The sequence below is a fragment of the Motacilla alba genome, chromosome 2 (assembly GCF_015832195.1).
Source record: "Motacilla alba alba isolate MOTALB_02 chromosome 2, Motacilla_alba_V1.0_pri, whole genome shotgun sequence".
Classification (NCBI taxonomy): Eukaryota; Metazoa; Chordata; class Aves; order Passeriformes; family Motacillidae; genus Motacilla; species Motacilla alba.
Window position 1 is genome coordinate 123,141,889 of NC_052017.1, and position 72,089 is coordinate 123,213,977.

The window sequence follows — 72,089 nt, forward strand, 5'->3', positions numbered from 1 at the left end:
TTCCTTCCCAGACAACATGCAGAACTCGGGGAAAAAGTTATGGCCTTTCATCCATTTGGAATCATGTCCACAGAGCCTCCTTCAAGGACAGGTGCCAGGAACAACACAGCTGAAACTCACTCAGTTACTGTCCTTGAAAGTACAGGAGTTAGAGGCTGTGTAGTCCACAGACTGAACCTCATGTCAGAGAAGAGCTTTAACCAGCTCTTTAACCAGCTCCATGTGGGGAACACACTCATGGCTGATCTTTGGAAGCCAGACAGCAACTGAAACCTGTGGGACCAGCAGAAGCTGGTCAGACGGATGCTCGTGATAGCCTGGAAGTTGGGTTGCTCTGCTTATGGCAAAGCAGAACTGATGTTCAGGTGCTGCTTTCTGCATCAGACTCCTGACTGTGGGATAAAAGATTGCTTCTTTTCTGCCACTGACATGATGTCCTGCTCTGCAAACACATCAATCTTTTAAAAACTGACAGCAGCCTCCAGTTCCCACCTCCAGCTGTCACTGCTTTGGCTGTGAAGCTTCCTGGCACGGTACTTGAGAGGCTTCTCTCTGCCTTCTTCTGATCCCAAGAGCTTTATAAGCTGCATTGACTCAGTAAACTCAAGCTATTTAAAACTACTGATGCCTGGATGGTAAATTCAGGCACTTAGAAGTCAGGAAATAATAGATCGGTCCAATTGCAGTTTTGTTCTCTTTAAATTCGTTTTATGCTGCCCTATCAGTGAGAACATGAGTGATTTGCTTTAATTGTGGTTATGACATTAAAATCAGCGCCATCCTAAGCATGCACAGAGGAGAAATAATTACAGTGGCACAAGCAGTAAAATTATTTCCTTGTCTATGCACTTGTCTTTGTAATCTAATAACAGTGAACCAGTTATTATCCTCCTACCCTTCCTCTGCCACTCCTCTAATTTCTCGCTTCCTTCCTTTCTCCCTCTCTTCCTTCCCATCCATAGCACCTCTCCCCACTGAAATATCAGCAGCATTTGCAGCTCTGAACCTTGTATATTGTATATGGAACTGAGATTAAAGACTGACAGCAAGTGCCAAGAAGGAAAGCCACCCCCTTAAAGCCCAGGAGAGTATGCAGAGCCCTGGATCGAGACCAAAGCAGAGTCATTGCAAAGGCTGATCTGATTGTCCTTCTGCCATGGGCAAACATCAGAAAACTTCTGCTGTATGTGCTGCTGCTGATGCACTGTAATGAGTAGTAGGGCCATATCCATGGTTAGTCTGTCCATTTCCTTCTGCTTAGGAGTTGAAGAATGAAAGAAGGATTTGTGTCTCCAGTATCATTTTATTCCTGGAGAAACTAAAATAGGAGCATGTGTGCTGAGTGAAGGAGGTAACCTAAAATATCTCTCTCAAACTTCAGGTTTTTCTCTTCAGAATACATTCTGAGTGTCTTTGTTCTACCTTAAAAAATTCAATACTTTATGCTTGGAGAAGAAACACAGTCAGTTGACAATATGTGATTTTAATCAGTAAAGACATTCCTTAACACTTATTTTCCTGAGTAAATAGGTTAGCTACTTTGACTTATAATTAAGTTCATACAGTTGGTCTCTTTAAGCACCTTCCTATCTCAAAATCTGTGGGGATACGACAATCTAAAACCTAAGATCTGTGAAGCAGCTTGGGAAAAAAAAACATAATCACAACATTATAAAAACCAAATATTGATAAAAAAACAATGTGGACCTTAAATCCACTCTTCATTACAATAATTACCTCGTTGCTTCCCCAACAGGTTCCATTTGTAGTGTACTATTGAGTCCTTTATCTTGAGGTTTTTGTTTCTTGTTTGGCTGTCTTTTACAGATAAAATCTTAACTCATTTCATGGTACACATGGCTGTCAGCTTTGTGCTCTCCACCAAGCTCACCTGTTTGATTCAACCAGCAGAAGTCACTAGGGAGGATCTCATGCCCACTCAAATTCAGGTCTCTCCTCTTCCTGGTAACTTATTTATGCTGGGTTATGCAGGAAAATAATTTTGTATTGAGACATATATCCTTGTATCATGTGTGCTCAGAGCACACAGTCGGCTGAAGGAAGGTGATAGCAGGGACAAGCGGACATAGAGAGGATCAAACAAATTTGCTTCCCTTGAAATGGTGGCGAGTTTCCTGTTGCATGCTGGTAGAGAAACAGATGGAAAAAAACATCAGATAGGCTTGGCATTTGATTGCTCCTTAGCTTCCAGGGCTGTCTCACCCAGCAGTGACTCCATGGGGTGCCATTTCCTCTGGGAGGGCTCCTGATGCCAGCTGAAATGCCTCACAGCTATCTGACAAAAGGTGTTGAAGTGGTGCAAAATCCTTCTGCCAGTTCAAGTATGCTCAAAAGAGGTTTGAAGGAGCAGTTTTATCCCTAAAGGCTTTATTTTCTTTTTTCTTTTTTTTTTTTTTTTTCCTGATCAGGTGGAGTCTGTCCTTGTCCAGATGGCATTAACATTACTGGGTAATTCAACAGAAAAACAATCATGAGTTCACAGCAGACCTGCACTAGGGCCGTTAGTGGGTGGTTATCCACACTCTTAACCAGAGCAGATCCAAGTCCTGACATACTCTACGAGGTCTCTATGTGCAGTGAACTCAGAAGTCACAAGAAATAAAATCTTATTTCAAGCTCTTCCAACAATTGCCACCTTCACCAGGTTGCTGAATGTCTTTGAGTCCCTCTTCTATCCAGAAAAATGGGAATAATATTTACTTTTCCATGTAATGAGGTAGGAGACATTGCTATGTGTACATGTTCAAGCTCTTAGCTCCTCAGTATTAACTCACATCTATTAATCTGTTCAGGAGCATTTTGTTAGTCTCAAATGTTGCAAAAATTTTTGCTTCTGCTGTTACCTGCGTAGGAGTAGATCAGGATTAACTCTGCTGAAGTTAATAATAAAACCAGGCTGAGTAAATGCAGAATCATTCGCTCCCAGTAATGAAACACCCCAGACTCACTGTCACAGGAGCTGAACTTTCTTGAGCCATTCTCAGAATCTTTACAAACTCCTGTGACAAAAGATAAGTGGTTTATGGTTTCAGTCCTTTGGGAATCTGTACAGATCTAACACTGCTGAATCTGACCTGTTTCTCAAGGTGGGAGTTTAATTTTCTGACCTGGAGAGCAGTTAGGTTTCCAATTTGGGCGTTTTACTCCCCTGCACAGACACTTGAATCTCATTAAAGAACAGTAAGAAATGAGAATAACAAATGTTACACTGTGAGTTCAGACAAGGCCAGAAAATTACAGTGAATGTGGTGTTAATGGGCTTTTATGTTTTCCCCTAACGTGTGTCCTGGGTGCATCAGGCACAGCATCACCAGCAGGGCAACAGAGGGGGTTGTCCTGCTCTGCTCTAGTGAGGCCTCATCCTGAATATTGTGTGCAGTTTTGGGCACCACAACATAACAGTATAAGGCTATTGGAGAGTGTCCAAAGGAGGGTCGTGAAGATTGTAAAGGGCCTTGGGGGGAAGCTGAATGAGGAGGGGCTGAGGACACTTGGGGTGTTCATCCAGGAGGAGACTGAGGGGAGAGCTCATTGCAATCTGCAACTTCCTTGGGAGGGCAAAAGGAGGGGCAGGCACTCATCCCTTCTCTGTGGTGACCAGGGACAGGACCCAAGGGAATGGCCTGAAGCTGTGTCAGAGGATCTTTAGGTTGGGTAGTAGAAAAAAATTCTTCTCCCAGAGGGTGTTTGGGCATTGGAACAGCCCCCCCAGGGAAGTGGTCACAGCACCAAACCTGACAGGGTTCAAGAAGCATTTGGACAATGCTCTCAGGCACATGTTGTAATGTGCAGGGCCAGGAGCTGTGCAGGGCCAGGAGCTGGGCTTGGTAACCCTTGTGGGTCCCTTCCAACTCAGTTTATTCTGTGATCCTATGAAGAATCTTTCACACCATTTACCACTCATGAAAGCCACACACTGAATGCATTCAGCCACTTCATCTCTACCACATCCATCTGACTCAGCTATTGCTTATGGACAGGGACAGTTCCAAACACAGAGTCCTTCCTTGACTGTACAAAGCTCTAACATCTTCTCTGTCCATGTAACCATGCTGTCTGAGGTCAAGCAGTCCTGTGGAACTTCCCAGGTTTCATATGCTTTTATCATCCAAAACATGCATGGCAGAATAAGATTATGGTGCATTCAGCCACTCAACATGAGGAAGATCTAAAACTTCAGATTTAGCTGCAGATATATTGCATTGCCTCAGAGAGCTGAAACGTAATAAGTAAATCTCATATACATGGTTCCCACTGCTTACAGGTCTTGAATAGTTTGTTGGTTTTTGTTTCACTTAAATGTGTACTAAATTCTCTCTGTAACATTCTTCTGTCTTTTGTAAACTTCCAGGACAGCCTGAAGTTCAGTAAAAATATCTGTTTTGGTTTAAGGTGGATTTCCTTTCAAAGCATGCAGTATCTTCTGGAAGAAAACCCCAGGCATGTAGCTCTAGACCCTGCACGCCAGAAAGTCCTCAGGACATGCAAGAGGAAGGAGGCAGCTCCAGAGCACGGATACATGCAGAGCAACCGTGGCCACACAACAAGGACAGCAAACTTTGAGGGTGACTAATACCAAATAGCTTTGAGAAAAGACTGTAGCCTCTGGTTACTGAGACCAATCCAAACCTGTCAGGGACAAGAAATGGTTCCAGCAGAGCCGTGTACTGTCCCTCTGTATAAGTGGCCGCAGCACAAGCTAAGGGCAGAAGACAGCGAGCCAGTCATGTAGGAAGGATTTAGCTCCAAATGCAGTGGGGATCCTGGCTTCTATGCAGCTCAGATACCACTGCTGTAGCAACACTGACAGCATTTCATTCAGCTTCTGCTGCTGCCAAGAATCTAGGTTGCAAACTACTTTTCTCTCACCCTCCCTCAGCTACAATCCAGTCTTGGCTCCTTCTGCATAGTGGCTGCCAGGACCTGCTGATCTGCAGGACCCTGAGCTCCCCCGCCACTCAAACACCCCCACCTTGCTCCAGTGCTTTTGCACAGGCTCCCACTGCAGCCACCCCAGGCAGCCCCCGTATCAGCCGGGGGGAAATGAGCGCTGGGGAGCGCCAGGCTCCTCCAGCCGGCCGCGGCTGCTGCGGCAGAGCACGGATCATCCCCTTAGTGCTGCCCCAGACGCCCCAGAATCGTTGCCTTATAAAGACCATTTTGTCTGTGGCTCACGCTCGTGCCCTGTATACATAAAGAGAAATTGAAATGTTCCAGGCTCCGCTGTCATCTTCTGAGCAAAGCAGTAATATATGGCCTTGTGACTCCTTCTCGCCGGACCCGCGGCAGAGGCTGAGCTCCTCTCTTCAGCCGCCACGCTGGCCAGGGTGCCACCAGCCTGGTGAGCCAGCTGCCATGGTGAGCTGCCACCAGCCTGGTGAGCCAGCATCCCAGGGACACCCTGGGATGTCTTTGCTCAGCCTCAATTGTTGCCATTGATATTTTTCCTTAAGGTAACGGTTGGCTGAGGGTCTTCATAAGAAAAGGTCTCAAATTCCTGGTACCATAGTGCCTTTACAACACAGAGACCATTTTTACAGTGCTGTTAACAACCACTTTGTCAGCTATTTGGTGTTACAACTGTACGGTTTGCTGAAGGAAGCTGTAGGGAAGATTACCTCAAAATCTCAGCCAGAACAGTTCACATCTTTCCACTTAAAAAACTGCAAGAATGCAGAAGACCAGAGTTTCACCCTCAGCAACTCAGCATGTATTTCATGGCAAGAGAAGGGCAGCACAGCAGGAGGTTGGCTGTGCTGGACCTCAAATTATAACTCACTAAAACAGCTCTGAGCAGCAAAATGGCTGCTGCTACTTAGAGAAATTAATTAGGCATAATTTATCTTCAAAACAGTGTCACAGCTGAGGCTGTGGCACAGGGAGGTGGGATTGGATAACTCTCACTCTCATTACAGGGGAAAATCAGGCTCGAAGCCCTTATGTTTTTTCCAGTGACAAATATCATGAAACTCTTCCTTTATTTACAGGAACTCTGGGCAACACCTGTTTTGTACACAAGAATTTGTGTCTACTGGTGGTAAAAGAATCCCTCTGTCCTATCCATCTCTTGCCATTCACTCCAGATAAGAAAACCTTGTGAAGTGTGTGACTTAAACCTTTCTCTAAGCAGAGATTTAGACTAAATATGTATTATTCCTTTAGACTTATTATTATTACATCCTGCATTCAGTTCAAATTATACAGGTAGTGACCTCTTCTATTTACAGAGGGGGAAGCTGATCAGGCAAACCTTTTTTTTTTTTCCTTTTTGGCTACAGTAGCCCTTCTGACACAAATATGCTTAAAGCTTTTTATCGGCTGATTTATGTTGAAAGCCCAGCTTTAACTTCAGGCTTATGTAAACGGATTCTTATTGAAGTCATTCTTGTCAGCCCATCAACACTGTATTTCCTCAGCAAAGACGTTTGACAGCAGACACTGCTGTAACATCCCATATGATCTCTTCTCTCATTCCCAGGCAAGGCTGGGACAGATACCTGCCATACAGAGAAATGAGGAACCAAAGGCCATCACAGCTCACCCCACTTTCCTGTTTTGCTTTTGTTTTACCAGACTAGTGGGGGCTTTTCATGCCTGTCCTAAGTCAGGCTGAGCTTTGGCCATCAACAATTTAAGAAAGTATGTAGTGACCAGACAGGGGGAATGGATTCAAACTGAAAGGGAGTAAGTTTAGGTTAGAGAGTAGGAAGAAATTCTTTACTGTGAGGGTGGTGAAGCACTGGAACAGTTGCCCAGAGAAGTTGTGGGTGCCCCACCCCTGGAAGTGTTCAAGAACAGGTTGGACTGGGCTCTGAGCAACCTGGTCTAGTGGAAGGTGTCCCTGCCCATGGCCGGGGTTTGGAACCAGATCGTCCCTAGGGTGCCTTCCAACACAAGTGGTTCTATGATCTCCCACCCATTCCCTAGTGTGCAAGAGAGGTGAGCAGGACAGTCCTTCAGGGTCAACCTCCTGTTGGATGGCAGACAGAGAGGAGAGAGAATAGACCTGCAATGCAGATGTAGGAAGAGAAGGTCTTGACATGACATACCCTAAATATACCGCAGACCTACAACTACTGAATTTGGGATAAAAACATATATTTTATATATTTCTTTAAGGTATTCATATATATACACACACACACACACACACATATAAACAGAGAAGAGTCAACACTTTAAGGCCACTTACCACAGATTAACTGCTTCTTGGTTCAGTGCCCTCAGAAGATCTATGTCATCTGTAGCAGTATGATGGAAAGAATCAAGACAAAAAAAAAAAAAGCTCTTGACTTAAACTTGGATTTAAATTTTTTTTCTCTGCAAAGCAGGCTTGTGTGCTCTGCAGCCTGGCAAAAGACCCAAAGCAAGTTCTGAAGGACAAAGGAGATAAACAAACGGCAGTTTAAATTAGCAAGCCACAGATTGATACACAGCATATGTAGCTAGAGCAAAAGTGAAAGCTCAGGGAGAGGCTTCACAAGGCAAGAAGATTGTTTTGCCAGAAGATAAGCATAAAGACTTGCCTGCAGCCTAGAAACAGGCTCAGATCAGCAGTACCCAGCTCCCCACAGCTGCTGTATATACAAGACTAAAATTATTTTCTGCAAAAACTTCAGGCAGGTTGTTCTGGTATCTGCAGTTACCGTCCAGACTTTGTGAAGAAAATCCATGTGTGCTGCTGTGGACTACCAATACAGAGCGTGGGGAACAGTTATTTTGGGACATAAATGCTTGTAGTCATTTCAACAAGTGGGAAGGGTTGAAAAACATGGGTTTAGTAATAGGGACTCCATTCAGTTGCATAAATAAGTAATTTATTTCCCTCAGAGTGTCCTACAGAGTTCTGTCTGACCCCATCTATTGATGCAGGACGTCCCCCAGCTGGGGAATAACGTGCTCTGACTCCATGATTCAGAAGGCTGAGCAATTGCTTTATTAAGCTATACTATATTACACTATATTACTACTATCATACTAATACTAAAACTACACTAAAGAAAAATCTGTGACCCTTTCCAGACAGTCACAACACAGCTTTGATCTAATTGGTCAATCAATCAAACAACCATTACTGGTGTCCAATTAACAAATCACTCTTCAGTAAACAACCTCCATAACACATTCCACATGTGCCAAACAACAGGAGCAGCAAATAGAGATAAGAATTGTTTTCTCTTATCTTTCTGAGCTTTCTCACTGCCTTCCCCAGGAAAAATCCTGGGAGAGAGAACTATGTCTCTCTCTGTTCAAAGAGTATGTGAATACCACACCCATCTACTTCTCCCATAGGGCATGGCTGTCCTGTGGACCCCATGCTTTATCCATCAGAGCAACTGGATGTCTCACATGCCAGTTAGGATACCCTGGGTACCAGCAAAATAATCCTGATCCCTTGGTGTCAGGAGCAGAGCACTCACCATAGCCAGACAGGCCCATGAGGACAAGAAAAAACAATACTAAATACAAGTATAGAAGTTAAGGGGAGAAAACCCCACAAATTTACAAGAGGGAGATGAAGAGCAAATGGATAAAATTTTGCTACTACCAAGTGTGACTTGAAATATGTTACAGCAAAGGCCTGAATCCAATGTTGTGTGCACTACTGTTCTAGAAAAAGTATTTGTACTGATGTGTGCAGATTTGTCCCTTGGCCACGACCTGGGCTCAGAGAGCTGTGATGGGAGAGCCCCAGCTGGAGGCCAGTCTGGGGGTACCCCAGGGGTCCTGGGGTACCTGCTCCAGCTGACCCCACTTTGACCACACAGTTTGCAGAGAGGCTGTCTAGTCTGTGACTGCATGTGGAAAAAATTTCCTCCTGTCTCTAAGTTATGATTTCTTCTATCCAGAAATATGACACAGCTGATGAGCGTATAATCAACGTCATAGTCAAGGTATTTGCCAGAAATAGCACACTGATAATGGCAGTGGTAGACAATGGACCACAGCTTACAAGTGTAAAAGTCAAAGCCTTTGCAAATCATGCAAGCATTTTACTGCAAATGCAGGATATTCCCTGTGCAACTATACTGTGGATAGTAGTGCTACAACAGCTAACTATTTAAACAGGTTATAGCATGCAGATTTTAGGGAAGCCAGATGTTTTGTGAAAAATAACTAAAAATATGTAGAGGAGCTCATGTCAATGATAGAAAATAAAAGAAAACACAAGTGCCAACAGCCTTAAGAAAATCTGGAGTGAGTTATATCAGAGGAATGTCTGTGAAGAGAGGAAAAGAGAGAGAACATAACCACATGGAGAAAGCTTCATCAGTGCAGGTCATGGAGATGGATTGGTTAGAAATGTAAGATGAGATATATGAATAAAAGACATTATCTAACTAAAAGAAAGGTGGACATAAGCAGCCCATGACAGATGGTAACAGCTGAAAGATTGAGACGCATATGAATAAATGCGAAATTTATTCAAGGAGGTATTCTAAAGAAAATGCAATCACATCTTCAGCAAAATATTTTGAAAGAAAGTCTGGTTCAGGGGGATTTCTGAGAAGAAATGGCATCGAAGAAAGACTGAAAATGATGAAATGATGATGTTCTAAAAAGGAAGGAAGGAAGGAAGGAAGGAAGGAAGGAAGGGAGGAAGGGAGGAAGGGAGGAAGGAAGGAAGGAAGGAAGGAAGGAAGGAAGGAAGGAAGGAAGGAAGGAAGGAAGGAAGGAAGGAAGGAAGGAAGGAAGGAAGGAAGGAAGGAAGGAAGGAAGGAAGGAAGGAAGGAAGGAAGGAAGGAAGGAAGGAAGGAAGGAAGGAAGGAAGGAAGGAAGGAAGGAAGGAAGGAAGGAAGGAAGGAAGGAAGGAAGGAAGGAAGGAAGGAAGGAAGGAAGGAAGGAAGGAAGGAAGGAAGATTACGCAGTGATGGTTCAGCCTATGACAGATTCTTGGCAAAAGGAAGATCTCACCTTCCCACTGGGTGAAGAAGATAAAGACAGGGCAGAAAATACTGAGATTCATATTCAAAAATAAAGTTGGGTTTTTTCAATGGCAAGACTCTGAAGATAGGAAAGGTGTAGAAGAACTTGTCCATACTGAAGAAAACGTGTCACAGGACACATGGCCACGTTCATCTTTGCATTTGAACTGAGATAGCCACAAAACTGAGAAGGTGTCTGGGCAGTCTCTCAATCATTGGAGGAGCAGGGACACAAGAACCTCTTCCTGACTAAGGTCTTTTAGCAAGGATCCCTTGCTGGGGACATACTGAGACTGTTACACTGACTCTGCCTGCTGAAGACTTTATTAGAATTTTGCTGGATATGGGATCAGGACAACCCACTAAAACATAAAGGGCAAAATCTTTGACATAGGTTACAAACAGAACAAGAGATCAGACAGTAAAGAAAAAATAACAGTTGAAAATGCAGCAAAATGTGTTTGTACAACAGAAGACTGAAAACAAAAGAAAGACCTTGGAAAAGAGTAGAAGAAAGGCAGAAACAATTTTGTGAAGATAACAAACATCATTATTAGCAATGTAAGTATCACTGTCTTCATTAACCAAAAATAAAAGCCTAAACCAAACCTGTGAAGATAGATTTGATTTGAAGAATTAGGCACCAGGGTGAAGCCTGGACTTTCTCCAGCTCCATTCAACAGCCAAAGGTGTCAGCAAGATGAAAAACAGGAACCAGTCAATGCTAAGGAGTGTCACAGATGCCAGAATGTGAAACAAGAAGACTGAAGACAAAGAATCACATCAGTAAGACACACAAAGTCTATAACCGGCTACTCTGCCTACCCAAGGTCACCATGTTATTTGCAGGAAATTCTTGGACAAGCATGTTGAGGGAGAATTCCATACAGAATTTTTTCTGTGGTATTATCTAAAAGGAGTTGACTCACAAGTGGTCTGATTCCATGGCCAAAACTCTTCTTGAAAGACATGGCATTCTGCTTGTGACCACACAGGCCACACATCCCCAGTGGAGACCAGATGCTGTAAAATATTAAAAAAAAAAAAAAAAAAAAAAAAGGAGGGGAAGATATTGCAGATATTCCAGCAGCTGAAGTGTATGTTGTGAGAGATCTTGTCTACCTTTGCTGATCCCAGGGCAGAAGGTTCCAAGTGCACCAGTTTGCTGACACACTCTGCAGGCTCATCACACCTCTATTCTCCCTGCTGGCCTACATGGATCCAGACAGGAAATGGACCTGTTCCTGCATGTAACTATCCTGGTATCTCATAAGGATTTAAATCTGACATCCAGGACAGGAAGAGGATGTGTCTGCAGTCATACCTGACCTCTGAAGGCAAGTCACATGGGTTTGCTGTTGATGTGACAGATTGAAGACATCAGATGCAGGTTGTGAGGTTTTTGTCTGCGCCTATTCCCAGTTTTGGTGTAGGCTCATAACCTCAAAGAAGTGCAGTTCCACTGTCCTGAAAATTTGACAGAGTTAACAGCAGCCTCAGAACTTACAGGCAAGCTATGTAATTCCATCATCTAACGTTGGAGGAGACTACTAGGAGCACCTTCCCAGCTCAGGAGCAGGTTGCTGCTGCTGCCTGAATGGTTGGCAAGTCAGGTGTGGGTACTACAGTAAAACATAAGTCACTTTTTAAAGACATGGAGCTGAAAACTTGCTGTAAACTGTGTAAACAGCAGCATGTGTGCTATATCCCATGATACAGAGTGGGACCTTGAGGGATAACATCACAGTAACTTTGTGAGTCCACATGCTGAGTGATGAAGGCGCTTCACATTCAGTGGGATCAAAGGGCAGCTGAGATAGTGCCTGTTTAAGTCTTTGCCTGTTTTCAGTAACCTGAATATCTATCCATACTTCCTGCCTTTGAATGTATAATTGAAACAGGACACTCAGATTTGCAATTTTGTTCTTCCTGAACATAACAGTAGGACCACAGTAAGAGCTATTTATTATCATCAACAACAATGCCCAAGGATTTGTGTATTTGGAGGGGAAGAGGAGCAGGGACTAGCTAAGGGGTCTGCAGTCCTCCCCATGAGCACTGCCTGGTTTAACACTCTCTCCAGGCCATGTAACACTAGAATGTTCTGTGCCTGTGCTTCCAGCTCCAACAACAGCTGTGCTTAGCTGCAGGTCAAGGTACTCAGTCTGTATCTGTGTCTGTTGGGTTGCACACATCAGCCAAAAGCCTCCTGGTATTAAGTGCAAAACCACTTTTGCTGATAGATGAAGGAACAAAAGTAGGAAACTTTGTATGTTTTTTTATTGCCTGTATGACTTGACAAAATGACTTTTTTTTAAGATGAGGGTAAAGGCCAAATTGATATTAGATTTGCAGGAACATTCAGCAGTGACTCTTCCAGAAATCTGAGGCAACATATGCACTGTGTAAAATCCTGATATTACTGAGGCTCATTTGCAGATTAGTTATGAAAAATAGAATTTAGATTAGATTTTAAGGAGCAGCCACGGGTTACTGTAGTTCGTTGTAGGTAGCTCTGTCTTGAAAACATTGCACAAACATCACTTAACTAATTCACTTGAAAGAGTAGAAAAATTCACAAACAAATCTGTAAACTGAGAAATATGACCAAATAAGGCTAGTGGTTGAAGTTTTGGCCAAGAATTTCAGAAAAAAAAAATAAAAATAAGAAGACATGTTTCTGTAACAGCCCTTTGAGCAATATGGTAACTCTCAATAATATTCACTGATTTCTTTAGGCACGCTTCTAGAAATACTAGAAAGTCATACTTTTTCTAATCACAAATCTTTCAGTCTACTTGCCATCATACCACAGCTTATCTTTTGCTTTAACCTTTTACTTGCAAAGTTAACAGTTGCTCACAAATAAGGTTTAATATATTCAAGATTCAAATAGTTCATACCAACAGAGTTGATCCTGCATTTTTGTTTTCCCACATGAACATTTGTTTGTGCCTTCCATGTCTGTTGTAGATTTAAAATATTGGCTTTGATACAAAACATGCATTATTTATAAAAGAGTGGACAAGAGGCAAGTTGCTAGTATACTTCCTGAGCTATTACACACCACATTATGGAAATGTTACTAAAATGCCCTATTTCACACTCAGATCAGCTTCAGAAGCATTTAATACCTGAGAAAAGTGAAGTTATAGGTTTATGCAAAACTTGTCAAGGTAGATTTGTTCTACATAAAGCTAAATTCAGACTTCCTTCGGGAAACTGGATAGCGTCATTATTCCTTTTCATCCTGCTTTATGATCCCAAAGACGGTTGATATTCCTGCATGTCTTTCATGCTAAAAGCACTTAGTAATCACCAAGGAAAAGACTTCAGCAAAAGGCAAAGCACGAATTTGTTAAAGTGGGTTTAGAGGAGGCTACAAAGCAGATCATAGGGCTGGGGCACCCGTCCTGTGCAGACAGACTGAAAGAGCTGGGGTTGTTCAGCTGGAAAAGAGAAGGTTCTAAAGAGACCTTAATGTGGCCTTTCAGTACTCAGAAGCGGCTTACAGAAAAAGTTGGTGAGATACTCTCTAGCAGCGTCTACGAGTGACAGGACAAGAGGGAGCATTTTTAAACTGAAAGAGGTCTGGGCTGGATACCATTAAACACTTCATGATGAGCACTGTGAGATGCTTGAAAGGGTTGCCCAGAGAAGTTGTGAACTCTCCCTCTCTGGAAGTGTTCAAGACCAGGTTGGATGGGCCTTTGAGCAATCTGGTCTAATGGAAGATGTCCCTGACCATGGCAGGGGGGTTGGAACTGGACAATCTTTAAGGTCCTTTCAGCCCAAACCATTCTGTGATTCTCTGAATCTATTAACAGACATAAATTCTGCTGCAGTTTTATTTATTGTTGTACTAGTCAAACAAGTTGTTTGTATTTTTCACCAATTGCTATTCTTCCATACTCAAACATATCAACAGCTGTACTCAACTTTTTACAGGTTCTGTTTCAAGGTACCTCCTGGAGAAGCACAAGACACAAATTCCAAAGCTTTTGATTAGGAAACATCAGGGTAGAAAATCACATTGAAACAAGGCTAAAAATCTTTTCTTCCAGTCATCTCAGCATTAAACTTCCATTTCCCATTGCCATCTAGCTCCATAGTTAGAAAGAGTTTGTTGTTTCCAGTAAAGCTGTCCCATTCTTTACTATTGGCAGGACAAACTACATTTTTCATAACATATCAGCCAGGGGAGTCAGAGGGAAAGCCCTGTGCTGCAGTAAGAGATGTCATTTCTGTCATGATTGAGATATCATGACAAAGTAAAAAAATTGCCCATAAAATTTCTTTTTTTAAATTTTATTTCCAGAAAGTACGGTTTCCAATGTAGAACAGAAGTCTCTAGCCAGCCCAAATCACTTCAAAAACCTAGCCTGCCTTCTTGTCATCATCAGGAAAGCATTGGATGAAGTACAAAGTTAGTCTCTTCCCATTCCTACATGCATCTGGAAAACAGATCATGGCTGAATGACTTGTATATAGGTGAGGTGGGAGAGTGCAACCTGTGCTTTCTAGTACTTTCCCTTGTGCAAAGGACTCAGGAGCAGAGAAATGCTTGGTTCCAGCTTCATCCCACCTCATGCAGCAACTAGGGGAGTTTGCCAGGCATCAAAGATGAAATAAATGTCACCCTTAGGTAAGACAGTACTGTACCTCCTGGAAGATTGGGATTCACTGTCCTGTGTATTAACACAATTTAAAACTCAGAATCCTTTTTGAACCAATTTTGGAAGCAAGCAATTTAAAGGTTGATCTATATTTAGAGCTGTGCCAATAAAGCAATCCAGCTGTACTGAAATATTACCCAAGAAAGCCTCTTGAAGTGAATTCAAGAAATTAGGTTATTTTACAGCCAGACACAGCTAGAGTGCATGATTTATAGTAATTTACTCATGGTTCTACAGTCAGGATGCCACTGTGGAAGGAAGAAAACAATAGAAAAATCCAAAACAAGTAGTACCCAATTAAAAAATGGATATATAATGCCTGTTGACCTGAAATGAACATTTAATTCACACTGGTGCCTTTTTATAACTGAGTAGAAGCAGTAACAGATTCGGTTTTCTATCACACGCTAGTCTATTCATGTTCTCACCCCACTGCAGCAACACCCAGTTGCTTTCCAGTAGTGCATTAAGCAACACCTGCTTTGTTCTCTCTTCCTCTGCCCCAGGGGAGACGTTTGTAGGAGGATTTGCTTTGATAATTTGGGTGCTTCTCTTTAATGTATATGTTGCAATGTATTTATGTCATAAAGACAGGTTAAATAACCTTGTTTACATTTGGATGATAATGTTTGCAATTGTCTTAGCTCCTGAGGGAATTAATTCCACAGTTTTGGACCAGGCTTTAAAAGTTTTTAACCACCTGCATTAACGGGATACTTTGAGGCCCAGGGGTAATTTTTTTTTCTTCATTTTTGTCATGTTTTTTTGTCTTGAATTTTAGTCCATCTTCTAGATGACCGGTGTTGAAAACAAGGTGTGTGGACTCAAGGGGTATGAAAGATAATCCACTGGGGTACACGTTCTGTACCATTAATAAATAAATAAATTACTTTTATCTTTAGCTTATCCTTATTTAGTTTTAATTTTGTCTGTGTTTTTTAATGTGCATAATATATCATGACGACATTATATATATATATATATATATATATATATATATATATATATATATATATATATATATATATATATATATATATAAAATTTATAAATTAAAAATACAAATACATTGGGAATGCATGCTCAGTTTTTTTAGGGGTACGCTTCCAAAACATTTTGAAACCACTGGTCTAGAGAGCCCTATCTATTCCCTGATGATAGTGCACCCTAATAACATTGAGATCCCAAATTTTGATCAGTATTTGTAAGCCAATGCAAAAAAAAAACCAAAAAACCCTAATATAACCATCAAACATGCTTTTAAAACTGCTGCTGTTGTGGAGAGTTGCTACAACCTTCCTACACCACATGGATTTCCCTGGTGCCAAGAATCCCCAGCAGAAATAGCATGGAGCTGTGCTGTAACCAAGAGGTGTAAGAAATATGAGAATAGAGCACAACAGATCTGCGAATACAGGAGTCTCCTGGCCAGGAATGATTAAATATCACTGGCCTCATGAGCTGCTGTTAGGGTACCAGCACAAAACCCAGAATTGCTCCCAAACTGTAGACTGTGGGTTTGTGCATTCCCTCCAAGGAAACTGCAGTGGATATGTAAATTCTTCAAAAGTAATTTCTCTGAGAACCACTTCTGTCTTCCAGAGGCTTCTGGTTCAAGAGCTGATACCTTTATGTCCTGTCCTTGAAAACACAATGGAACTGTTGATGTGAGTGTTGATGTGACCCAGGTTGGGGGACCTGTGCTAAGTGCCTTAGTATTAGCACCTGGTTTTGAAAATGTAGCCTCCCTAAATTAAATCAAATTATTACAAAGGTGCTAGATGTAATTTTGCAAATACACACACACAGAGGTGTCTGCAAGACTTTTCTTGAAGTAGCCACTTTGATTTAATCTCAACAGTACCTTAACCCCTTTCTCTGGCATACAAAAACAATTAGATATTTTCCAGTTTATTCCAGTTTATTCACACCGTCCAGAAAAGCCTTGTAGTTCTACTGAGGTAAGCCCGAAGTTTTCCCGACTAAACCAGGTTTTCACAAAGCATCACACTTTAGCAGTACTATAAAAATGGGGGGATGCGGGAGGGGAGGAGTTCCTAGTGAAAAGAAGAGATGCCTTTTTGAGAGGCCCATTTAGCAGCAATGTTCCCCACAGAACATTAAGATGTAGCAGATTAGGACAACTGCTTGTCCACACCACAAAGAAGAGGAAGAGGAGGAAAAAAAAAAAAAAAAGGGATGTGTTGAGCAAGAACACTTCAGGGTGGCACCCGAGGGGCTGATGCTTCTGAGACACACTTTAGGTCCATGCCTTAGTGAAGGGAACAGCGACCAATATTTCAGCAACATTTTAAAGGGAGTGTCCAAGAAACAATGGGCATTCCCACTAGGATTCTGATTCAGATAGGGGACCGCATTAGGTGTAAGGTCACCAACACTGAATGTGGGAACCCCTTAGAGCACTGTGTGTGGAGAGAAATGTTTTGGCACAGCTGAGAGCTTTGATGGCTTGGCTTTGGGAAATGTCCATCGGGGAGCAGGATGGCGCAAGGGCAGTGCAGAGACAGGCAGCATTGCTGTGGGGTCCTTCCCTTGCTAGCACTAGCCTCCTTTGGGAAAAAAAAAACAAAAAGAAAAGGGAGCATTATCTCAGGGAATGGCTAGTGAAGTAGGCAGGGGATATTTCTTAGGACAAAATGGAGTATCAGGGTCTTGAGCCCACCCCCATCTTCCTGAGGGTTTGGCTGTCTGGGCTCAGGGCCAACTCAGACACTGCAGGTGGTGACCTGGAGGAAAACTCTTCCAGAAAGCAAAGCAGGGTGGCATCAGCCAGGGCTGCCCCTCCTTCTCCTGGAACCCACATCAAAGTTGATTCTCTTCACTTTCCTCTTCCCTTTGGTCCCTGCCTGTGTTTCACTGCAGTGGCACTGCAGCCATGCCTGTGCATTGCCTGCCAGATTGCCAGAGGAAAATATTTGCACAACTGTGTCTGGCATTGGCAACAGCAGAAATTGCAACATCTATAATGTGTTCAGCAGTATTAACATTTGAGAGTGCTAGTCCTGTTTTTTACTGATCTGGCATTAGCATTTTTGCTGGCAGATTTCACTGAGTGTTAGGAATTTTGATTTCAATTTTATTTTCTGAGTGAATAAAGCTATCCTACAAACAATATTCTAAGGAATCATTTTAATTCCCTCCAGCAAATACAGTTATAATTATGGCTGCTGTATAGAATTGCAGTGTTAGCAAAGTATGCCAATAATTGATTGGCTTGTATAGTTTCTTTATCTCCTCCCAAGAAAGGAATCCACAAACATTGTCCTACAAGAAGGACATTTCAATAAGCAGAATTTTCAAATTCACTCCTGTTTAACACTGTGTGGACTAACTCCACCCAGCTGAGATTCTGCAGCCCATGATAGCTGTTAATAACTGCTCAGTAATTAATGTGAAGAAGGCTAAATGGAGATATATGCCTTCTGTGAACTTTGGTAACTTAAGATGGAGAGTACTATTGGCCCACTAACAGATTTTGAAGTACGAGAAATGTGTAAGATTATCCAGAAAAACAAGAACTGGATAGTTGGACGAAAAGAGAGGGATACATCAGATTACCCAATGTCAGCAGAGTGTTAGGAGGAGGCTGTAAGCTGACTGAAGGGGCACTGATCAAAGTCACAGGGAAAATGCTGTTGTTGAAGTACCCAGAAGGACTTCATTCCCTTCCTGATTAGAGGGTATCTTTGACAGCTCATTCGCGGCCTGATAAAGCACATCCATCCAAGCTGCTGACTGAAAAACACAGGACTACTATGGAGGCCCACCAAAGAAACAAAAGACATGAAAGAACAATAATGTACTATTTTTTCCAGACAGGCAAAGGTTGAAAACCAGATGTTTTCAGAACTGACCACTGTTCAGAAGAGACACCTAACCCAGACAAAAGGATCAGAAACCTATGAATAAGAAAGACTAACATGCTTGTATGTTTGTATAAACATGCTAAATTACTTCAAAAGAGGTTGCAGCTAAGTGGAAATGCCTTGCATTGTGACGACTAAATTGATCATAGCTGTAGCTATAGGAATAAAAAAAAAAAAATCCCTTCATCATCTGAGCAGTTGGCCACAATGACTGAGCAGATTTCAGCCTCCTGTAGCACACTTCAGATCAGGTCTTTCAGTTCTACTTCAGAATTTTTTTTTTTTAGCAAAATCCTATGTTCTTTCTTCATGGAAGCACATGAAAATATACCTATCTAGAGGCAAACACATGTTCAAGTACTTCACTGGAACAAAAATTCATTTAGGCTGTGAGTGACTGACTAAAACAAATAGCAGGACTGTCCTTGTGTAGAATAAAAAAATGGGAAGAAAAGAAACAACAAAAAACAGTTATGTGAAGCTACAACATAAAGATCAGACAAAGCAGAAGTTTCCAAAAGAAGTGATAGTTAGTAGTCATAACAACAACAGTGGTAGATAAAGCACAATCTCTTCATAAGGATGTTTAGGAACTCCAACATGAAAATACAAGAAAATGTAATCTAAAGAGATTAGGAAAAGCCAGTGCAGAGGATCCGTGAAAGAAGGGAAAGCACTATGCATCCCATGGGCCTTGCAGGCAAGCTGATGATGCAGCTAGAGGAGAAGCTCAACAACAGGAAGGGCACACCTGGAAAGAGGGTGGCAAGGACAGCTCTTCACAGCCAGGCAGACAAAACTCCTTTCAGAGACCTGTGGGCAACTGGAGCCCTCTAGGTTTAAGAGTAACAGGAGGTCATTCACATGACCACGAGAAAATGTACAAACTGGGAATGAAGTCTGGAGCCCCCTCCCTGGATGTGAACTTCTGCCAGTAGTGTAAAATCAGTGTGACAGCCCCAGAGCAGACTGTCCCTGGGCCGAGGGGCAGCACTGCCACCCTGCATCCAGGTGCTGCCTGTGCATCTAGCATCCTTGACAGGAACAGCTCAAGTTCAGGATAAGGAAATGATGCATTGAATTTTGCAAGACTAATAGTTGAAATTCACCCATTATACCTTCTGAATAAGGTTTGTTGGATAAGGCACTTTTACACCTTTGGATGCTTTCAAATTGTTTTGTACTGCCAGAGCGTATAAAAGTATTTAGTATGAAGGAGATTTAAGCCAGGAATGTGTAACAGGAAAGGCACAGCCCTGTTTGGAAGAGCTACAATACCCATGGTGCAGACAGGAGTAAGTCATGTGCTGGCACTCAGCTGGCAGACAGGTGTGCCGGCTGCTCGGTGACATTATCATTCTTCCAGTTGTTCCTTACCACTCCTGTGCCGAGAGTTTCCACCCCCGCAGCTCTGTTGGCAGAAGGAATTAAGTGAGCACTCCCTCGTGTGCTTCCAACAAGTCAGATGGATTAGTCAACAAAGAGGGTTTAAACCAACCTGCTCGCTTTGCCTGAAGCAAATGAAAGTGCTCCTAAACAAACCTCTTTACCAGCTGAGCTATGGCTGCGGTAACAGCAGCATTGGAGGGGAAGCGTGAAGGTACAAACTGGCAAAACCTTCGAGTGGCACATTTACATCTGGCACACACTGGTACACGCTGTTATCCAGAGATTTATAAATAAACACAAGTTATACCATCTTACACACACAACACCTGTCCACGTGTACGTTATTCCTCAGGAAACACAAGGTTGATGCAATTACACTGAAAATTCTTCCACCATGGGCTAAATTAAGGCACATTATCTCGTATTTGTTGTGTACTAAGAGCATGCAAGGGAACAGGTATCAGACAATGGATGGTTAGCTTTCATTCATAATACCTTTGTAACCTAAGGTCACAGCATGTCATTGTGCAAAACTAAGTAATTGACCTGAAAAGATTGTGATTTACTTTTCCAAATAGCACTTACAAGGTAATTCCAAGATGAATTATTGCACAAGATCAATTTGAGTTCAATTTACCTCAGAAACAGCTGCCAGTTTAGTTCAAACATTCTGCTGACAGAATGTGAGAGTTCTACTAATAGAAATGAGTAGAACCATTCCTAACCAATGTGAGAGGTTATACTCATAGGAATTACACTTTCAAGTCTTTTCCAATTGTAATCTGGAAACAGGGGTTGTGAAATGACCAGGTATGCCCATGCCAGGCTGAACAGCAATGAAATTCCAGCACACATGGGTCTTCCCAAGGCATTCAGTGCTCCCTAGGCAGCTGAACACGTGCCACCAAAATCTGCTTTGGTATGTGCACTTCAGTGACACCTGAGCATAAGGAGAACTGCAAACTAAGGATGGCATCAAGGTTTCTGAGTTCTTCCTCATTAGCTTCAACCATTGTATTCTCTTGCTGGTACTTGTGCTGTGGAGTAGCAGAGTTCAAACTACAAAGTGACAGGTTACACTATTTATTTTCTCCTATGATCTATTTTTCCATTTCTGGGGCATCAGGAAAAATGTGCACTAGTTCCTGCTCTGGTAATAAAGCTCCAGATCCAATCTATTCACTTTCCACTTTTTGATACCCCCAGCAAAGAAATGCTTTTGCTTGAGAGACAGGAGTACCTTCTCTCCTATGAGTCAACTTCCAGCTTCCAAAATCCCTCAATATACAGGAGTATTTGAAGTGAAACTTTCACCTGCCCAGCAATATAGATTTTATAACATAAAAATCATGTTACTGAGCCTTGAAAGTTCTTTAAAAAAAACCTTGAATCTTCCTTACTGAACACCCAGTGCAGAGATACAGACTCTAGGAATAGGACAACAATCCATCAGTTTCAGAAGCTATCTTGGAAGAGTCAGCCTCATCATGAAAGTGTTTCTTAGGTCACAGCAGGAATTGCAGGACACAAATCATTCCAGTTTTAACATGCTATTAATATCAGTGCATTTTTGTTGAAAATGCTTATGATTGGTGTGGCATGATGTTTCTCATGGCATGATCTACTTCTCACTCATTTCTGTAAGAGTTAGATCAGACTTTAAATACTCTTCTCAGCTGCACCAAAAGGAGGCACTGGATGTGTGTAACAAGGTCACTGGCCATGGTGGGGGCTTGGAATTATGTGATACTTAAGGTCCCTTTCAGCACAGGCATCAGCCATACACGTATGAGAATTTAATCCTCAAGAGTCTTGCACAACAGGTTTTATCATCTAAAAGCAGAATATCCTACGCTTTTGTGTGGGAGCTTGCAATTTGTTCACTGAAAACCTAATTCAGCAGTATATACAAACACACATTTAAAAGTTTTGGCAGAGTGAACTTCAAGTAATATTTAATATTAAATGCATTATGAAATACAAGTGATTGTATTCATCCACGAAGGAGTTTTGTAAACCCTTCTACCCAGATATCTGTACAGCTGGCGTGATGAACAGGATTTATGTGTTTCTCACTCGCTTTTCACAGCATTATAACCATTTATTTTTAAATATTGGACAAAACAAAAATAAGTAACAAGTAATGCCTCCCTGGACAGTGTCTCCTGCATAAAGTGCTATCAGTGACTGGCAGTTGCATAGTTATATTTGGATTTTTCCAGATTTGGAGCAAAAGGCCACACTGAAATAGTGTATGTAGCCTTGAGGTATCAATTATTAATTCTGTTGTCTTGTGTGAGGCGCTGGCTTTTCATTTGCAGGAAACTGAATCAGTTTATGTTTCTTCTTAACTGAACAGTGGAAGATTTCTACATCTTTCTGTAACACAGGAGAAAGAAGCAGAGAGAACCAAAGGATTATCAGAGATATAAGGTAAGGAAGCTCCATGTTGTGTCTGGAGAACTAGATATCAGACTGAATTAAACTGCATTTTCCATCTACAGTACTAGAATAGTTAACCTCTAAAGATTTCTCACCTACACTCCCATCAAAGAGTGTAAAAGCAAAGACATCCTGGCTGTTGTCCAATTAATGAACTTTGGCAGTAAACACTACTGATTCTCAAGAGACTGTGGGTGAAAAACGTATGTTAAAAAATACCAGCAGGTGTACATCAATGGCTGTTTCTTAATTTTGAGCCTTAGTAGCATGTGGGTTTGTCAGGGGAACTGGAAAGCTGAAGAAGAAACTGCAATGTTGTTACAAAATAAATACATTTTTGCTACAGCATCTCAGGATGCTTTTGGAAATATTTTGTCCTACTATGAACACAATAGAAAACTGCATTTGCAACAAAGCATTCTGAAAGTGAGAATTTCTGCTGTGAAGATTAAGTGGTTTGCAAATTTTTGTAAATTGCTCAGCAACAAAAAGCATAATGCAAAAGTTAAGATAACCTAGGAAGACCTGTGTCTGTGAAGACACTCCATCAAACACAGTTAATAAGCAGACAAACACAGTCTTGATTCTAGAGTGGCAGAGCCATTACAGAACAATTAAATTAGCTACAATGATTCAGTTATGCTCCCTTTCCTGAGAGCACTGCTCAGTGGTGGAATCCCTCATAGAGAGCTGACAACAAAGGCGTGATGGGACCATTTGGGAGGAGCTATTGCAAAAGCTCAACACCCGGGGAGAGTCTGAGAGGGTGTCTCTGAGAAACCTATTGTAACTGTAGGGTTGGCCCTGCTTTGAACTGAGTCAACTCCAGAGGCCTCCTCCAATCTAAATAATCTGTATTGATTTGTTACCACTCAAGATTACCTGTTGCAATCAAGTAACACCTACTTCCACTTCAGAACAGAAGCCCTACAGCTCCTGGTCCTACCATTCCTCCTGTGTGTGTGGCAGCTCATTCCTGGATGCCCACGGAATAGGTTTTTAACAGAGCAGTCCAGGGTGCACTTAATGTTCCCAGAGATGACAAGCAGCCTACTCTGTAAATGTGAATCCCAGCAGGGATTCTTCCTGCAAACTCTCTGTGTACACTCACTGCCATCTGCGCTGATTTAAACATACAGCGAGAAAGAATCTACAGCACCAAATATTTCTTTAAAAACAATATAAAATGGCTAAGAAATTTGAAAGTAGGTAAGGGTTGAGTTAGCTGACAAACACTGACAGGTGAGAATCAAGTCACAGGAATGCAAAATTATGGATACATCACAAAACATACAACTTTATGAAGTACAGGTCTGTTGTGTATAGAGCCTGTATCATGGGAAGCCTTTGCTTCAATGGACCCAGACCAGTATCATTACCTTCACCCTGTGCCCCAGCGAGGCACGGCAAATTTAAAAATTCTTTTACTCCCATCATTCATCTGACTCTTTGCTTAGATTTAGACCATTTTTGCTCCTCTCCCGGAAATCAGATACTGCCTTTTACAGTTACTCTGTTTCTCCACAACTGACTCTCCCCTGAGAATTTCAGAAATATTTTCCCAGAATATAAATTAATTTTCTACCAAATACCTCCTTTTTAACAAGCAATTATTTGGAAGGAGGAAATCATTCTGGTTTATAGATTTTTTTATAGTATTCTTGCAAAGTCTTCTCAAAAGCTTAAGGCCAGCTGTTCCAGACCCCTGCCTATTTCCAGGCCGACACAAGGGGTTATGGTTTTTTACTATTGGATATATGTATGAGCATTACATGACACCATCAACACCGCACTTCTTCAGCTGGAAGACCCCATCATCCTCCCTCTCTAAGCTATTTTGCTATCTGTAGTACTGGACCTGACTAGATATTTTATTATCTGTAGTACTGGACCTGACTAAACGCTCTTCATAGCGGCTGGATGGGCTGTCATTGCTGAACTGCATTGGCACCCAGGCCTTTTCTGTTTCTTGCTCTGCTGTCACAGTGAACAGACTGGGGGTGCCAAATAGGGGAGCAGGTGACACTACTGAAGCAAGGACAGCAGCATTCCGTGCTGCATAACATCATAGTCCTGAGCAGAGAGGGAAATTAACCATCTTTTTCTTGGGAACTGGCATTCCCCTGGGGAGTGGACGGTGACTGCCTGAGCACTTGTTCTGGTTTCCTTCTCTCTCATTTTTGCACATACTGAGCTATTCTGTACTTTGATCTAGGAGTTTCCTCGCTTTTCCTTTTCTGTTCCCCCCCACACTGAGCGTGGGGCAGAAGCGAGCAAGTGGCGTAGCGACCAGGCTGCCCAGAGAGATGGTGGAGTCTCCCTGCTATTCAGGAACCGCCTGGAAGCAATCCCGAGCCATGTGCTAGAGCAGGGATTTTGGCCCCGATGACCCACAGTGGCGCCTCCCAGCTTTCCCCATCGCACGATTCGCGCAGCCCGCCGGGGTCACGGCGCAGCCCGGCCCACGCTGCCACGGTGCCATGGTGCCCACGGTGCCCACGGTGCCACGGTGTTCCTGGTGTCCCGGCCGCTCCCGCCCCGCGGCGGCACGGCGCGCGCCGCGCCTCGCGCCTTACGCGCGGCACAGGGACCCGCCCCGCCGGCACGTGCGGGAGGCGCTCGCGCCGCCCCGCGCGCCTATAACGGTACCGCCGCCCCCGGGGCCCCGGGGCCGCTCGGCCGCTGCTCCGCGGCCGCCGCCGCTCGCCCCTCGCGATCCGCGGTGTCCCCCTTCCCTCCCGGCTTCCGGCAGCCGAGGGGCCGGGCTGCGGCCCCTCGGCGCGGGCAGACGAGGGGGAAGGAAAGGAGGGACGGAGGGGGTCGACCCCGTCCCCCCCCCACCCGCCCCACACTGGGCGGGGCGGGGCGGGGCGGGGCCGCCGGCGAGTGACGCGGCGCGGCCGCAGCGCGCGCCCGCCCCCCGCCGGCCCCCCCTCCCTCCTGCCCGCCCCCCGCTCGCGCCCCCCCTCCCCTCCCCTCCCCTGCGGCGGCGGCGGGCGGCGGCCGCGGTGCATTGTGGGCAGCCCGTTGTTCATTTGCCACCCGACCCGATCCGGGGCCTGTCGGGACGGAAGCGCCGCCGCCGAGCGATCGAGCGGGATCCATTGTGGGCAGCCCCGCGCCCGCCGCGATCCAGGCCGGACCCGGGGAAGCGGGGAGCGAGCGGCCGGACTTCGCTTCTCTCGGCCGCCGCCCCCGCACGGCAGCCGGGCGCCTCCTTCCTCCGCCCCGTTCCCGCGGCGGACGGAGCGCTCGGCCGGGCGGGGGGCGCGGGGCGCGCCCGCCATGTTCGCGGAGATAAACCGGCGGACGCTCGCGTTCCGCGGCGGCGGCCTCGTCACCTCCGCGGCGGCCGCCTCGGCGGCGGGGACCGAGGCCTGGGAGCGCCAGGACCCCGAGGCGCTGAACGGGCGCGGGGCGGACGAGGAGGCGGAGCTGGAGGGGCTGGAGGCCGAGGAGCTGGAGGCCACCGCCGCCGAGGAGAAGGAGCTGCTGCTGCCCCAGGACGCGGCGTCGCCCCCCGCCGCCGCCGGCCCCATGTTCGCCGAGAGGAACCGCCGGACTCTGGCCTTCCGCGGCGGCGGGGGGCTTCTGGCCGCCCACCCGGCCGCCAACAATGGCTGCGAGGCCGCGGCCTGGCCGCGGAAGCACTTCAATGGGCGGGGGGCGGACGAGGAGATGGAGCTGGAGGGCGCGGAGGGACTGGAGACGGAGGGGCTGCTGGAGGGCAAGGAGCTGGTCCAGGACGGGGGTTCGCTGAGTGACAGCAGCGACGACGAGGAGGACGGCGAAGGGGGCAGCCTGGGCGACGGCAGCGGCGCGGAGGGCGGCAGCTGCAGCAGCAGCCGGCGGTCGGGGGGCGACGGCGGGGACGAGGCGGAGGGCAGCGGCGAGGGGGAGAGCATCCGGCACTTCCCGCTGGCCAGGCCCAAGTCCCTGCTGCAGAAGCTGCACATCTCCTTCCAGGGCTCCTGGCTCAAGGAGTTCCCGTGGCTCTATTACTGCCAGGAGACCGGCCTCATGTCGTGCGCCTGGTGCACCGCGGCCGTCGCCGCTGCTGCGCCCCCCGAGGTGATCATGTCCGGCGCGCCCCTGCCCGGGGGGCACGACGAGCTCTGCAAGGGCACCCGCAACTACAAGCGCACCCTGCTCCTGCGGCACCACCTCTCCGCCGAGCATCGCCTCAACGAGCCCGGCAGCGCCGAGCAGGTACGGCACGGGACGGGGAGGGGGCGGCGGGGAGGGAGGGAGGGAGAGAGGGAGGGGCAATCCCGGCCTCCCTTTGCATAGGTGAGGTTTTCCTGCGCTCACGTGTGTGAACTTCTTTAAATGGCTGCTCGTGGTCGCTGCCCGGCGGGCTGGCCACGCCGCGTTGCTCTCGCTCGCCGCGTCCGGAGCGGGAGACGAGCCCCCTGGGGGATTTGGGGTGACTCCCCCGCTGGATGTGGGCAGGCACACAAACACATCACGAGCTGTTGTTTGTGGCTGTATTCCGTTCCCGTTATCCGTCCGGCCCTGGCGGGTGCCGCTTTCATTAGTTCGTCTGTTTATCTCGCGAAGATAAACCGGCGATGTGGGAAAAAAGTTGCGTTCGAATCCCAGTGTCACAGCACTGATTTAAATACGCTCGTTACAACTTCCTCCTGCGGTACGGGCGGAGGGAGGGCAGTGTCCGGCCAGCGACCGCTTGTGAAACGGGGACTCGGCGGCGTGAAATTGGAATCGCTCTGCCGCGCTTAGCGGTGTGGCCCCGGTGCACTAATCGGATAACTCCGTGTATTTAAGTTCTTCGCGCTGAAATCTTTCTTTCCCGATTGCGTTGCCTTAGATTGAGTTGCTGAGCGAGAAGTCTGCAATCGCTTGGTGTGTGTTTGAGATAAACATGTGGTTTCCTGAAAGCCGTGTTACTATGCCAGCGCTCCTCTAACGCTGTAGGAGTAGTGAAACTCTTCACGTTCCCCGCTGAACTTCAAATCCCTGTGTTTCTTGGCTGCTTTCACGAATGAGGCAGGGCTTGCCCTAGAATATATGTGGATGAAAAGCCCCTAAAGAATACGTGTGTTGAATCCGCAGCCTTCTGTAGCCTTTTCTCCTAGGGATGCCTGCGCTGCTAAAGTTCGCTCGATGCTGGCGTTAAACTTGCCTGCGGGCATTAACGAAGTGTTGCTTCAGGTTAGGCTAGTCCTTGAATTGTTAGGCTGTTAGCCGGAATCAATTGATTAGTCACTCTGTTTTTCTGCATTTAGAATTCAGTTTAATTAAAATGCCACCTTGGCTGGGTAGCCTTATTTGGAGTCTGAAATGTAATGCGGTAGTTAGATTGAGGTTATTGCTTGAGCACTCTTAAGGAGCTCAGGGTACCTTGGACAAGAGCTGCTAGTCAAATGTTAGGGCAGGATATCAGGATTACAGGATGATTTATAAAACATTAGGTGAACGATAGTTTTCTTAGAACTACTTGGAAAATGTATGCAATTTTTTTGTGAAGCTATTGCAGGACTGCAAGGGAAACCTTATGGTGCCCAAATACCAGTTATCCAAAATATACAAATGCAACATTCACCTTCAAGATGATTAATGCTACCTTTTCAGTGAGTGTAGTTTTATAGCAGCTACTGTTACAGATATTATGTGGTAGTAGGTCATCTTATCCATTTTCTTCAGTCTTCTGGGGTTTGGTCTTCACTCTGCAGTGTTTTAGCCAAACTTGCTTTCAATTAGTTGTTTCTAGTTAAGAGACTTATATTCTTAGTTTCTTTTACTTCTTCATATCTTTGAAAATGTTCCAGTTTTGCATAATGCTATTGCAGCGTGTTCCTTGCCGTCTTGTTGCCTAGTTTCTATCTTTGAGTTGTGAATGATTACTCTGTAGAACTATGTTCTGTCGCTGTGTAGCCTCCCGTGTTAGTGGATGCTGTTAATCCCTGCTACACTTGGAAGCTTCTCTCAGTCTGTTTTAGCTGTATTTAAATAAAAGCTGTTCCAAGCTTTTTTTTTTTTTTCAACTCAGATAACTTTTTTTTCTTTCTGTCCTCTTACCCTGAGTCTGTTGTAAAATTGTTAAATACTGGGAGAGTGGAAGGGAGGACAGAATATTGGCTTGTTTTCACAGTAGCCTACGAGTTAATGTAAGTATGTATTTGATGATTCTAAGTGCTATTTGAAGACCTTTCATTGCCATGGGAATATTTGTAAAAATGAATCTCTGCTTTTGTACCACTGATAGTTTAAGAAAAAATATTTGTACTAACTGTGATAATAAATGAAACAGTAGGATAGATGAGTCAGTGGTTCTTCTGCACCGTACAAAAGATAAGGTTGGAACAAAGGTAGCTGTAAAGAGATTTTTTCTGAGTGCAAAGCAGTGCTTTGCACATCCTTCTGCAATTACATTTCAGTTAAAAACTTCTCACAAGGGAAGGAATTGCAGTTTTTCGGTAGTCAGTGTAGTTTTCTTTGTGGTGCACTTTCACGTTACAGTCGCTTTATCAAAAACCTGATTAAGAATCTCTTGTTTTCTTTCCCTTCTATGTTTAATTTCCGTATCCTTTCATACTCTTAATGGCACTTGAATTTCTTTTGATACATATGTTTAAATTAATACCAAAACAATAGCCCCATTTTTTTCTAAATGCCATGATACCAGATACTTGGAACAAAAGTAGGTAATTTGTACCCTGACCGTATTTCCAACATACATAATGAGGCACCAAAGCCATTTAGATTTAATGAAACTTGGGAGAGATCTTTCAGCCTTTGTGTTAGAGACAGCACACATGTATTATGGACTTGACAAGCCTCGACTGCAGGGCATGTTTAGCAGCTGCTAATAAACATATGGCATAGTGCCACCACTCAAGCTCAGAAAGGAAATTGTAGGTGTTAAGACAGTAAAGCAGTGGAAATTTCTATAGGTCTGTTGGATATTACACTCATGAAGAAATGAGTGATGATTTCAGTTTATTTTTGGGATACATTTAATTTGGAATGCCAAAATACATCACAAGTGGTTGCAGCTGCTGTAATTCAAGGGTATTGAGCTGTCAGCCGATGCTGCTTTCTAAGACCAAATTCTTGAATATTTTTCTATTCTAGTTTTTAAAATAATTTTTCTCCACATTGAAGCTTAAGGAAATCTGTCATCATCTTGAAACTACCTTTGTTTTTGTAGTGAACATTTTATTGTGTTGCAAGAATCTTAAGAAATGGATGCTTAGTGGGAAATCATGGCAAAATACTTTAATTCTTTGATCAATTTGGGTCCATAAGATGCAGATTTATTGGCTGCTGGGGATTCCTCTCCTCAAACCATCTTCTTAAAACATTTTCTTTCTGGACATAATTTAAAGCTAAGCCTTGGAAATACTGCCAGAAAAGCTTTCTCCAGTCTAACAGACATGTTGGTTTAAAGCAGAAGCTCTCCAAAAGGAGGAAGGCCTTTGATGTGTTATTTTTTCCATGTGAACTGGAATTGTTTGCATTATGTGAGCAGTGATGAATGGAAGTCATGCTTCAGATGTTAGAGTTGCATTACAGTGTTCTAAGTTAACTTCTTAACTTACTCTTAGCAGAGCGAAGAAGTTGAGGAGGACGTCGAGCCTTAGAGTAAACACTATTACTTAGTGTATTTTTATTTAGTGTTTTTATCAAACCTCAAACTACTCATTTTGAAATTGCTGAGTTGTCTGTGAGAGGTGCTGTTTGTGTACAGTGGCGGTGGAGCATCGTGTGCAGCTGATGGGACCATATTTTGAGATCATTTTCCTCTGCATGTGGTTAAGAAGCTACTGATAGCTTACTTTTTTAGAAGATACATTTACCAGAGCAAGAATCAATTTGGGGGCACAGGGAACTGCTGTAGAGCAAGATGTGGTAGTGGGGAAGGAATTAAAAAATGTAGCATAATTACTTTTCATATACATGCAGCTGTGATGGAATCAATGATTAGGTTGGTTTGGGATTTTCTTAATTCTTCCTGCCCTCACTGTTTGTCCTTCCAGGGACAGAGTATGCTGATGAAACAGTAGGAGAAAGAAAACTAAACAAACTAAAACTTCTAGTAGCAATTTTTGATCATCTGTTTCTGCTCCTGTTAGCTTTTGGGCAAGTTTAATTAATGAATTATACATGTAAAATAGTAATTTATTTTTGTGTGTGTGTTCTCTTGAAACTGAGCACAATGTTAATTTCCTTAAGCAGTCTCTGTTCTGTTACAGCACTTCTCAATCTCACCCACAGAGAGAAGTTTTTGACTTAGAGCACTGAAGATTCCATAAATTGAAATGAAATTTTGCTGATTTTTATCTTTTATTCCTTACTAGTGTTTATTAAAGCATGAGGTGGTTTGGTGTTGGGGTAACTTAGCTGATGAGAATATGGGGTCTGTATTCTGAAAATATAATTGACATCTAAGCAAATATCATTAGTTTGTTGTTCTCATTAGGAAAACAGAACCCTTATGATGATGTGTCGTGTAAGTTACAGAAGTTTGAAAATACACTTTTTCCTGTAATTATTTTCTGCACCTTGTCTCCTGTTGAACTGTAATGTATTTTTTCTGGAATGTCAGTGTCTGAATCTCTCGAAGTAATGTTACTTTGTTCATTTTTCTCATAATAAATATCAGTTCTACTTGTCATACTTGGTATACATAGACTGGATAACTGCTCAGATGTCAGGACTTCATAAGAGTTGTGGCACTGGGCTTAACTGTTGTACCATACCAGCAGTTAAACACTTGGTTTTAGTACTGCAGTTAGTTTTAGAAATGTTTATGCACCCACTTCTGTAAAGCTATAATACTGATTAAAGCTGTAATACTGATTGATCTCTTTCTCCAACACACACCCCTAATAGCTTGGACACAGGTTGCATAATACCACATTTTTCCACTCAACCTTCTTGTCTTGTAATAATGAAGATTTCAGTCTTGTTTTTCTGTAGCACATTTGTGATCTGCAGCTGCTCTTCACCATGCTGGCTTGTCCTGTTCTCAGGAAACAAAAACCCCACATTGTAAATATCAATTTATTTTTTTGTCCAAGCTTGATTGGGTACTTACACTTGCTTAGCAAAAATGTACTCTCTCTCCATTATTTAATCAGACATTTGTCAAAAGAAAAGAACTTCTGCAGGTCGTTTTTTTAAATTTTATGCGGTGTTTAATGTTTTATGTTCTCAGAGAATGAAATTGGCAGCTGTCATAGCACCTACCTAACATTTACTGTGTGAGGTGTAAGTCACTGGTGATTGACGAGCCTGACAACATTTTGGGGTACTGTCATTTTCATCTTAATCTGATCCAGTGTCAGTGTAATTGGTGTTTTGAAACTGTGCAGTGCTCCATTGCTAAAGTGACAGGAAGCTAGTCCAGAACCAGAATCTGCTGAGAGCTTAGAGTCACAGCCTTAGCTGTCCCACGTCTGGAGCAAATGGTTTCACAGCCTTGATCTGAGGTAGTACTTGGGGTGTGTCATAAAGTACACAAAAAAATTAAGATGAGGTGGGCAAAGATCTACTGCTTGTTTTCGCATAAAAGCCTAATTGCTTTTATTCCTTCCTCTTCAATGAAGTGTTTTTCTGAGAAGAGTAGAGATTCAGAAGCAACTTGAATGTGACAGCAAACTGAAATTTCTCTGCAGGAGATGCTGAAATGGCAGTTTCTGTTTTGATTATACCAGGTCTTATTTGCTGCTTATGTATGTAAACACCGTTTTAGATGTAGTTACAGCCTCAGTTGTCATTCCAATGATCCACACTGGGATTATGAATGGAGATGAGTACTGATTTAATCCACTAAGGTCTGTGGGGTGGAATGTGACTTTTAAAATACATGTAGCTGGTTTCTGCCATAGTCCCAAATTAAGAGTAGTACTTTCCTGCAACGTGTGTTTTAGCTCCAGCATATCTTATGGGCTCATGACAGTGCTAACATTACCTTCCTAATACTGATTTTGACCTGTAATGTTGAGGGCAGGTGAGCTTTACCACCACCTTAATCAGTGAGATATTTTAGGAGATGAGAGAAGAAAATAATGGTTTGGCTTGGAGCTATCCAGTCTTGGGCTTTCCTTGTTTGCTAGGAAAGAAGAGAGAATCTTGGAGTTCTAGTATGAAACAGACTGTCATTGTTGCTGCTCTTGAGGCAGCATATGTCAGCCCATTTAAGTATGGTCTCAAATATGCCAGTCTGTGTTTTCTGCTTTCTCCTAGCTGCTGCTTTGTAGCATCTCTGAATTATCTTTATCTAAACATGAGTTAGAAGTCTTCTGTGTGCTCTAAAATCCAGTTCAGATCTCTTGATCTCTCTGTCTGAACTAATCTTTAATAATGAATTATGTCTTGGTGTTGGATTTTCTGAAAATATCAGGTTTTAGCAAAATTTTGAAGCCGTGTTTGAGATCACATCCTAAAAAGGTTGTGTGTGTATAATAAGTGTTGTGCCAGTGTTGCCACTGGAAAGTTTGGGAGGTTTGTTTCAAGAAAGTCTGAGGTAAGTATTGTAATAGAAGCTTAAGTCGGGAGGTTTTTTTGTCATCTGCAGTAACCTGCTGCAGTTAAAAAGCAAAGAATAAATACTTAATTTGTAAAACTGTATAAGAAATACATTTGCTGTTATATCTACTTTAGCAATATGTTTTCTTTAAAACATTCAAGACAGATTGGGACATACAGGCCTAATCTGTGTCTGTTCATATCTCAGCATGAAGAAAATTTTGAATCACTTATCTGGATTCTGCTTAATTGTTTAAGTGAAGATTTCTGGGGAAGAACAAGGGATTGGATATGTAAGAATCATGTAGTTAAATCTTTGGAAAGAGAGGCTCCTGAATCTTTAGTATACGTGGGTTAGGAATAACAAGTACTTCACACTCAACTATGTATTTCCTTACTTTTGGCTGAAATTTTCCTTCCTTTGCCCTCAAGGCAAATCTAGTTCTGTTTGAAACAAACTTGGGGGTGGGAGGTGCAGAATGATAGCATGATTTTTAGTTTTCAGAAATGTCTTGTTACTTATATATTCCTGTCTGCCTTTGTGGCCAAGAACATAAATAACAAAAAAATCGTTTGATTAAAATAATCTTCTTTAGCTTATTTTCATATCCTTGTTATTGTGTTGAAGAACTAAGTAGAGCATTTATTAAGAGCTAATTATGTTTGTGCGGTTTTTTAATTGCAGGAGGCAGAGTTACCATCAGAACTGAATAATGAAGGATACTGTGATTTTAACAGCAGGCCAAATGAGAACTCGTACTGCTATCAGCTCCTGCAAGAGCTCAACGAGCAGAGGAAGAAAGGCATTCTTTGTGATGTTAATATTGTGGTGAGTGGGAGGGTCTTCAGAGCTCACAAGAACATCCTGGTTGCAGGCAGCCGCTTCTTTAAGACTCTGTATTGCTTTACAAACAAAGAAAGCCGTAACCAAACCACTGTTACCTATTTAGACGTTGTTGCTGTTCAAGGTTTTTCTGTCATCTTGGACTTCTTGTATTCTGGTAACCTCGTGCTTACGAGCCAAAACGCCATTGAAGTGATGTCGGTGGCCAGCTACCTTCAGATGACGGAGGTTGTCCAGTCCTGCCGCAACTTCATTAAAGATGCCTTAAACATAAGTATAAAATCGGAAGCTCCAGAGACTGTTGTAGTGGACTACAACAGAAGATCTGTTAGTAGGGATGGTTTATCTCCAAGGGATCAAAAAGTTGCCAGCTTCTGGGCAACACGAAACCTTACCAACTTGGCAAGTAGCATAAAAACTGAGAATGATCCCTACCCTATTGATGAGGGCCAAATGGAAAGCTACCAAATGAATGACTGCAGTTGGGTCCAGGACAGCTCACCTGAAATGGCTGAAAATGAATCTCAAGGCGAGGGAAAAGTTTTCGTGTGGAATGACATGGGTGCACAGGGACAATCAGTTCAAGAACCTGGAAAAGCAAGAAGGAAAAACCAAACTGCAAAGAGATTTATTTATAATATACCACCTAATACTGAAGAGAACTCTGAAGATTGCTCAGTGTTGCAACCGTCAGTCCCATATCCAGAAGAAGATTTGTCATTTATTAAAGAAGAAGCAGGTAAATATTGCTTAATGTCAATTATGTAATTTGAAAATTAAAGTATTGACTGCAGTACCTGACTACATAACTTTTGTTTTTTTATTTTTTAAATTATGCTGTATGAATAGTTAATGTATGTATTTGAAGTACTGTCATTTGCCTCCCTCGTGTTTTGGTGAATTAACAGTTATGAAAACGTACTGCAATTTAGGAGCCAAGTTAGGGGTGAATTTGAGACACAGCTGGAACAAAGTTCTTTAGATGTCTGTTGTTTCTAAAGCAGTTTAAAATGTATGCCTGCTTCAGACATCAAGGAACTGAGGATGTTTCCTCCAGTGGCCCTGCTCTGCTGCTGCCCACAGGGCTGGGGGACACAGACGAGCAGTAGTCCCACAGGGGGTGTGTGGGGACCCACGGCTGTTCTGTGTGGGGCCAGCAGTGCCTGGGTGCCATGGTGACACGTGCCAGTGCAGAGCAGTGTGGGATGCGACTGGGGATGTGTTTCTCCAGTACAAGAGACCTTAATGTGCTTAGTGAGTAGTGTGACACAACAGAGCAGCTCTGGAGAGGCAGCTATGCTGAGGAGCACTTCTGCAAATGCTTGTTACTTATCTCTGGTCTTCATCTCTGAACTCTGGGTACGTCTGCTTTAGCTTTACTTGGGAGTTGCACTTGTGTAGTGAATTTCCTGTACTTCTCTTACTGGCTAAGCTTTGTTAGACTGCACAGGATTCCTTCTGGCTGAACTGAGTATAGAAGCTGTGTTTCAGGAACACGACAGTCGCTAATTTGCCTCGGGTCCACAGCATCAGGTTAGATCTAGCCTAAGTGAAGCACCTTTAGCTGCAGATAGTGGGGGATGTTGAGTCCTCAGTACCCACACAGCAGTTCTGCCTATGCTGGGCTACACTACTTGCTCTAGTTGCAGTGCCACAAAAAAGGACAACAGAGGGTCTGAAGCAAGAGCTGAGGATGTGTGTATTAGCTGCACAAATACAAAATTTCTGACACAGTTTAGCATGTGATTTCTATTGATGATTTATAGGGGGTAAATATTCAGTGTCTTTTACTGATGGAAATACAGAGAATATGCCTACTGTATGATGGCACCAACAGGAGATATAACTAGTTGTTTCGATTCTGTGGAATTTTGTATGTGTGCTGTGTAGATTTCTTGGAGAAATAATGGACGGCATGTATGTTTAGTCCTTGTTTCTTTGTTTTTTGTTGTGGTTTTTTTTTGTTGTTGTTGTTTTTGGGGGTTTTTTGTTTGTTTGTTTTTTGTTTTTTTGACAGAAGCACCAATGTTTCCAGTAACTTGCTATGCTAAAGAATTAAATTACAAATACATCCATGTAGCGTTTTGATGAAAAGAACTGTACTGGAGACAGGGCATACTGAATATGTGTTGCAGTGTCTGTCCAAAACCATTGAAAGTTCTGTGACTGCAGGGGGAAGTTTATTTTACTGAGTTCTAAAATACTAGTCAACTAGTGAGCTCCTTGGTATTTTCAGAGCACACCATACATGTTCTTAAGTACATAATTGCATTTTCTGTCAGTGTCAGAATTCTTTTGGAAGCCATATCTAATATTTTTGTAATAATATCTTCACTTTTACTAAGTTCTTGAATGCATATTGTTTGAAACAAGAAGAGTGACTGAAGTAGGGCTTGGTATAACTTACTTTTCACCCATAGTCTGTTCTTCAGCTTTTGGTGTTCTTCCTCTTCTACTTGTGGTTCTTTTTCTTTGCTTTGCAGGTAGATTCCACTCTTAAACATTCTTCTTTTAACTGCTCCCTCTATGCCAAAGAAAAGGTGGAAGAGGGAGGAGTGGAGAGTTGGAAGAATGTCAAGAATGAGTTGTAGAGTAACCTGCAGGTTATACAATAACTTTTTAGTTTTGGATTAAATTTCTTGTGGGGATGAAAAACTACCAAAAATAATAGGCATTGAGAGGTAAAAATCCATAAGAAAATGTCATCTGGAATAGATATAAGACAATTCTATAAGAAGAAAAATAAAGAATAGTAAATTCTTATATTCCGAGCTAAGGAGTGCACTCTCCCGTTGGTTGCTAAAATGGAAACGAGCTTCTACTGTTATGCTTTGTCATGTTCTGATGGGGGTAACACCCGCCAGTGGCTACGAACTGTCAGTTACATGCAGGGTGAGTTTCTGTGCCCTTGATTTAGGTTTGGCTTGGTCTGGTGCTTTTGTGATGATACTGTAGATATGGTGGAAGAGAAGCTTACTTAAGATCACTCCTCTCACTACAAAAATTTATCCCTGAAGCCACTTTCTTGAATTCTATAGTAAATGAATTTTCTGGTTGGGTACAGTTGGTAAGTATTAGATAATAAACAGTAAAAGCTTTCTGAAGCATCTGCTACCCCTCTTGTTCCGGTAAAGCAAATATGTTAAACTGCTCCTTGTTGAACATGAGTTTTTCTACTCGTATCCAGTAAGGATATGTCAGCTGCTTCTTCCTCTCACTCTGTGTTGCTGATGCCTTGTGAAGGCTGACCTAGAATAGAGGCTAGATGGAGTTAAAGAATAAAGTAGGTATTTATTAGGAGGCCAATGGATCCACCTTGGGCAGGACTAGAGCCCAGCCAGGGCTACACCACAGATGAACCCAAAATGGTCACAAAATGGACGACCTGCCACGGGGTCTCACTCTTTTATAAGTTCTGCTCCATTTGCATATTGGAGTTAATTGTCCAGTTATAGCTTTGGGTTATGAAGTCCCATCCTTGTTTTTCTCTCTTCAGTGCACCATTGTTTATGCTCTTGGGCCTGAAACTTAGATCATTTGTCCTCGGTCCCCAGCTGGAGAAGGAATTGTTTTGTCTAGCTACTCTGTGAAGACAGCTTACCATCCCCTAATATGAAGCTCAGAACTACACGCTAAAGCAGGACAGAATCTGAAAAATATAAAAGCTAAAACTTGAGGCATCACTGTCAGTGAGTTTAACACCTTCCCTGTGAAAGTAGCATGTTGGTGAGCTTTAGAGAAGCTTTAAAAAAGTTAAGATGGATTTGAAATTCCTTGTACTGTCTTACATTTACTTACATTTTACTTAAGTTTTCAAGACGTCTCCAGTTTTAGCTATATTAATTAAAGTAGCTGTTTAACTGTTAAACATGGAATGTTACCACCTATCTCAGTATTTTCTCTTCTAGTTGATAATCTGCTAAAAAGGTCTTTTACTGTTTACAGTTTACAGCCGTCCTACAATTAACCATTTACCATAGTGAAAATAACCATGCAGACAGCACATTACAGTCAGTGTCACAGCGTGTTGCAAAAGGTCATAAAAGCTCAGTGAACATAATTCATCATATACTTAATGCCTGTTCACAGGGTGATTTTTGTCAATTCTCATCACTTCTTGGCTATGTCTTTCATCTGGGCGTGGTGTTTTTGTTTTTTTTTTTTTTTTTGTAGTGTCCCATCCTCAGACTTCAGAACACAGCTGTGACGTATGGCTTATGCTTTCTGGAACTGACTGTGTTGATTTTTAGGAGACTTGCATGCAATATCCCAGTAGCTTTATGAAGCTACAAATGTGTAATTTGTTACTGTGATTTTCAGGCTAGATAATGTTGTACTCTGGTGGGGGTGAGGGAAAGGATAACAAGTGCAGGATTAAAACAGTCCTTGGTGGAACGAGAAGGTTCCTAACTGATTTTTTTTTAGGGGTTCTTAAGAAATTTAATTCAGCTTGCTCTAGAAACAACTACTTTTCAGAAGGATACAAACAGCAGCCAAATGTGCTTACAAAAAATGTACTGCTGGTCCCAGCTTTTGTCATGATGCAAGGGAGGAGCATAACACAGCTTGATTAGGGCTTTACAATAAAGCAGGTGTCTTTGTGTTTGAAGAAATCAAGATTGATGGACTTATCAGGACACGTGTATATTTCTTGTAGGGATAAACCCTGCTTGACTGACTGTGTTACAAAAGAAAAAAGAATTGTGTATTTTTTTCCTACTTTTCCATGGTACTAGAACTCTGTCATATTTTCTTTAGACCTTAAGCTGATACCCCAATTAAAAGATTTAAGTTCTTTGATGGACCTTTAATCACTTTATTTTCTGCATTCCCTATGTAATCCAGCATTGAAGGTGTCAAAGGTTTTCAGAAGTCATCTGAAAACTTTGCAATATCTGAGGGTCAACCTCTTCCCCATTAATTCAATTTACCTCTCCCAGGGATCATCCCAGAGACAAGCAGATTCTCTCCTCACATTGTCACAGTATGGTGCATGTGTCCCTGAGCCTACAACTCCAGGCAGTGTTTTGTGTCAATATGCTTCTTTTTTTGGTTTTTTCTGTTTTGTTTTTGGGGTTTGTTTTGTTTTGTTTTCACAGGTTGGGGAAGAAGGTTTTGTGGTGTCTGCAGATCTTCTCTGCCTGAAAATCACTTTGACTCAGTGTAATGCATGGACTTACTAAAAAGAGTCCATGAAAACAATTAACTTCCCCACAAATAAATGGTCAGCGTGAGGAAAGTTCTTTACTTTCTTGTGTTTCACTGGTATAGTTGTTGGAGGAGATCAGCTTTCACTTTGTTGGGAAGGAATTTTTCAGGGAAGGCGTGATAATCAAGTTGAAAAACAAGTGCAAAATATATTTGGCATCAGTTAGTGGTCTTCTGTCAGGAGTAGTTGATGCTAGATCTGACTCTGTAGTCACGGCAATATACCACTTTTTCATGAATGAAAAATAGTAAAAATTGAGAGCAACTGGGAGCAATAGAGTATGAGTAAAATTGCATTGGCAAAATGTCTTAAGTATGTCTGAGCCCTCTGTTGCAAGAGGCAGTTGAGCAGCCATGTGCTTGTAGAATAAGCCTTTTCAGAAGAAGCAAGGTTAAAGATGTGAGGAATACTATGGGAACAAAGGGAGCTCAAGATACTTTCTTTTCCCCACCTTCCTAGTATGTCAGTCTCAGCCGTGCTGTTTCCTCTGTCATGTTACCTAACATAAGCAACAAATCCAGCTCTCTAATAGCAATCCAGATTGTATCAGTAGATTACCACTGCTTTCTTTGCAATCCTTGAAAGCTATGGCCTAATCGCTTATCCTGTCTACTTTCTGTCTTTTTTAATTGATTAGATGAGCAGTCAGTGTCAAAAATATAATGAAAACCAGTATTTATTTTTCTCTTATTTTGGCACTGTTTCCAGTGCTAATATATAATAAAGAAAACAGAAGTTCACTACAAACATTTGTATCTAATGCAAAGTTTTGTATCTTTTCCCTCAGTGCACCATATGTGTGTTCTTTTCTGTAATGCCCTGTTCAATGGCTTCTGTCAGTGAACTTCTCATTATTTCCCATATCATCACCTACTCAGTAATGTATCCTTTTCTGGCCCCCAAGTCAGTATATTTCCTGATATAAAGCAGAAAAAGAGTGAAATTTGTTAAACTAAGGATGCTTCTGGCTTAGACATGTTCTCTCTTTCTGGTGCTGCACACCTACCTCTTTCCTTCAAAACTGAAAATCATTGTATCTGGCTTCTGGTTATCCCTTTTCCTGAGAACAAATGCAGTAGAACATGAAATCCTTTCACAATGTGTTTGATAGCTTTTTTAGTGGTGTAAAAGCCACACAACCACTTCATTTTATTTCACACTGTCCTTATGTCTTGACAAATCAACATAGTGTGAATTTTAGTGCTGATGGTTAATCAGCTTCTTTGTATTCTGGGTTTTTTTTTTAAAATTATTTTGGCTTTGCTTGTTGTTGGCTTTTATTAAAGATTAGATTACTGATAGCCTTTTATCCATGCAGGCTAGAAGAATGGGTAAATGTTTGAGGTTAATTGACATTTGGATTATTAACTTACACCTCTTAGAAATCAACTAAAGTGTAAAAAGGTAACCTTAGATCAGAGAAAAGTTGTGATCAGGTGGTTTTGTCTGGAAGCACAGAATATTATTGCTTCTAATTAGCTTTTTTTTTTCCTCAAAGATCTGCCTTTCCTGTCTATACCTTCCCCCTTCTCTATCCTCAGTATACTAGTATGACTGCATCCATAGTTGCTTTCAGCCTCCTATCAAGAGTCTCTCATGTGGATTTAAATTGCCCAGAACAGGTCCGATGATAACTGTGTCTAGTTTTGCAAGCAGGTTTCAGGGGGCAGTAGCCTAGGTGAGAGAGAAATGGGAGAAGATACTATGAGCCACAGGGGTCTGTAAATGTGTTGCATTTTGGAGGCTTACCTGACTGTATGTAGGCTCTATATCCAGCTGGGGAAGGTAGTAGAGGCTGGGTATTACACTTCCAGCTTCCAGTCTGTGTGTAATTCAAGTCTGTCTTGTTTGGATGAGCAATTAAGACACTGAAGATGCCTTTTGCATGGTTTTGTTTTGAACACATTTAATGTGTGCTTAATCTAGAAAGCGGGTTTTCTAGGTCAACGAATTATTCTAAGACTAAGCATTAGGTTTAATTATTATCTACTTAGTCATGTATACTGAAGCATGAAGCATGTGTAGCAACCTCTTATCGCTTGTGGTATCTGTGCTGGTGTTCTTTCATGTTTTAGTGGGTCTTCTCTTGCAGTTGGAGGTTGAAAGATTCAGTAGCTACTACCTACACTAGATGACAGCTCTTTAATGTATTTGGCTCTAGTCTGAGTCTTGTGCTAACACCTCGAATTAGGCAGGGGTTTGAGCTCCTCAGTTCCCTCAAACTTAAATACCAGCTGTGTACATAAATGTTCCTGGTGACATTTAGTTTGTGTTCTCTTAAATACAGAAGAATTGTCAAAGTGACAGTGTTACAGAATGTGCTCAGCTTGGTCCAACTCTTACCTATGGTCAGTCTTTGGTGTATGCTTGTTCTGAAGGAAGCTATACAATAGTGCCTGTACTCAGCATAACATTACATCTGTGTGCAGTAAAGACTTGGGTCTGTTGATCTTACAGATATTCATCCTGTAAGGGAGGGAAAAGTGATTAAAATATTTTATTACTGACTGACCTGTTCAGCTGCAGTTCTAGTACAGGGAGAAAAATCTATAAAGAAAGGATCTAATACTTTAAACGTTATAAAAGTAGGTTGTTTTTTTTTTCCCCCCTCTGCTAGATCCTGAAGCCTTCTGTACTTTAGAAGCTCTTAGCCTAAGATCAAGTCATCTTTGCTCTTACCCAGACTGTGCAACACTGCTTCCTCTCTAATCCTTTTGTGTGTATTACAGAAGGAAGTCTTCCTCATCACCTCAAAGGAATGTGTAGTTGGCATGTCTATAGGGTATCTGTGTTCTATTCCTTGAGCTGTTGAGATGCCATTGCTGGAGTCCATCACTCCAAATTAGTATAAGGAGTTCTTGCCTCTTTTGGACATAACAGAAGTTATGTCAGTAATTAAAGTTCAAGTCAGTAATTTAAAAAATTTTCCTCACTGTTTTGTGTTTTTTAAGGGAGAAGGGAGGTTTATTCCCTTCCCTCTCCTTCCTTTTATAGCAAAATAGGTAGTTAGATGCACTAAAATACTGCTATTTCTCATCTTCATTCACTCAAGCTCTGCTTTTTAAAAGCTCTGGTGGAATGCCTAGTTTGGCAGTCATGATCCAGCTTTGCTTGTTGTTTGCCGTTGCCTATGGATAAGATAGAATTCTAAGCTTCCTGCTTGTTGAGTGATATCCTTTTGAACTGTTGTCTTATGTTGTAGACCAAATCACTGCTGCCAGTGGTAATGCTGCCTGAGCAGTAAGTGAAACTACTGTATGTGTCTCATGCTGTGAGGATTTGTAATCTGTACTTTTTTCCAGTAAAACTGCAAGTTGGAAGTGTTTAAATATGCAGCTTGCCACTAGCTGCATGAAATTTGGGTTTAGCCTAAGAGAATTTCCTTTCCTAAAAAATCCTTAGAATGAACAGTGTAGGGATAAAAAGAAGTCTTTGGACTATTAAAATGTATAGTTTCAGGCTTGAAAGCAAGAATGCTTCTCCTCAAGACTTTTCACAGTGGTAACATTGGGAATCCAGTGTGAGGACCCAACTGCCATCCAGAGAAATAAAAGGAAATCTGCCAGTTACCACTGCAGTTTGTTTATTTAACAACGGTTTGCCTGTGAGGAAAGGAATGGATTTATGAGTTCATGATTTCCAACAAACTCCTGTCTTGGGGATTGGGGGGAACATTGATTTGCACTATTGCTGGAAGAGCTTTTGCCCAACAGATATGATTTTGTCAAATTCTTAGTGCAGCTTTATTGTGTACTATTTATGGTTCTCTGTGCTCTGTAATAGTAACTCCATGTTCACTGATGCAGTTCTTACTTGTTATGAAGTATGGAATTAAACAAGCAAAGATCTTTTTAAGGCATTGTTCACTTCTGAATGGTTTTATTTTTTTAAAGAGGAAAAAAGGATACAAAGACAACATAAACTGCAGAAGATCTTGTCTTAAGAGCAAATGTAATCTGCAAACTAGCCTTTTAAGCTCTTATATTCCAAGTAATTACGGTCTCTTGAATTGATGTGGTTATAGAATAATGGAGATGATTATTCAGAAAAGGATTTAGACATAGCTGTAGGATCCTTTATATAAATAAAGGTATTTAAAGCACTATATGTGTATATAATGAAGATATTTTAAGGCAATAAGAAAACCCCATGCCTCTAGTAGAAAATACTTAGTTTTGTAAGTAGACTACTACTACAGCTAGACTACTGTGGCAGTCCAGGTGAAGTCACTGCATAAAGCAGTTGAGAAGAGAAAGGTTTTCCGATGGAAAACCTTTCAGCCTCCTCATGATGATAGTGAGAGAATACATATCCTTACCATCAAAGTCCCTGTAGTTTGAAAAAGGCTTTCAATTTTTCTCAGGATGGGGAGAAGAAATGGTGCTGTGGAGAGTAGTTCAAGGGTCTCATTTCATTGAAATTAGGAGTACAGTTATTTCTTGTTTTAGTATTGAATACGATATGAAAACATGCTATAATTACTATTTTAAGGGTAGAAACTTTCTTGTCACAGTTAAAAAGGATAAAAAGGATATATATATATATATATTGCTAAACAGATTAGATTGATGACTGATTAGAACCCAGGAAGCTAAAGAAAGAATGTGTCTTTAATAGCTACTTCAAGTGACTTCAAGTATGGACTGTTGCCGGGTACTTCAAATGACTTCAAGTACGGATTGCTGCCGGGTACTTCAAGTGACTTCAAGTATGGGCTGCTACCGGGTACTTCAAGTGATTTCAAGTATGGATTGCTGCCAGAATCTTGGCCAAAAGAAGCTTGGGAAAATGGTAAGTGTATCTGGATGGAGAGTAGGTAGAGGGTCAGGAAATTATTTAATCAATCTTCTTCCATATAATTTGCCTTTCTGCATAATGCACTTCCTTGGAGGGAGGAAAAGGAATTCAAATGTATGGAAGAGTAAAACCAGAATGCGATTTATATCAGTGCTAGTATTGTGACTCAGTGTGAAGGTACCTGAGGTCTTTAATAACCTGATAGATGCCCATCCCTTTACTAAGCTAAATACAGATAAATGGCCTTTGAAATTGAAAACTTGGATGGTGAAGATATGGAAATAAATACAATTTTAAAAGGAGATCTCAGCATATGTCTTGCTATTAAAAATAAAAAACTTCATTGCAATAAATGTTTTAGTTCCGTGTAGCTGTAATTAAGCCCTTTTCTGTCAGTTCAGGCAAGCAATTATCTGTAATTCTTTTTCTGTCTGAAAACATACTGAAAATACCACCATATCTAAAACAATTGTTGCTAGTTTCTTCCAATACATAAAGTCTTCAGTAAAAAGAAGATATCAAGTACTAGGTAATAGTAATGCTTACCTCTTCTCTTTAACTGAACTGTTACAGGGATGTGGCTTATGGTTTATTTTAAATATTTTGGGGTTTACAGTAGAAGAAATATGATCATCAGTGAAATTTGCTGGCAGTCAAGAAATTAGAAGCTGAGTCTTAGGAGGTCTGCCTGTTCTTAAACCATTAAATTCCCATATATCTTACTGCCCTGTCATCTGCCTGTATACTTTTCTTCATGCAAGCCGTTATGTGACATTATGTGGACATGCAGCTCTCATGAGTTCCAATATGCAAACTTGTGAATATTAGCAAAATGTAACTTCCATGTTTGGATGGATGTAAAAGCTCAAAGGAGGCAACTCTAGATACAGGCCTGTGAGCATGTGCACATAATGTGCAATTACTTATGTTCTCTTCCTGCCAACGTGAACACTAGAAACTTGCACAAAATCATGTAGCCTTAGCCAGTGCTTTTTGGATGCTTCTAGATGGTTATGATTATGTTCCTAAGTTCTCACCTGTAGTAAGTTGAGTCAGTATGCTATTATCAAAATCATCCTTGTATTTCTATGGGACCTTCTCCACGTCACAGAATCCTGTGTTGTTCTTTTTCACACAGTAATAGGGAACTGTATTAAACCTGTTTTGCATATATCCTTTGGGCAAACTGTATAAAGAGTTCTCCTCCATCATAAGGAAGAAGTGAGGTACTGCTACTTCCAGAAGTTTTTTCTGCTCTTTTTATTTTTTCTGCTGTTAGATCAAAGTAGAAAATAGGTAAAATCTGAACTAATAACTTCTTTTTGAGAATTTCAGAATTTTGCTACCTCTTAGTGTCCTACTCCTCTTGTTAATATTCATTCTTACTTATACTTTTTTTAAAGTCAGATCTCAGTAGATGGTTCCTGCATGTAATTCTAAATAAAATGTTGGAAAAGAAGATTGTGAATGTCTAAGTGCTGCTGAGTTAGAGGGTTTCTAATCCAGAAGAAAATGTTTTCTGGTATAACTGACATCTAGGAAAATGGAATATTGGTAAATTGTAGTTAACTTATTTCAGTTAATGCAATAAGACTTCTGTGGTAAAAATGACTTGATTACAAGTAGGTATTTTTCTAGTAGAATTGTACTATTGTACTAATGCAGAACTTAGCAGCATTCTTGATTTCTGCAGACAGGCATTGTCCTGATTTTGCTGATGAAAAGTCAGGCATTTTGCTTTATTGTTTTGGCACCTGTTTGTTTTTGTGCACTGGACAGAACATATTTAAATTATTTTTTGTGTGTTTCATTATCTTTTAGGCGATTCCTCTGCTTTAATCATGAACAAGCTGAAGTGTCCACACTGTAATTATGTAGCCAAATACAGAAGAACACTAAAGAGACACTTGCTCATTCACACAGGCGTGAGATCTTTCAGTTGTGACATCTGTGGGAAGCTGTTTACACGAAGAGAGCACGTAAAGAGACATTCCTTGGTAGGTAATCTCAAGTGTTCATGTACATGTATGCACGTGTATGAGTGGGTTTATGGGGTTTTTCAGGTGTTTTGGTAGTTGGAACAAACTGTTCTCTGATTTGACATCATGTAAATTGTCTTATCTTGATCTGAAATGGATGAAGATAAACATTTCTTGGATAATTGCCTCTTGTTTTCTTAATGGAAAATGCTGTGTCAATGAAGACAGTCATTTCAAGATTATTTTGTAAGTGATGTGATAAAGGGATGCAGTGTATGTAAGTATTCTGTAGATAATGAAAAGCAGTTTTGGCTTGGCTTTACTGCAGTAGAACAGCACATCTTGGTCTCAAATACTGCATCACCGTTTTCTGTGAGGGCACCCTGTTAATTCAGCAATTGTACAATATCTTGAGGTAGTAGTTCTGAAATGTTTATTTCTCAACCAGACAAAGCTATAGTATAGTATCTGCTCTAGGATTAGGCAAGAATGAAAAATATTTGATGCAGAAAGTAAACATCTGACTTGGATTCTGCCAGTACCATAACCAGCAGTTCAGCTTACCCTGTCCTGTGCACATTGCAAAACTCAGGATTTTACTTGAGTAGTCGTTTATCTGAGGATCCAGAGAAAATTTTATCTGTCTTGGGTATTTTTGTAGGTACTTTGTATCTTGTCTATAATGAAATTAACACTTCATTATAATATATACTATATAAAATCCAAGGTGTATTTTAGGGCAGTAATAAAAGCAAGATCATGTTGGTGGTGAGAAAGTAATAACATTTCTCCAACCTGTGATTTTAAAAATTCCCCTCATTTTGCAAGATGTGTTGTAGATAGATAGAAAAGGTTAGTTAGTACATGGAATGGGGTGAATTGCCCTTCTCCAAGGTGCTGCACCTGGGCTGGAGCAATTCTCAGTATCTATAGAGGCTGCTGGATGAACACGTCGAGAGCAGCCCTGCCGGGGAGGATTGGGGGTGCTGGTGCATGAGAGGTGGGACCTGAGCCACCAGTGTGCTCTCTCATCCCAGACAGCCAAATGTATCCTGGGCTGCGTCAAAAGCAGTGTGGCCAGCAGGATGAGGAAGGGCATTCTGCCCCTCATGAGATCCCACCTGGAGCACTGCATCCAGCTCTGGGATCTCCAAAACAGGAAGGACATGGAACTGTTGGAGCCACTCCAGGGGAGGGCTATGAAAATGGTTGGAGGAATGGAGCATCTCTCGTTTGCAGAACGCCTGAGAGAATTGGGGCATTATTGCATCAATGATGGCTATGCTCCTTCCTTTGTGGCTCGCCTGAGAAGACAGCAGCAGTGGCAGTTAGTTGGTCTACCCAGAAGAGTAGAGTAGGACTGAAGAGTACCAGAAGAGTAGAGTACTTTTCTATCGTGCATTGTCTGACCAGAACTTGTAGCTGAAGATTTTTTTTTTCCTCCAGGAAAGGAGATGAAGTCAGGCAATGTGAAAACAGCTGTGGAGTGAGCTCAGAGCAGTTCTGTGCTTTAACTGAAGTGTTCTTTCTTTGACGAAATTAGAGCACTTTTTTTTTTCTGTTTTTTTTTTTTTCCCCCTCCCTTCCCCCTTCAGTTCAACAAACCTCCAACATTCTGCCTTGTGTGAAGTATTATAACAAGTTTAGAGGCTGAGGAAAGCTCACTGTACAGCATCAGCTGTACAGCCTATACAGCTGAGCTGAAGTAACTATTTGTATCATGACCTAATTTATTTTTCCCCTCATCTGGGTGGTAACTTCTCTTTTATCCAAAATTGCAACTTTTTCAATGGTACTTCAAATGAGATATTTAAGCACATAATTGTAATCTGTTCTGGGAACACCAGATAGAAGGAAGTCTTCAACTTAATTTTTTCATAGGTAATAACTAGCATACATGGTTGCTGAATTCAGTTACTTTTACAAGCAACATACTTCCAAATTCAAAACCAAAATTTATGGTTAGTCAACAGCAGTCTTCTAATTTTACACACAGACTCAAATACAGGACAAAAAAATTACCTAAGGGACCTGGAAAGTTTGTGTTGGTTTTGTGTTGAGAGGGAGAAGTCATGGAAGAAGAATTTTGCTCTTTGAATTCTTGAATGCAATAATACTTGCTTGTTCTTAATATTTCTAGAATTTAAAATTGTAAAAAGCAATTTTCTAAACAAGTTATCTTGTGTGCACTAAACAAGTTATCTTGTGTGCAGTGGAAGGGTTTGTGCTGCTCTCATTGCTTCTGAGTCTTGTTCTATACCCTGAGGAGATGAGCACTGAACACCTGGCTGTGTGCAGAATAGGAGACCTGCTGAGCCTCCAACAGAGTGGTTTGTTTGTGGCCAGTAGCTCATATCTGTTGAGGAATACATAAATAGATCTCCAGTAATCCTTCCTTACTCTGAATAGTGTTAGGCATCTTTTGGAAAAGTTAAAAATAGGAATATTTATATTAATAATTATTATTGTTGTTATGAATAGTTGTCTAGTACTATATGCAAATGTAACCTGATATGCCTATATTCAGCTGTTAAAATTTCTCTTCCATAGGTGCATAAAAAGGATAAAAAGTATAAGTGTATGGTGTGTAAGAAGATTTTCATGCTAGCAGCCAGCGTTGGAATAAGACATGGATCACGACGTTATGGAGTTTGTGTAGACTGTGCAGATAAATCTCAGCCTGGAGGGCAAGAGGGAGCAGACCAGGTGCAGGACACAGATTTCCCTAGGGATGAAGAATACGAAGAAAATGAAGTGGGAGAAGGCGATGAGGAGCTTGGTGATGATGTAGAAGAACAGAATGACCAGTCTCGATGGGATGAAGGCGGGGAAGTTTGTATGCCTTTAGATGACTGACAGAGCGTTTGACTTCAGGGTGCTGCAAATGGACACTGTATGGATTGACTGTTTGGATTTTTGGACTGAAGGCTTGTGAAATATGGTACAGGCTGGATGGTAGTTATGTTGCTGTGAAAATGTAGGGTCAAAGCCTTATAGCAAAAAAAGGATTATTAATTTTTTTATGATATTTGCACAGGACTGTACAGCATACAACCGTTTGGTTGAATTATACAGAGTCCTCACATCTACAGTCAGTTATCAAAAGAAAAATGTATTTTTTATTATTTATAGGCTATAGCTACTTGGGTCCTATTCAGACATAGTAGTAACTGTAATTATGTTACACATTCATGTACCTGTTAACATGAATGAAGAAAATTGCAATTTGGTATGGAAATACAAAGACAGCTTTCCCAAATCCACTCGTGCTTTTGTCAGCGAGTCAGTGAAGCTAATTTGGGCTAGTGGTTCATTTTCCACAAGCATGTCTTTGCCATACAAACCTTACCTCTCCTGTAATCTGATAGGTGAAAGCCAATCATTTAAATATGTGTCACAGATATTGCCAACACTGTATTGAAATTTGGGTTGAAAACTTTTGGCTCTATGCTGGCAGGTGCTATGGGTGATAAGCACTGGAGAAGTTTTTAATGGCATTAATTTAGTGTCTGTTTTTAAAGAAGGTTGTTGTTGATTCATCAGTTTTAAAATGATAATGCAGAAGAAATGACCAGTAATGAAAATAATAGACTGATGAGAGCATGGGTAACTCTTGTGCCACTTAGTCAAAAGAGACAGTCATGCTAAAAGGTATCTGATGTAATAATGTTTCTTCTTTCTTCTAAGGCCCCCCTTCTCTCAAAATTTTTTTGTTTCCCTGGTGTATACCTCAGTCCCACAGAATAAAAATACAAGGAATGGAGAAAGTGTCATATTAAAACAACTTTTTGGTCAATAATTTCTTACTTGTCCGTTTTTTGGCTAGTTTATGTGATATGATTTGGACACTAGGCTATTGTGCCCATCGTTCATCATTGAACACAAACTATTTTTTATTCTTTTGTACTTCATGGGTTGTTGTTAGTATTTAATATAAACAAACTACATTTAACTTGCTCATTTGCTGGATTTTTTTTTTTAAGAAAAACAAGAAGTCCAAAGGAAAAAACGCTCTTTGAGTTGTCTGCTTTTCAGGAGGATATGCTCCCTATGCTCTTTGTTTCAGATTTTCTAGGAGGCATTGAAACTTGAATTTTTGTAGCCACGTAGGTTGTTGTTGTTTTTTGTTTTTTTTTTTTTTTCCTAAGCTTGTAATATTGTACCAATGATTTCAGGCCCATTTCATAGGGAGGGGAGGGCATTACACCTTCACCTTAAACTCCTCTGTGTTGTCTAGCCTAAGGCACATTAATTCAGGCAATCATTGGAACAATAAGTCGATGTACTGTTATGTCACAGTGAGTATACATGCAGAGCATTTGTCATGACACATAGCTAGGCCAGTGTGACAGTACTGTATAAAAAACAATTGAGGGTCACCATATTCTTCAACTTTAATTTTAAAATGAGTATATTTTTTCCTATTTTATGTCAGGTAACTAAATTATGGTAGTTGTGTGGATAACTTTGAATTATGCTTTGATGGACAAAATCTTACTGGTGCTCCATCTGATCAAAGTTGGTATGTATTTAAAGAGACAAGCTTTACTGTTGTCCATAGAACAGTAACATAATGTTAAGACATTGTTTTTGCTGATTGAAACTGAGATAAGTTTGAACTACAGTTATATGGGAATTAAAATGCTTTTTTTTAATCATCCACTTGTTTCATTGGTAGTTTCCACATCATTGTAAACCTGACATGAATAGTTTTTTGGGGAGGGTGGGGAGGGCGGGGTATCTTTCTTTACACTGAAGATGACATTTTATTCTCATTGTTCTAGACTGAATTGAGTAATGTGTAATTCTGGTGGGGTCCAAAGTAGAAATTAGTTGGGCAAAGATGATATGAATGAAAAAGTATTTTAAACGTTAAAGTAATGTTCTGCTTTGTGAATATGTAAGTATAGCATAAAGATTTTTCCATCCCATTTATCCCTTTTAAAACCATAGTTTACAATTGGTAGATCTGTCTATATATAAAAATATATATATATCTGAAATTCACCTAAATCTGCTTTATTAGAATACTGCTCACTTAATGCTTAGAAACTGGACCTGGCTCTACATTCTTAATGTATTTACCGTTTTTTTTTTCCCTTTTGTTTTGTTGGGATTTTTTCTCAAGGTATGAACTTATTCTCTTGGAACTGAATCTTCTTTTACAACTTAAATCATTTATGTATATCTGGTAAATTATGACCAAATTTGTTGTTAGACTGCATTACAGTAAATTGAAATATACACTTGGTACACTACAGAATTGTTGTGCTTTTGTTCTGGTTCTGTTTGGAAAAGCAGGCCTTAGTAAACATTTGTGTTATTTATAACTATTCAGTTATTATTCACTGGCCTTAAATATTCTGTTGCATTGTGACAATCATAATTTCCTTGGTAAAGCTGAACTGCTTGCTTTTAGAAGTTGCATGTAATTGCCCATGGTAGGTTGGAGAGAGAGGGTGACTGTCTCTAGCAAATGGTGTGGAATACTTCAGTGAAGGTCCACTGTTCTTGTCTTGGAGAACCATAAGAATTCAGATGCTATCTCCTGTCTGGTTTTTCTGAGTTGTTTTATTTAGAAGTTATTGTAAATATGTTAGTTTGATTTGGTATAGTTCTAAATTAATAAAACAAAACTTCTGAAGAATTAGTTCTTGAGAGACAGCTCAAGTTTCTTCAGTTACAAGAATTAGGAAGAGATTTCTCTTTGTGCAAGAAATTCTTTCCTCAAGAAATGCTGAAGTTATGCTGTAGTAACACAGCAATGGATTTTGTCTGTTTTGAGATTTTTTTTCCGTTTTAAAAGAAGACTTGAAAATGATGCCCTTAAAATGTCATATTTATCAAATGAAAATATATTCAGTCTTTCATTTTGTCTTCTGATGAAATAATTCTTAACTCAAATGTCTGCAATTTGTGTATTTGGGCAGTGCCACACAAGTAGTTTTATGAAAAGAATCATGTCTGTTATTAAAACAAACAAAGTTTGTCTGATGATGGGATTCTCCCTTTCTCTAAGGGTTTTTGCTTTCTGCTCTCTTCAAGCATTAGTGGGTATCTTTTAGAGATAATCATACAGAGCAGTTTCTGGCAGGGCACTGATGCAAGACAAAATTTAAATTAGTAAGTAAATTCACTTTAGATTCACAAGTAGAAGTTCTGTTCAAAGTAGGTCAAATGATGTAAGGAAGACACAAAACCTAAAATGTGTTTGCCTTATGTCAGTGTTATTACAGTGCATTAGAAAGCATTTTTCAATTGCAATGGCAGATGCATCTTGCAGGGAAAAGGGCATTTTCCAATTACTTAGACAAATTTTGTAGTACAGCTTCCAAACAATCCCCATGTAAAGTAATTTTTGCCATGAAACCAGTTTTGAGAACCAGAAGTTGTATTTACTAGTCAGTATGCATTCTAAGAAGTATTAGTTGCAATTACTTGTTCCCATAGTGCACACCCGGTTTTTGAGATGTGTAGCCTTCTGCAAATGCAGTTTTCAGGTATCACTACGTGTCACTACTCTTTCTTCTGACAAGAATAAGCATTATCAAGTGAAGAAAAGTTGGGGGCCAGGATACTGGCATGAGGCATGCTTTCAGTTGTGGGTCACAGCAGTAATGCTGTTAGCAGAAGATGCTTTCCTTGCCTAGCTTTAAGTTGGTAAGGCTTTTAATAGGATTTGCTTTAATGAGGCCAATCTCGGTTGTTAGCTTGCTTTTAAGTTTTGTTTCACTTGATTTTTCTTGCTCTTGCCACCCAGTAGTACAAGTCTCCCACCTGTTCCAAAATACTTTTGTAGTCTGCTGATTCCACATAGATGCAAAATTCACTATTGGAAGTACTGTAAACCTTGTTTGCTGTTCCTTTTTTACTTTACTTGTATTTAAATGGCTTTAGAAACTGAAATGAAAGCAAGACAATTGACACCACCACCAGCCCAAAAAACCTGTGCCAAAAGCAAAAAGGAGTAAAATGTGGAGTGCAATGTGATAAGAAAAAGGCTGTTGAGTTTGCATTGTTACAACTCCTGGTTTGTTACTTGAATGTTTGGACAATTCACTGTACTTTTCTCTAGCACTAGTTGGTGACAACCTTCTGATGAAGAAGCTATGCAAGAAGCCCAGTTTTGAGTTTATTCAGTGTCTTCAGAATGTGGTTCAGGCTCTGCAGAGGTAGTAGCACTGAGTAGCTTTCTGTAGATATTTTACTGTAGATCCTTCTGTTAGCATCCCTCTTCACTGTGTGATTTTTTTATTTGATAAATGTTTGCTCTTTTGCCTTTTATACATTTTAATAGCACATTACTGTGCATTGCTAAGCAGTATGGTAAAAGTTAAATATTGACACCATGGATAAAGAGAAATAAGTTGGTTTTCATTTAGTATCTTTTAACAAACCTGTAATAAAATAATTCCTATGTAATAAAGAAAATACAGGTTTGAAATCCAGGGGAAGGGATGTTGGTGAGCAGAACCCTTTAACATTAAAGATTCCATGTATAATTCACCATGGGTTGTAAAAATAATTTTATGTGGGAAAAAAACTTAAAACTACACTAGAAAGATCCTATGACTTAAACTTGAAAATAAAATTGGCTGATCAAGTACTTTTTATTTGACATTATTGCAATTTGAAGTGAATGTTTTAAATAAGCTATACGTGTTTCTTACCTGAATCAATTGGGTTATCTCACTTCAGGATACAGATAAAAGTAGCTTCTCACTAACATTCTGGTGTGTAAACATAACTTCAAGACTTCTAATACTCTGTGCACCAGTCTTTAAGTTACCATGCTGCAAATAAATTAAAGAGATAACCATTTTATTCTATCTGTTTTTCTGTGTCTTGCCTCCTCACCCTCCACAAGTAGATGAAGGGAGATTTCTTTGGATGGCTAAGTGTTAGCATTTAATACTAAAAACCCAACAACTTGCTGCAAATAATTTCTGCTTCTGCCATAGAATAGAATTTGTAGAAAATAGCTGTTATTTTAAGCTGTATTTTTAAACTTCTCTCATAATAAGGCAGGTTTAGACATACATTATTATGCCAACTTAAAGATGACTAGTTTCCAAAAAGCAGAATCCAGATAAGGTGGTTATACCTAAAACTGGATTTTAGACAAACTAATGCAAAGCTGAGCAGGTCACAGATGGGGTACTTTAGCCCCAGCCTAGTGCATAGCAGAAGGTTTGGATCCCCTCAGAAATGCAGTATGTGTGTGCCCAAAGGCTTTCTCTTACTGTTTTGTTTCCTCCCTCCACCAATCTAAGAATGTTGGAGCAAGTGGTTTCAGCTGGGTTTATCAAAAGCTTCTTGTCTGAACAATACTGGATATGTGTTTAAATTGGTGCTTTGGCTTCTGTTGTCTTCTAAAGGGGGGTTATTTTTGGTAGATTGTAAACAAGTGGGTTTCTTCAGTTAGATTATCATCCTTTTGGGTCTTTGAAGGGTTTGAACACTGAAATTTTCTGTTTGCCCTGTAGAGAAAGCTTTAGGTTAGATATCCTGGACAGGCAAGTCTGCTTGTGTGTCTGGGCGGGGATACCAGGGGTTACTGAACACCAAAGGCCTCTGCCCAATTAGCTTTTCCTGTTCCCTGGATCTGCACGTCTGATTGTATCTACAGCATGTGAGGAAACGGTCTTGTGGGGGACTGTAGCTCCAGTTTAGGAAGGGCCTGGAAAACAACTTCTAGGCCATTGAACAAACCTCAGCATTTATTTTTAATTATCTGAATGGTGTTTCACAGAGAATTGTCTTTAGACTTCAATATATTTTAAGATTGTTAACTGTACTACAGTAATGTGATTTCTTTTTTGTTAAATGTATATGAATGATTATATTTTGTCTAAATATGTTAGGAAAGATCTTCAGAGTCCACAGAACAGTGTTAACTGTGTAGCTAGAAAGAAGCAGCTGCAGAAAAAGTATGCTTGCTGAAATTCAGCAAATTCAATCTAATTAGGTAAGAATTAACATTGGGACAGCAAGGAGTTCCAGAAGTTGAACTGCAAAGTTGGAGGGAGGGTGGTGGGAAAGCCAGTGCAGCACGAATGGAGCAGCTTTGTTAATGAGCCTGAAGCCTGGGTACATTCAGCAAGGAAAAGGTGCTTATCTTGCAGCAGGGCTCAGTTGGTGTTGCTGTAAAACCCTTAACACTTGAAATGCTGGCCTTTAAAGGATAGGCCTAACATCACACTTTGAAGTAGTCAGCCTCCCTTTAGCTTGGAAATGCATGCAGGATTAACTGTTAAGAGATACCAAGCTTATGCTGAGAAACAGGCCAAAGTATTTTCAGATCAAATGAAGTTTTTTGAGCACGTAAGTGATTACATCATTTCAATGCATTTATTTCCAAAAATTCATGCAGTAGGGGCATAGTATTAGTCCGGTTCCTTCAGAGATTTTATTGATATTGAATGCCATAACTGTCAGCTTGACAAGAAATGGTAGCTGCATCCCACTTCTCTAAACCTAAGATGCCTCTAGCTTGGAAGGGTTGCTTGTATGAGTCAGTGTGTGCTGCATTCTCCTGAAATGCTGTCTGCATAGGTTACATCTTGTTCAAACTAGCCTTAAGTTCCTCCTCTTGGGTTTAGGTTGCAAAACATCAGTGAAGAAGTGCCACAAAATAAATCTTACCTGGGAATGTTTTTCTTGTTTCACATTGCTGAAATGTAAGAAATAAATTTCTGAAGCATTGCTTTAATTGAAACGTTCTTTAGGTAACTATTTTCCTTAAGAAGTGTTGCTTTAGTGAGTGACCTGCATGTGCTCTTTAGATTTTGTAATGCTCTTTCTGCAAGTTATCCTCTGCATCCACTTGGAGATCACACTACTGAGGTGATAGGATATAATATTAATATGTCTATACATTTGTATCATCCTTTTCAGAAATCAAGGTGAGAGGGGAGTGGGAAGGCTTATCTCTTACCTTTGAGTAACTGGAATTCAGGGAAATGCTTGCTTTTAAACCTTACTGAGACTTGATATGCCAAGATGTTTATAAGCTGCATGGGATATATTATATTACTCTGACTAATTTTGCAACAATTACCATTGCCATTTTCAGTCATAGTTTTTTCAGAACTATTGGATTTATCTCTAAGTAATCTTTCCAGTGATAGCTCTAAGATATTTTGCAACTATGGAGGATCTACTCGCTTTCTAGAAACAGTAAGATAGGATTTTACAATGTTTACAAAGGAGTTGTCAGTAGCTTTCTGTTGATAATTATTCTGCTTTTGATTCCTCCTTGAATGGTGTTTTTGTCTGGAAGATGTTGAAAGCAGCATGGTGACCACTACAAACTGATAGGGCTAAAAAACCACTTGCAATCTACAAAAAAGGTGTATATGTATTTTCACACTGGAAGCAGACTTCCCTTGGAATTTCTTACACCTTGCTCTGAAGCATTTTAGTTTTGAAACTGGCAAGAAGAAGCCACTAGTCAGTCTGAACGTGTAATTGTTGATGCTCACGCACCATTTAAATGAATAAAAGTATGATCTGATACTGCTGAACACTCTTAAGTGCAGTTGTCACTATTTGTGCTGCTTTAATAACCGTGGCTGTTGAAATGGTGCATGTGATTGCAGCATCTGACAGGACTCTTAAAGCTGTTTTGTTGCCTTTTGTGCTGTGGCCTGCTAGGTAATGTTTGGGGCTTTTTTTTTGCCCTGTGTGTGTCATTTCCCCAAGGAGATAATTGTCTTTTCCCTGAGATATTTCATAAAGCTGTCCTGAAGCACTGAGAAAATTGTTTTTCAAGAGCCAAAGTACTGGAGTACCTGTGTAAATCTGTGGTGTTTAATGAGAATTATTGGAAGTTCCTGTTCTTTGATGTAGCTTTAGAAAAGAATCTAAAACTGAATGTGGTTTTAAGTTACCACATCAAATGATTTAACTTTAGAGTTTATTCATAGTGATGGATGATGACTCATTTCTTTATCATCACAGGATAAAATCTCAAACTCTTCTCTCAGACACACTTCTACGTGATGTCTTGCACCAGATACTCCTTTTTTCTCTTCTCACTTGCTAGATTGCTTCAATTAAGCACATACTTATCTTTTCTGCACTTCTACTAGCTGGTTCTGAAGTGATTGTCTCTCTAGGTCTGTTGCCTTACTTCCTTGCAGGTGATGCAAAAATGCTGGAAATGAATTTCTGTAGGAAAGAACCTCAGTGGAGTTAGGGAGATCTGGGTCTGTTCAGTGCTCATAGCTGCAAAACCTACTTGATAGAAAAAGAATAATGAAAATATTTAGCATCAGTATCTTTTCTGCATTTTGTTGTGATGCTGCCTTGCTTTTACTGATGTTAATGAAGATCATTGTCTTTCCCCACACCTCCTACAGAAGGCAGAACGCTTGCAGTAAATCCTTAGTGACTGCATCATGGACATTGGCCAAACAATTCTGCCTGTAAATTGTCTGCAAATTTGGTGTATCCTGAATATTGCTAGCATTCTAGAATATTTCTTTGTAAGCGAAGTATTTGTAAGAAAACTAACAGTAACTTCTTAGCTTTGGATTCAGTGCCACTGTTCTGCAATGTTTTAGTTTATGCATCTTAAAGTGCAGTTAGGGGATTTTTTTGTCACCAGTTTTTGGAGCTATATTGCACTAACTGTAAATTACTGCACCAGGTCATTTGTATTTCTATAACTTGATACTGGGCTCACAAAGCAACATGTTTGATATCAACAAGAAAACTCCTGATTGCTGGATCCGACATGGAGTCTGCCAGTCAGTTCTGGCATGAAGAATGGCAGGGAACAAGTGAAAATATAGGAGAGGGAATCCTCAGCTTTGACACAGCAGGGAGGAGGACCCCTGCTTTTTAGAGTTCCTTTCACAGTAAAACTACATGGAATTAGATTTATGTACTTTGGAAGGCGGAAGGACTGAGTCAGCCTGGTTGGAATTTGAACTTTTGTGCTAGGGCGCTTCGATGATTCCAGCTCTGAGCTTACACTGCATCCCTTTAAACAGTATACAAGAGCTTAGTGCATTGGAGCAGTAAGTCTGCAACCTGTTGTTGCTATGTGTAGGTCAGATTTTGGGTTTAGTGTGACTTCAATTCCCAACTTAAAGGTTAATTATTTTTTCTAGCGGTGTTTTTAATTGAGCATTTCAGAATCCAGTGTTTGATACTCTGTATGTATTCAGTATTGAATGAAATTGATACATGAAAGATGATACATGAAGTACATTTTTCCAGGCAACAGGGCTTTGTTTTTCATCTTGCAGTTATTAGATAAGGAAGCTGGAGCTCAGATTGTGTCCCTTTGTTCCTTCAAGGACCCTAGATCAGGATTTCCCTTTGAAATGCAGCTGCTCTCCACCTCTCTCAGCTGCTTTTCCTGTACCAAATCAAACATCAAACTTCTAATACCACGTTTAGCTTTACTTGGCAAGCACACCACTTGAAACTCTACATAGCTTCTGTCAAGAAAAAAAAAAGCAAGCTTTGTGTTGTTTTTCAGGTGCTAAAATAGAGATTCCTGAACATTTGATCTCTCTGTGTTCAGGATGGCCAAAGGAGTATCTTATTGATGCATATAATATTAATTTAATGCCAACTTTGCCTTGAAGTAATGTCTTGTGGTTCCATGCTGAGGTGTGTACCCTCAAGCACAGCTGTAATTATGAATAAAACATGGTACAGAATGCAGTTGTATTAAAAAAGTGCAGCAGATTTTTTGGGCAAGTGAAGTGGGAGAAATCGAGGTGTTGCTGAAGCTTGGGCTGCTGGGACACAAATACCACCAGCCTTGTGATGTGGGAAGCTTTCCTGAAAGCTTGGTCAGGTCTGTGTTTGCTCTCTGCCCAGAAGCAACACTCATCCTCTGTAGTGTGTAGCTTTCTCCTGGTCATCATCCTGAGGGACTAAAGGCAAGTGCACCAGGCATCCAGTGTTCTCCCCAGGGAAAAGGGTTATTATTTTGAGCTTGCTGTTATTTGGTTTACACCTTTCTTTGACCGTTGCGGGGCAGGGTATGACAGTGTTGAGGTTAGATATTTAGTAAACTCTGTCATGAGAAGTGGTTTATGTTCAGCTTTTCAAATTTGACACCAAGCTCTCCCTTGCCTTTTAATAGAGTTGACACCTTATGTGGGTGATAGGGATAACAGGCTCAGTATTGACAGGTTTTGTGTCAGGTCTGCACTAATCTTGCTCCTTGACAGTTTTAGCAGCGTTGGTGATTGATGTGGTTGATTTGTTGGTATCCAGTGTTTCGCTGTTATCAGCCAGAAGCAAGGGGCACAGATGCAATTTCTGATTTAAGTCCTTTTTATGATGTTTGCTGGCTAAGCTGCCAGTGCTAATAAGCTACTTTACTCTTAAGCTTTATCAGTTTGCTACTATTGTTAAAGCCAAGGAAAGTACAAATCAGCCTTGTCACATCATTACGATGTAAAACAAATACTGGAGTTGGCACAGATACTGTAAAAATGGCAACTCTGCTGTTAACTTGGGTCTAGCTTGTTTAGAAGTTGCTGTACTCAGACCTCTTTTTTCAGAATAACAAAAATTGTTTGCTGAAAATTAATCTATGCCAAGTTTCTTGCGTAGTTGTAACGATCCGGGGTTTTTTTTTGTTCCCAGCAAAGTGTAAAACAATTACAACCACTTTTTCTAGTCTTCTTTTCCCAATCCCTTATTTTCTTTGACCTGTTTTCAGAACTTTTTTGGCTTCCTTACTAAGTGTATAAATTCAAATGAGGTATTGTTCTGAAATACAGCTTGAACCACATTCTCACTGAACTTGAAAACTGACATTTGGATCTAATTTTTTCACCTTGCAAAAGGGAACTGCAAATAATTGCTCAGTTTTTTAAAAAAAAAACAACCAACAACAAAAAACCCACAATACAACAACCACACCCTAGGATTGGGAGTTTTTGCTTATGTTCTTGAATATTTTGGGCACTATCTGCCTGTTAATAATTCCTATCCAAAGGGATAAGGAGGTAAAAAAGATCATTTCTGCAACTGAAGAAAACTTGACTGTCTAAAACTGGTGCTGGGAGAAACAATGAAGATCTTCATCCAGATCCAATTAGAACTTCACACAGCCCCAGTGCTCATCATCATTTCCTTGGGCTTTTTCTGGGATGACAAGAGAGACCAGAGGACTTGAGCTGTCCTGTAGTTCTTGCAGACATTTCAACTTGTTCAGTGTATGTTTGGACAAAGAAAAGGTGCTGCTTTCCAGTGCAGTCAAAGCCAAAGTAACTGCATCCAGGTCTTGAGTTTGGATCAGGAGGTCACTCCTGAAGCTCTCCATCAGCCCCAATTACCCACCTTTAGTTTTTATTGCAGAGCTCCCTGAAAAGTTCATTGAATTCCTTTTAGACAAAACTAAATTATGACATACTTCAGGAGTGTTCCTGATAAGCTCCAACCAAAAATGCTTCTCTGTCTAATTAAATTTAACCAAATTAAAGCTAATTAAAGGAAATTTCCTTGAAATGTGCATAGACTGGACAACTGTTTACACGTCTGCTTTTATGGGATCACAGAACTATCACAGGCATAGGCAAATGGTGCTACTCTGGAGCTGTACTGCTTTTGCTTACATTGACTCTACCAAAGACCAAAATGAGGACATAGAATTTCTTAACTTCCCAAATAATTACTGGAAAAAAGCAATTTACAAATAATGATAACTACTGACAGATTTTCCAACCCAATTTCTTTAGCAGTGTGATGCTGCGCAGGCTGGGAGTGAGAGGAGCACTTCTCTTCCTGCTGAGGAAGCCATACCTGCCGTCTTGCACGTCCTCACTTATTTTGTCTTGCTTCAGTATCCTGCTGTGGCTTAGGGTTTTTTTAAATGAAGCTGAAACCAACAAAATGTCTTTAAATGTTATAGTCTTTACATTTCATTTTAGAGCTGTTCTGGTGCAGCACAGTGCCTTTACTGGAAGTAGTGACTAAGGTGGGGGAAGTCACAGTGGTGATAGCAGGATTAGTTCTGAGTTGTGGATGTGGTTTTTTTGTGGCCTATTTCTAACATGGTGCAGGGGAAAAACTCACAACCACTCTGTCCTAGAGCTTTTCAGGAAACAATTCATGGGGGGCTGTAATGCCTCTGCTCTCACAGGGACTTGCAATATCCCTCTGAAAAATGTTAGGGATAAATTGTTTGCTTATGCCTTGTTTGCTGAGCACATTGCTGAAGAAGGCTGACTGGGCAATGGCTATTGCCACAATGGAAACCCTCACTTGGCACTGTTCTCTGGCTGAGTGGTGAATACTTCTTGGAATTGCACTGACTGAACACGGGATCCGATGGTGATATTTCCTTGTGCCCTGCATCGTCATTTTGGCTGAGAGAGAGCAGCACAAGCAACGTCCAGGTGAGTCGCACACGCACAAGGAGCTGTCTGGGGTGGCCTGAGAGCCTGTTCTGTGTTCTGTCTGTAACAGACCAGTTTGGGGAAGGTGGACAGAAACAATTGCAAAATTATTTGCAGGGACAGAAATAAAGCTGATGAGACTCAGCAGCTCTTTAGGCCCCTGATTGGACCTGCCTAGAATTGTTTTTTCTTTTTTTTTTAATAAGAAAAGCTGAGTAACCATTGGCTTTTATGTCCTGTCCCTTGGCTAAAGTACCATTTCTAAAACTAAGTAATTTCCTTCTTATTCTGGGAGTTGCAAGGTTGGGTCCTAGAAAGGACAACAAATAACTTAAGGTATTTTGACAAATTGTCACTTAACACAAGGGAGTGCATTTATATAGTGCAGAACTTGTTCAGAAGCCTTCTACTGTCTCTGTGCCACGTTAAGTGCTCACAGTAACACTGATTGTAATCTTTCTTCAGTCTGATTAAATCTTCATCACACTTGTGGAAGCTACATTTTGACAGGCAGTCATTAATGTTTATGAAGCACGTTGAGAATGAAAAAGATGACTGGTAATGTGAGAAGCTAAGCTGTACTTGATTGTTCTGCCCAGTTGCTTGAAGTACAGTTGTGTGTGCTCATAACAAGGCTTAGCTTGGAAACCAGCCATTGAATTATTCTGATGTCACAAACATCACTAATCAAACTCTCATTGATCATGCAAATTGGGAAACTTCATCAAGCAGGTTTCACAGACATATTTTAAAGAAGTTGGGCACCTTCCAGAGATCAGATTGATTGTCCTGTGATAATGCAAGCAGGCAGCAATCACACCTGCCTGATGGAGTGTGGAATGCCTACAGCTCTAGGGAGGCAAAGACAGTGAGGATGGCACGGAGCAGGGGGAAAGGGATGGCTTTGGGGTGCAGGATTCAAAACTGAGTCTGGGTTTGCTCCTACCTGCACAGTATTAATGGATACAATTTAAAGATAACATCCTCCCCTACAGCTGTCTTCCTTCCTTTTTAATAGCCATTTGCAATATGTCACAAACTGTTTCAGTCAGGAAGCTGATGAGGTGCCCTTTCCATTTAATTTTTTTTCCTCAGCTGATGTGGCCCATCTGTTAGGTGTGACTCAAAGTGGTGAACAGATGTTGAATTAATAGTGGAAGTGTCTGTTACCCACCAGGATTAAAAGTGTTTGCCCTCCAAAGATGCTGGGCTAGGGTGAAACTTGGATTAAGCAGGACAAACAGTATTTTTGCTTCTCTCAAATGGACCTGCTGCAAATACAGGTCCAGGGGATGAATTCCAATCCCATATTTGATTGTGGCAGTTGGTGAGTGTCCTGCTGCTGCTTTATTTTCAGGGAAGAACGGTCTGGGTTTTTTTTTTAGGTTCTGAGTTCCTATGTCATAGCCCCTGCCTTCCTGCCTACTCCAGCAAAAGAGGCACACCCAGTTAAGCCTCAGTGGCTTAGCTCAGTTACACAGCTCTGGATGTGACAGTGGTGGATCTTTATGCCTGCACGAAAAATCATTTCAGTTATCACCATCTTTTTGAACCTATGTAAGTTGTTCTGCAATTCCCACATAAGCCAGTGAAGGGTGGCTGTCACTGTAAGCAGCAATAGCCAGGGCAGCACGTGCAAAGAGACATTCTGGAAATAATCACCCCAATTTTGAGAGGCTTCACTTTGTAATGGAATTGGAACACTCCAGTTTGTCTGGTCATGCACAGTCTCACACAGATTTACTGATCTTATCAGTTACTCTTGATAACTGGCAAATCCAAAGCAAATATTTAATTCTGGATCATTAATTTCAACTTCTTAAAATGCAAGTTCTTTAATTTGAATAGGCTTAGCAAATGTTTTATTAAATCTGACAAGTTTATGGGCCCTGATTTTTCAAAGCACTTGAGTTTTACCTTAAGTGTCTTCAAACATCCAGGTCTTAATTTATGTAAGTATCTGAGGGGCTGATGAGTGACACTGATCACTGAGGATGCTAAGATAGAGGCCAGTCTGAAAGAAATTTACTGCATAGCCTTAAATGCTGAACTCCTACTAAAATATTTACTAGCTCAAGTCACACAGAGTCTTGGGGAATTGCTTGATGGTCCTAAGAGTTTGGAAACACTTGAATACAGTACAGAGAAAAAAAAAATCTTGTCTAAAAGATAGTTATAGGAATCAGTCAAAGGATGCAGGGAAGACCTTTGCTCTCCAAATGCTTTCTAACTAGGCTGGCTGGTAGATCTCAGAGTCACCATCCTATTTCCAGCTCGTAACAATCCAACAAAATTAATTTAGGAATTGCAGTGAAGAAATTATCTAACTTTATTTTTGAAAACACAGATGCCATATTCTTTTGTTTTTCTTTGATAGTTGATGGTTTTGTGTAGTTCTTGCTGGTATTTTCTTTATTTGTGAAATGTCTTGAATGGAAATTTCAACCATCTTCAGCCATGTATCACCTTTCATTAGAAAGAGCTTGTCTGTTGTCTGCATTTGTGCAAAATATTCAGTCATTTAGATAGCTTTTGCATAGATTCTAATCGGTGTTGTTTAGATTGGCACAAAGAATTCTCAAATTAAATTTTCATCAAATTGCTGTATAGGATAGCTTTTTGGAAGATGAGATGGAGGGAAAAAACAGTGCTTGCAATTAAACTAGAATGTGTTAAGAATGATAGAGAGCCTTCTTTTTACGTCGCTTTTAATTTTAATTGAACAATTAGTTATTTTTTCAGAGATAAATATCTTCCTGAAATCCCACTCTATTCCCTTATAAGCATTTCCTCAGAGCTGATTTGTTTTAGATCCTCATCCAGAAGTGAAGTAGGAACAGTTGCTTTGATTTGCAGGAATCTGCACAGTCCCAGATATACATGTCTAAATGAAGAAGCAAGAGCCAGCCCTTTGTCCTTCACCTTTCTTTTATAAATTACCATGGTGAAGTTACTAAAAAGTCCATTCATCTTCTCTTTTTACCAAATGCCAGTATTGGTTTTAAAGCTCCCCACGTTGTGGAATCGCTGTTGTGATCCTCTGTGCAGTGCTGTCTCATACTCTCCAGTCCCTGAGGTGCTGTTGCTTCCAGGGAAATGTGGCATATCCAGTGTTGCTCCCACGCTTGTATCCATGCAACTGCCTTTGGCTACTGCTGAAGCGTGTGACACTCCTTCAGCTGCTCCTCTCAGGACTTGTGCTCCAGACCCTTCACCAGCTTTATTGCCCTTCTTTGAAAACACAGCTAGTTCAAATAGTGTCTCTTCTCTGTATTTAATTGTCTTAATATACACATTCATATTCTTAAATAAAAGTGATCCTCTGATAAGCAAAACACATTTTTGGTGTCTCCAGGCCTGTCTCTAGAATGGTGTTTAAATCCTTGACAGACATTTTCACACAGTTTGATTCTTCTGTCCCTAAAACCTTTGTGCGGCTGTCATTCTTCCCAAGTGTTAGCTGGACAGTTATTTCTGACTGCTGCTGCTAAGAGGGAAATGAAGAATACAAATTCCATGTGTTTCTCTGCGTTGTGCCAGCAGGAGAGTCATCAAAGCTTCTTCCTCCTGGAAAGAGGCCAGACATTCTAACAAACAATAAACAAGTAAAAAGAAGAAAGAGAGAGATTCTTTTTCCTTTAGCTAAAAAATGTTGCCTGCATGCTGTTTGCATGTGCTGGGAAGACGGAAAGAGTTACATTTAATTGGCTTGGGAGAATGTGGCTGCTACTCTTAATTTATGATGATGTATATGAAGCATTCACAATCTCTCCCCCTAACACAGGCATGCTTTTCCACGCAATCAAAGGCACGTGCAAGATTTATGTCAGAACTGGATTGCATCTCAGCCAGGTTCATTTCACACGTCTGCTTTAAAACATGATAAGCTTAACCCAGGAGCTGACTGTGCTTTCTTAATCCTTATAAAAGAAACCCCTGTCACAAGAAGGGAGCTAGGGCTCAGTCCAGATGCTTGATTTCCGATGGTTGAGGGCACCTCCCTTGGCCTTCATCTGCTGGTCAGGTGTGTGGGTGACTTACAGCTGCTGCATGGCCCCAGCCAGTCCCATCTGGGTGTTTGAAGAACTGAAATACTGAACTGATTCCATAGGATGGAGCTTGGCTTGATGGCCAGGAACAGGACCCTGAGAAAGGCCTGGAAAAGGTTTTTGCCAGCTAAGTGCTGGTATGTACAATGGTGCTCCCTCCTGCTCTCTGCTGGGGCAAACAGGGTTTGTTACTACACATGCATGGAAAAGCCATTCCACTGTTGCCTTCACAAATCCAGAGAACTCCAGGGGTTTCCAGCTACTTTGGCCAAAGAGTAAGACTTGCCCTTTATCCTTATTCTTCATTTCACAAAACAATGTGGTGTAACAACTTTCGCATGTGTATGAGTTAGACATGGCAAACAGTGCCACATAAAATCAGCCAACGCTGCATCTGCCAAGGAAATCCTCAGATTGGAATCCAATTCTTTAGATCAGAACTTCTTTAGAAGTGGCTGGTGCTTATGATAAGATTCTTAGCACTGATGTGCAGAAAATATCATAGTATCTTATTGCGGGCAAAGCTGTATTATTTACTTTTGCTAGATCCATAGAGTATGAAAATTAAAGGGAGTCAGGAGCTGAGCAAAACCTCAGTGAAACAATCTGGTGCTGACATACACAGATAATGTCAACTGATAGCTTTTTGGCATCATGTATTGTTTTATAATTAGGTAATTAAAGCAAGTCTGTACAAACTCTAGCTTTCAGGAAGCTGTAAAGATATGTGTAAAGTTATATTTAGCCATTAATTTCTTGTCAAGTCTGTCATGCTTTCCCATAAAATGTCTAATAAAGAAGCTTAAACATGCACAGTCTCATGCATTTCTTCTAGAAACTGAGGCATGTAACAGTGCAGCCCTAAAATACCAAAGTACAATAGTAAAAATATATATAACTCTATGCTTTTCATTCTTTTCCAATTGAAGATGTTATTACAGCTTTAGTCTTTTAAAGGCAGGAGAGCACTTAAGTCCCACCAGAAGCCAGTCCCACCGACTTGGCTGAGATTGTGCAAAAATGTCAAGTTTTTTAAGCATGTTCTCTAGACTGAGAACTAAAACTGCTTGTTTCTGTTCCGTTGCCAGAAAATAAATCCTTAGACTTCACAAGGAAAGAGATGTTATCTCAGCCAGCACAGGGTCTTTTTCTGGGGCTTGTAGGTCCAAGTAAGTATTATACACAATATACAGACAGCTCATGACAGACATGGAGGACCTGAGGATGAATGAAGGCACAACAGCAGATTCTTAGTAAAAAATAATCAGAATAAAAGCCTATAGAACAGGCTTAAACCTAGGATATCAGTTTAACTCTCACTTGCACTTGGAAGTCAATGGAATTTTGGATCTGTAGCTTGAAGACTAATTTCGGTCCTGTATATCTGAATTTTCAAATATTTGTCCAGTGGACCCAGGTTCTTTTAAAAATATGCAAACTAACTTGCAAAAAGCTTTCTGCATTTTTTCAGGGACTAATGGTGAGGGGTTCTTTGCACACTGCCTTTAGTTTCAATAGACTGATATTTTTCACAGAATCAGGCACCACAAGCTATACAGGACAGACAGAAATCTATCGTGGACATTTTCTGTGCTGGGTATTTCCTTCCAACATTGAATAAGCTAAATGGAGGAAATAATGTAAAACTAAACTGCATTAAAACAAACTGACAAATCATGGATGCAAAAAGGGCTGAACTGACTGATATGAAAATTTCCTCAGTTTTGAGTTGTGGGCTTTTTTGGGGGTGAAGACTGTTGCTGAACAGCCCATACTGCAACAGTCAGACCCTTTCACAAAGATATAGGTTGCTGCAGCCACATGCTCGGTCTATTAAAAGTGCTTAACTATCCAATACCTGTTTGATCACAATGCATTTGACTGCTCACAGCGGTAAAAACTGTAGAATTTCTAAGGGCATGTTCACTACTTATCTAACCTGAACTTATCCTCTTGGCAGCTGCTAATACCTGAAAAAACTGAGATACAGAAAAATGAAACAAAATGGTTAAGACATAGGCAAACTGAACGCTGCCAATATCGATTGCTTTGCATCTTGCTTTACACAAGCAGTTTCCCTTCACTGGGAAAATACTTGTGGCAATTAAATGAACCTTAAGGTGCTCTGGGGGTTGGCACAATTTTACTTCCTTTGTTTCTCTCATGCTTTATTTATGACCTGCCAAGTGCTTGTAAAAGAAAAGCCAGGGCTCGCTCTCTCAGCATTTCACAAGGCTTTTTAATTATTGGAGCAAAGCTTGAACCTTACTAGCATGCTTTTCTCTTTAAATTTTAGGTAGAGTACCATTAAAAAAGTAAAATAAGCTGAGATGCTGGTATCTGAAATGTTTTCCTCTTCCTGACTATGTTGTTAGAAAGATATATCAACAGTGACAAGGGGCTGTGGTCATCACCAAATCTGGATGAAGGCTGTCGTTTTCCCAGTGCCCGTGTTAACCATTTGCATAAAGGTATGTACAGTTATTGGAGCTTCCAATGTATAATTCTTTAAAAAGGATTGGTCATAGTAGTTCCACTGGAAACTCCATCAGAACTTCAGCTTCAATTTTATAACTCATTTTCTAAATTAGACAACACAACAGTGAGTTTAAAATACTCTGCCCTTTGTATGCACCTCTATTGTCGTTAACCACGTTGTCCCCATCCCAAAGGACAGTATGTGTTCTGCTGAGGAGCTAAAAATTTGGTTTTAAGAAGGTTTAGATTGTCTTTAGATTGTCAAAAGGAGATGTGAAGAGATTTGGAAAACAGCACCATTATAGGCAAGAGAAGTCATAAATTGCCTTAATGTTTATGTCTTGATACTTCAGCTTTTAGGTAGCCAGAATTGGAATTGTTTGCCTACCAGCTTCCATCTCCCAGTGATGGAATAGATTTGCCGTAGCTGCTGGAAGGAAAGAACTTGAGGTTTATCATGTACTTTGACACTGGAACTGGCATGTTCTGCAGAACAAATACCAAACTCTCAGCAAGGGATCTAAAAGTGCATTTGGAGATCCAAGCTGTGGATCCCCAAATGTGGGAGATCTAGGTGTCTCACACACCCATGTCTTTGGTAACGCTTCTTTTATCTGTTTTAATCCACTCACCAGAGGTAGTAGGAACAGCAACCTGCTCTAGTGGAAGGTGTCCCTGCCCATGGGAGGGGGCTTGGAATGAGATGATCTTTAAGGTCTCTTGCAATCCAAACAATTCAGAGATTCTGTGATTTTCTGTGTATGGGCCTATTGACACCCCACAGGAAGGAGGGAATCAGCCATGCTGGTTTTAGTTAACTCTGTAGAATGGCACTGAGACCCAAATGCAGCACCAGCCTGGCGCCTCCTGCAACAAATTTATGGGACTCCTGAGCACACTCATTTCCTCCTCATGAGCCATTTCTAGCACATTCTCTGTCCCAATTGCAAAGTAAATACAGTATGCTGCTTGTGACTGCTGATTTGCATTAAGAATTTGGTATTGTGGCTGGGAGGCTCCAGAAGGTTGCCCAAATCAAGGCTAGGTTTTTTTGCAGTCAGATTCTCAGTATTTTATTTCTGGTTTTTGTGTTTCTGCATGCAGACACAGACATATTTACTTTCCTCAAGCATAGGGAATGACAATCCAACTTTAAATTCAAAGAAACATATGGGCTCATATGCCTAATGCCACAGCTCTATAGTATAAGTATACTACATGCAGACCAGTCCATATAGGCTTTTTTCTTCCTTTAAGGTGGCTTTATGCTGGAAGAGGACAAATGATACCTGAAATTACCTGGAATTAGACCAATGTAGCAAATTGTGAGCTATGTAGCAAATTGTAAGCAAGAACTGATTTAGCAATGACAGTTACATCTCCAAACTTTCCTTTCTAATGGGTTTGTAATGGTTTAATGCCTCGGTTTCAGGCTTTTAGGCTCCAAGTGTCCAACACGAATTAAAAATTGGGCCAATATATGTGACTGATGGAATCACAAAATGGAGTTGGGACACACAGAGCTCTGTTTGGGACCACAGCAGAGCACACTAGCATTGAAACTGCTATAAACACACTAGGTCACATTTAAAGTAGAAAATAAACGTAACTGGGACCAGACTGAGGGAAAATCTCTACACCCTCCAGCAACTTTTCTTAATGTGATAGATTGCAATATATTTTTCCTACTTGCATCTCAGGAAAAGGGAAGGAATGAATTCTACTTGGCTGTTTCATCTGAGGGAGTGGAAATTCACTGTGTACACTTGGATGAAAGTTTTTACTCTCAGATTCTTTGTAGAATAATAGCTTTGTAGCCAGAATTGTAACAGTTCCTTGAATAAATGAGGCCAGTCAGGCTGGAGGGACTGGAGGTGACTTACAGCCTTGTCAAAGTGGTTGGGGAGGAGGGTGCAGTGCAGCAGGGGCAGCCACCAGAGAACCAACATCTCGAGGGGAAAGAGGCCCCTATCAGTGAGCGGGGGAGTCACACTTCAGAGATTTAATACAAGAGGGAGTTGTAAGTGCTTAGAATTAAAAAATTACCTTCATCTTCTGCAAGTCTTGTTCTGCATGAGTGGTGGGTCTTGGCTGGATGCTGGTAGCCTTTCTGGCCTGCTTTCATTATAAATTTCTGTTTAGGAATTGTTGGCTTGTCCATAAAGCAGTATGGGTTTGTTTTTTCCAAAGATCACGTGATAACTGGAATCATGTACTAGCTGTAACTTTCTTACTTCTGCCTAGAACATAATATTTTGACACAGCAAATAATATGGATACCTACTCTTCTCATCTTGCAACAAACAGACCACCATGCACTGTTTCTGAGCTCTCTGTCTTGTTTAAGCAATGCTCAACAGTAAGATGCCAGCTTCTGTGGGTTTGCTGTTCCTCATTTTATAATAGGTTTTCTTTCTCAAGATTTGGGTTGCAGGAATAGGGACACTGCAGTAGAAGAGAACTTTGCTAAAGAAAAAAAAAACCCCAAACAATCCCTCCTAGTACTTGCACAGAGCTTGGAAAATGTGAGTCAGGTCCACTCTCAAGCTCAGAAACCAGAAAGCAAATAAAAGAACCTAACAATGTTGCCCAAAATAAATAACCACAGTGTGGAGGCACCTAACTGGGGGACGTGTGGAGGAGAAGTTATTCATTTTTTTAAATCCTCAAGCTTGGCACATCTGCCACAAACTAAACAAACAAATTGTTATTGGAGTCAGGAAGGGACAACTAATGTAAAACAGGCTGAGACATAAATTAGTAGTCATGGTAATCTGTCACAGGTGAGTGCTCCTCAAAGAAGGGACTTGAAATGCCAAACAAACCTTCTACTGAAATCCTGGGAATCTGTTTATCCAGCCACTTTATTTTAGTCTAAGAATCAGCTACAGCTACTACGAAAAATGCATATAGAGAAATATAAGCACTTCAAACTGTGGTAAAATAATTAGTAAACTTCCTTCCACAGCTTCCCGGCCATCATAGCACCTGGGCAGCCATGTGCAGTACTCAGTCACAGTAAGTCAGGCCTCCCTAAATCGGAAGCCATGAAAACTTTAAGCACTGCTTTTTTCTTTCTAAATTCCAATGTTTTATGGAATACAATTCTTTTTCTTTGCAACCATTAGAATTATCAATGGCAAAGAAAATAAAAGGCTAAATTCCTGCATAATCTTAGCTCCCACGATGGAGTTTGTGGTTTTATGGGGAAAAAACCCACTCATGGTGCAAGACAAAGGATAAAACAATGACAGCTGGTAACAAGTAAATGGGCTCATCTTCTAAATGCTTTCATACTCATGGCAACTGCTTGAGCAACTTTGCCAAAATTTGTCAGGAAATGTCATATTATTTCTTTATATTTGTTCCATGGGTTAGTGCTGTCTTGTAACATTTCAGTATCAAGACAGTACATGAGGCTAAAGAAGGTGATCATATGAACACTGAGCAAACTGTTAAGGAGCTGTCACAATGACTGGCTCAAACCAACAAAAGATTAACACTCCTAACTTAGACCAAATGGGTCGACCTAATAGAGACACAAATATGTGCTCTGAAAATAACTGAGCGGTGGCTATTTCCGGAGGGCTTGAGGAACATTATGACAGTAAGTTTGTTCTTACAGTTCAGCCAGCCTTAATCATCACCTCCCATTTCTCACTTCAGATTACAACTGTCTGAAAAAATTACTTCTGTCTAAAGTGCTGATAAACTTAGAAAACTATGCGGTGGGTTGACCCTGGCTGGATGCCAGTTGCCCACCAAGGCTGCTCCAATACTCCACTCCTCAGCTGGACAGGGAAGAAGAAAGTATAACAAAAGGCTTGTGAGTTGAGAGAAGGACAGGGAGAGATCGCTCACCAGTTACCATCACAGGCAGAGCAGACTCGCCTTGGGGACATTTGTTTAATTTATTGTTAATCAAATCAAAGTAGGATAATGGGAAATAAAAACTAAATCTTACACCTTAAACTGCGCACACACACTCACACCCCCTTCCTGGGCTTAATTTTACTCACAGTTTCCTCTCCCTCCTCTCTCCCAGCAATGCAGAGGGATGGGAATGGGGGTTTCAGGTCAGTCCATCAAACACTGTCTCTGCCACTTACTTCTCAGGGAGAAGACTCCTCTCATTCTTCCCCTGCCCTCCCATGGGAGACAGTCTTCCACCAATTTCTTCAATATGGGTCCTTCCCATGGACTGCAGTTTTTCATGAGCTGCTCCAGCATGGGTTCCCCCCAGAGTAACAAGCCCTTCCAGGAAACCTGCTCTAGCATGGGCTCCTCTCTCCATGGAACCACAGGTCCTGCCAGGAGCCCACTCCAGTGCAGGTCATGGGGTCACAGCCCATGGGGTCACAGCCTCCTTCAGGCATCTGCCTGCTCCAGCCTGGGGTCCTCCATGGGCTGTGGGTGGCTCTCTGCATCCCCATGGTTCTCCACTGGCTGCAGGGGCACAGCTGCTTCACCTTGGGCTGCAAAGGAATCCCAGCTCCAGTGCTCGGAACACCTCCTACCCATCCT

At 41.1% G+C, this 72,089-nt stretch overlaps 1 protein-coding gene and 1 long non-coding RNA gene across 2 annotated transcripts; one reads left to right on the forward strand and one right to left on the reverse strand.

Annotated features, from left to right (window-relative positions):
• Window positions 1-25,626: 25,626 nt before the first annotated feature.
• On the forward strand, window positions 25,627-53,488 carry ZBTB10 (zinc finger and BTB domain containing 10). The gene is made up of 5 exons (XM_038128278.1): window positions 25,627-26,550; window positions 33,521-34,418; window positions 43,506-43,679; window positions 45,507-45,682; window positions 48,215-53,488. Exons 1-5 carry the CDS (start codon window positions 25,627-25,629, stop codon window positions 48,518-48,520), a joined length of 2,478 nt encoding a protein of 825 aa, XP_037984206.1. The 3' UTR covers window positions 48,521-53,488.
• Window positions 35,669-43,485, reverse strand: LOC119697473. The gene is made up of 2 exons (XR_005255854.1): window positions 40,638-43,485; window positions 35,669-36,276 (listed from the first exon to the last, which is right to left on the reverse strand). It is a non-coding gene; the product is annotated as an uncharacterized LOC119697473 (long non-coding RNA).
• Window positions 53,489-72,089: the final 18,601 nt, after the last annotated feature.

Excerpts from the sequence above, each read along its gene's own strand:
- ZBTB10 (XM_038128278.1), top strand. The coding sequence starts at position 25,627 with ATGTTCGCGGAGATAAACCGGCGGACGCTCGCGTTCCGCGGCGGCGGC. Across the intron at positions 26,551-33,520 it reads AGCCCGGCAGCGCCGAGCAG|GAGGCAGAGTTACCATCAGA; the intron begins GTACGGCACGGG and ends TTTTAATTGCAG. Across the intron at positions 43,680-45,506 it reads AAAAGAAGCTTGGGAAAATG|GCGATTCCTCTGCTTTAATC; the intron begins GTAAGTGTATCT and ends ATTATCTTTTAG.